Source organism: Rutidosis leptorrhynchoides, chromosome 5, assembly GCF_046630445.1.
Source record: "Rutidosis leptorrhynchoides isolate AG116_Rl617_1_P2 chromosome 5, CSIRO_AGI_Rlap_v1, whole genome shotgun sequence".
Classification (NCBI taxonomy): Eukaryota; Viridiplantae; Streptophyta; class Magnoliopsida; order Asterales; family Asteraceae; genus Rutidosis; species Rutidosis leptorrhynchoides.
The window spans coordinates 91,472,314-91,544,402 of NC_092337.1; the positions used below are offsets into that span (position 1 = coordinate 91,472,314).

At 33.7% G+C, this 72,089-nt stretch overlaps 4 protein-coding genes across 5 annotated transcripts; 2 read left to right on the forward strand and 2 right to left on the reverse strand.

The window, feature by feature from the left end:
- Positions 1-8,692: 8,692 nt before the first annotated feature.
- On the reverse strand, positions 8,693-14,188 carry LOC139847660 (uncharacterized). The gene is made up of 10 exons (XM_071837386.1): positions 13,827-14,188; positions 12,354-12,598; positions 11,937-12,021; positions 11,613-11,798; positions 11,362-11,529; positions 11,080-11,250; positions 10,317-10,488; positions 10,010-10,181; positions 9,770-9,930; positions 8,693-9,040 (listed from the first exon to the last, which is right to left on the reverse strand). Exons 1-9 carry the CDS (start codon positions 14,160-14,162, stop codon positions 9,816-9,818), a joined length of 1,650 nt encoding a protein of 549 aa, XP_071693487.1. The 5' UTR covers positions 14,163-14,188; the 3' UTR covers positions 8,693-9,040; positions 9,770-9,815.
- Positions 14,189-16,792: 2,604 nt separating this feature from the next.
- Positions 16,793-23,291, forward strand: LOC139847218 (uncharacterized). Of its 2 annotated transcripts, XM_071836870.1 has the most exons (9): positions 16,793-16,994; positions 17,126-17,243; positions 18,059-18,095; positions 18,179-18,248; positions 18,392-18,496; positions 18,928-19,078; positions 19,167-19,249; positions 22,810-22,903; positions 23,005-23,291. In XM_071836870.1, exons 1-9 carry the CDS (start codon positions 16,964-16,966, stop codon positions 23,090-23,092), a joined length of 777 nt encoding a protein of 258 aa, XP_071692971.1. In that variant the 5' UTR covers positions 16,793-16,963; the 3' UTR covers positions 23,093-23,291. The 2 variants fall into 2 exon arrangements, with proteins under 2 accessions (XP_071692971.1, XP_071692970.1); XM_071836869.1 differs by lacking the exons at positions 22,810-22,903; positions 23,005-23,291 and adding an exon at positions 20,190-20,886 and having other exon boundaries at positions 16,810-16,994.
- A 389-nt stretch (positions 23,292-23,680) lies between these two features.
- Positions 23,681-26,975, reverse strand: LOC139848836 (ammonium transporter 2 member 5-like). Its single transcript, XM_071838525.1, has 5 exons — positions 26,945-26,975; positions 26,817-26,843; positions 25,130-25,713; positions 24,543-24,828; positions 23,681-24,231 (listed from the first exon to the last, which is right to left on the reverse strand). Exons 1-5 carry the CDS (start codon positions 26,973-26,975, stop codon positions 23,681-23,683), a joined length of 1,479 nt encoding a protein of 492 aa, XP_071694626.1.
- A 369-nt stretch (positions 26,976-27,344) lies between these two features.
- LOC139848837 (ammonium transporter 2 member 5-like) lies at positions 27,345-29,326 on the forward strand. The gene is made up of 3 exons (XM_071838526.1): positions 27,345-27,977; positions 28,093-28,378; positions 28,785-29,326. Exons 1-3 carry the CDS (start codon positions 27,345-27,347, stop codon positions 29,324-29,326), a joined length of 1,461 nt encoding a protein of 486 aa, XP_071694627.1.
- Positions 29,327-72,089: the final 42,763 nt, after the last annotated feature.

Consider the following 72,089-nt stretch of genomic DNA (forward strand, 5'->3'; position numbering starts at 1 on the left):
GGGTGAAAGGGGTTTGACCCTTTGACCTAGTCAAGGGTTTGATCCCTTGTCAAGTTTAGTCCCTCAACTTTCGTTCGGGTGCGGGAATTACCTAAACGAGATAATTTAAAACGCGTATCAACGGGAGATGTTATAAACATATAACGGACTTTATATTAGTATAACGGAAAAGTAAATGGAAAAAGGCGGGATGTTACAACTAACATTTATATTTATGTTATTTAAGTTATATATGGTTGGTTATACCACTTGAATTATATTTCTGTAATCTAACTTTTATTAACTTCACTAACATTTATATTTATGTTATCTAACATTTATGATTACTTATGCAATTAATCATTATTTATTTCATACATACTAATGTTTATTCTTAAAATTTATTATTTATGCATAATATGTTTATTCTCTTAATCTTCGTATTTATACTAAACGTATTTATACTAAATGTATTTATAGTAATCGTATTTGTACTAATAAAATTCTTTTATTAAAATTATTATTAATACAACTAGTACATAACAGTCGTTAACGTCAACTAACGACGTTACAACGGTCATATATACATAACGGTTGTTAACGTTAACTGACGACGTTACAACGACTATAATTTTCAAATATAAAATAAACATCTCCGTTTTCACATTTTCACAAATCAATCTTCATTTTCTCAGATTACCACTCTCAAAAAGTTTTTTTGTAAAGATGATTCACACAAGGATAATTTTTCCTATTGTATTGGTCATACTAACTATCATCATTGTTGCTAATATACCACGGGGTGAACTTATATTCTATCCCGCTCTTGTGATTTTATCATTTGTAATCATGCCATTATTCTGTTGTTTGCTACTTATGAATTTAAAATGATTCTAATTTCATTTTATTATTTGTCTATGAATAGAAGTTGATTATGATTTATGTTGTTCATCTTTTGATAATAGAAAATGTCGAATTTGAAAAGGCTTAAATTTGCTCCTTTAGAATCAAGTGGGAACAACTACTTAACATGGGTTATGAATGTAGAAAAACATCTCGAATCAATCGGTATTTTAGAAACCCTGAATGAAAATAACAATTGTTCCGAACAAGAGAAAGCAATGGCAAGTATTTTTCTTAGAAAACATATTGACGAGTCCTTAGAATCTACATATTATATGATCGAAGATCCAAGTGTATTATGGAAAATACTCAAAGATATATACGATATTAATTATCAAGAAATAATGGTGATCCATGAAAGAATAAAATTGAAGATGTTAGTAGACGCTCTTATAAGAATCCCAGAGATTCTTATTAATGATCTGGTAACGTGGATCATTAGTCTAGTATTTCTTGAATACATGAACATCTTGTTTAGCTCTACAAATAAGTCCCAAAAGAAAAGAAAACGAGAGTGAATCTGTTGAAAAATCTTGATTAAATAAACCCTGAGCTACCTTGAGACTTGAATGGTTTGAATTTTCTAATATGCCTAGCTTGTTATGTATCACTCATAAATAAATAGTTTTATACCATAGCGCATATGTTTATTAATTGTTATCTTTTATGTACTTCAGATTGTAACTTGTTTGCGGGTAATATAATTTGATTATCTTGCTGAAATATAACTCATTATTTACTTACCTTATTTGAAGTTTTAGTATGAATCCTCCTGAAATACAACATCAATTAAATGGTAAAGACCTATGTATTGCAGATAGTGGTAACCTACACACTATGATCAAATCTAAGAAATATTTCATTGATTTAAATCAAATGAAGGAATTATAAATACTATATCAGGTCTTGCAAGCTTGATATAAGGAACGGAAAAGGCAAAAATTCATATTACCAAATGGTACGAATTTTCTGATAAACAATGCCTTGTTTTCTCCCAAATCAAAGAAAAATTTGTTAAGTTTCTCTGATATATATCATAATGGATATGATTATCAGTCAATGATAATCGGAAATGAGAAATATCTATGTAGCACCAAAAAGCGCATATGATTAAAAACGCATATGATAAAAAGCGCATATGATGAAAAGCGCAGCGCATATGATTAAAAACGCATATGATGAAAAGCGCAGCGCATATGATTAAAAGCGCATATGATAAAAAACGCATATGATGAAAAGCGCAGCGCATATGATTAAAAGCGCATATGATGAAAAGTGCATATGATGAAAAGCACAACGCATATGATTAAAAGCGCATATGGTGAAAAGGATATATGATTAAAAGCGCATATGATAAAAAATGCATATGATGAAAAGCGCATATGATGAAAAGCGCAGCGCATATGATGAAAAGTGCATATGATGAAAAGCACAGCGCATATGATTAAAAGCGCATATGGTAAAAAGGATATATGATGAAAAGCGCATATGGTGATTAATGAAAAAGCACATATGGTAATTAATGAAAAGCACATATGGTGATTAATGAAAAGAATATTGAGAAAGAATCACCAATGTTTCTTGAAAAAATTCAAGGTTATATATATGGTCAAATTCATCCATCATGTGGACCATTTTGATATTTCATGGTTCTAATAGACGCATCTAGCGGATGGTCTCATGTTTATGTGTTATCAAGCCATAATATGACATTTGCTAAGTTTCTTGCACAAATTATTAAATTGAAAACACATTATTCTGATTACACCATTAAAAGGATGAGACTTGATAATGCTGGTGAGTTAACATCTCAAGCATTTAATGATTATTATATGTCTACAGGGATTGTTGTTGAACATCCAGTTGCTCATGTGCATACACAAAATTGATTTAGCTGAATCAATAGATAAACGCTTGCAGCTAATAACTAGACAATTGGTAATCAGTACAAAACTTTCAATATTTATATAGTGATATGTAAATTTACATGATGTGATATTAATTCGCATTAAACCAAGTGCAAGTCATAAGTATTCTCCATTACCAACTTAATTTTGGTCGAGAGCCAAATATTTTCCATCTTAGAACATTTGGTTGTGCGATTTATGTTCCTATCATACCACCACAACGCGCTAAAATGGGTCCTCAAAGAAGGATGGGAATATATGTTGGATATGAAACATCTTCAATCATAAGATATATTGAACCCATGACGGGTGTTGTTTATACATCACGTTTTGCTGATTGTCATTTTAATAAAATATTGTTCCCTAGATTAGGGGGAGAAATAAAAAATAAAGAAAATTATGTTTCATGGCGTGAACCTCAATTAATGTATCTTGATCCTCGTACAAAATAATGCGAGTTCGAAGTTCATAAAATAATGCATATGCAAAAACTTGCGAATAAATTGCCTGATGCATTTACAGATATAAAAAGAGTAACTAAATCATATATACCAGCAGCAAATGCTCCAGCTCGAATTGAAATTCCAAAAGCTGGCAATAATGTCACTCTTGAGTCTTTGAAACGCCAGAAACGTGGGAGACCAATTGGTTCAAAAGATAAAAATCCTCGAAAAATAAAATCAGCGGATAATGAGGTAAAAGAACGTGTTCAAGAAGAACCACAAATCAATATTCCTTCTGCAGAGGATATTGACGATGTAAATACATAAATTGCAATAAATTATGCAATATTATGGAGCCGAAACAAAATGACAAATATTGATTTTTCATATAATCTTACAATGACATCATGAATAAAGATGATGATCTAGAACCAAAATCTGTCATTGCATGTCAAAATAGACATGATTGGACTCAATGGAAAGGAGCAATATGAGCTGAATTAGAATCGCTCAATAAAAGAAAAGTTTTCGGATCAATCGTTATCACTTTTAAAGATGTGAAACGTATGAGATATAAAATGAATTTTTATCCGAAAAAGAAAAAAAAAATGAAGTTACAAGGTAAAGCTAGACTTGTAACTCAAGATTTCTCTCAAAGACCATGAATAGATTATGAGGAAAACTTATTCTCCTGTTATGGATGCAATTACTTTTAGATACTTAATCAGCCTAACAGTTTCTAAAAAAAATTCGAAATGCATCTCATGGATGTTATTACTACTTATTTAAATGAATCACTTGATAGTGATATATACATGAATATCCATGAAGGGTTAAAGGTATCAGAAGCATCTAATGCAAAACCCAAAGAAATGTATTCCATTGAGCCAAAAAGATTTTTATATGGGTTGATACAATAGTATAACTAATTAAGTGATTACTTAATAAGAAAAAGGGTATACAAATAATCTTATTTGAACATGTGTTCTTATTAAGAAAATAACATCCGGATATGTGATCATAGCCGTTTATGTCGATGATCTTAACCTCATAGGTACAAATAAAGAGATCCATGAAGCCATTCAACTTCTAAAGAAAGAATTTGAAATGAAAGATCCGCAAAAATCAAGTATTGCCTTGGTTTGCAGATTGAGCATATGCCTAATGGTTTACTTGTACATCAAACGACTTATAAGAAAAGATTTTAAAATGTTTCAATATGGACAAGGCAAAACCATTAAGTACTCCTATGGTTGTTAGATCACTTAATGTTGACACTGATCCATTTCGTCCCTGTGAAGATCATGAAGATATCCTAGGACCAGAAGTACCATATCTTAATGCAATTGGAGCTCTTATGTATCTTACAAATTGTACAAGACCTGACATTTCTTTTGCAGTTAATTTGTTGGCAAGGTTCAGCTCAGCTCCTACCAAAAGACATTGGAATGGGATCAAACACGTATTTCGATACCTGCGAGGAACTACTAATTTAGGATTATTTTATTCTAACGAATCAAAACAAGATTTAGTTGGTTATGCAGATGCAAGTTATTTACCTGATCCACATAAAGCTAAATCTCAAACTGGATATGTATTCCTAAATGGAGGTACCACAAAATCATGGCGTTCTTAAAACAAACACTTGTTGCAACATCATCAAATCATGACGAAGTGATTGCATTATATGAAACTACTCGGAAATGTGTTTGTTGAGATCAATGACACAAATCATTATTGATTCTTGTGGACTAGAACGCTATAAAAGACCAACAACTATCTTCACCAACAACTATATATGAAGATAATGCAGCTTGCATATTACAAATGAAAGAAGAGTATCAAAAGTGACAGAACAAAATATAAATGCTGACGAGGCGCCAAAGCCATAGACGGTCTTAACGGTCATAAGTTTGATGGAAAAGAGCAAACCATGAAGGAGACTGTAGACAAATCACAGGGGCTAAACTTGTACATAAAAGATTTAGATGATACAGTTTCAGATGAAAACCTCAGATTCTTCTCATATACTCAAGATCTCGTAAAAGACAACCAGATTAAAATGAGATACGTTCAATCAACAACTCTGTTGATCTTTATACCAAAGCACTGTCAACAGCTGTTTTCATAACACACGTTCACAATATTGGCATGAGGCAAGTTCAAAAGATGTGACGACTCAACGATGTCTACTTGAGGGGGAGTCAACTCTATACTGCACTCTTTTTCCCTTGACTAAAGTTTTTATCCCACTGGGTTTTTCTTTAGCAAAGTTTTTAACGAGGCAGTACCAGTTGCTCTTTAATAAAATTGTCATCCAGAGGGGAGTGTTATAATATAATATAAATATACATAAAGTCATAAATAGATGTTGAAATGTCAAATATGGATGATCAATTTTTAGTATAAATACTACATTAATGTAAGCTTGTAAGTTGCACCCGAATTTCATAATCAAAATTCTCCACTTATTCTCATGCTTTGTTCATGCATATTAGTAAATAAGTCTTGCTTGCAAAAGTATATGCCATAATAATTATTAATAATAATTAAAATTACAACAGATTCGAGTTTATCACTTTATCTAATCCACATATTGATTTAGATACCAATATAGGATTTGAGTTTATATAATAAATATTGGATTTAGATTAGATACCAATATAAAAGGGATCAGATCAACTTATATCCTATACAAATATATAAGGATTAAATAAACTCAAATTCGAGAATTTACAAATTATATAAAATGTTTACATGTTCATAAATATATGTGTACACGTGAATGAGAAATAATATATTTAATTTTAATTATAATTATAAAGGTAAATTAGAGCTTCAAATTATTTTATGTTCAATCTTAATCACGATCAACATTCATACGTAAATTAATCTACTCAGCATGTGAAAATAAATGTAAGTTAAAACCTCTTATTGTATTTTTTTTTTATTCTCATTTAATTTAAACTTTTGACTACATATGTTTGTTCGTGCGCGCATGCCTACATGATTTGATTCATATGAAAAGATGACTAAAAGTGCCCCGGCAAATGCATATAAAAATTTAAGAAAATCAAAATCATTGTACAAATTGTACAATAAGTATATAGGAAAATTCGATGTGCATCATTTGTCTAAAGAGTGTTCATCATTAATCTTTTACTCATTTTAGAGATGGGATATGAAAAAAATATGATAATTTGCTTGAATAATGATGAACGGAGTAAGGAAAAAAAATGACTACTAAGTCCTAACGGCCATTGAAAAGATGATGCGGCAAAAAATGACTAGTTTGAAGAAAATGACGGGAGCAGATGTAGAGATTAATTTTGAGAGTTAAATTGATTTGGAAAAAATATGTTTAAAGAGTTATGCCCTTTATTAATATTTAACTAGTTTATTATTAGCGTTGCGGACTTGAACATTAGTGAATATAAAATTAGATTTAGTTTTCAAAAAAATGTGTATGAAAACAAAAGTATAAACAAACTTAAATATGGAGTAACAATATTATATAATTTACAAATTATTATTAATATGTAGACCTGTCAAAATGGACCCAAAGTCTTAAAAATGGGTCCATTGGGTTTACTTGAAGACCCAAATGGGTCCAAACATATAACATAACAAATATCTTAAAGACCCAAATGGGTCCAATCACATAATACAAAAATTACTTGAAGACCCAAATGGGTTCACTTCAAAAGATTTGTTTTTCGACGCGCGTTTTGGGGCGCGATTTGGGGGCCTGTTTTCGGCGCGCATTTTCGGCGGCCGTTTTCGGGGCGCGTTTTCGGCGCGCGTTTTCTGCGCTTGTTTTCGGCGGGCGATTTCAGCGCGCGATTTCGGGGCCCGTTTTCGGCGGGCGATTTTGGCGCCGATTTTGGGGCCCGTTTTCGGGGCGCTCGTTTTGGGTGGGCGTTTTCGGGGCGCGATTTCGGGGCCCGTTTTCGGGGCGCGATTTCGGTGCCCGTTTTCGGCGCGCTTTTTCGGCGGCCGTTTTCGGCGCGCGTTTTCCTGCACGCTATTTTTGTCGCTCGTTTTCGGCGCGCGTTTTCAGCGCGCGATTTCGGGGCCCGTTTTCGGCGCTCGTTTTCGGCGCGCGATTTCGGCGCCGATTTCGAGGCCCGTTTTCGGCGCGCGATTTCGGGTTCCGTTTTGGGCGGCCGTTTTCGGCGCGCGATTTCGGGGCCCGTTTTCGGCGCGCGTTTTCTGTCGCCCGTTTTTGGCTCCCGTTTTTTGGCGCGCTTTTTCGGCGGTCGTTTTTCGGCGCGCGATTTTGATCGCGTTTTCGGCGAGCGTTTTCGGCGCCCGATTTTGTCGCGCAATTTCGGGGCCCGTTTTCTGCGGCCGTTTCCGGCGCGCGTTTTCGGCGCGTAATTTCGGGGCCCGTTTTCGGGGCCACAAACAATAAAATTTTTACTAGCCCGACCCAACCGACCCGGGTCTCGACCCAACCCGACCCGGGTCTCGACCCAACCCGTACGATCCATTTTAATTCTGACCCGTTTCGACCCATGACCCATTTCGACCCGAACCCATTTGATCTTTGACCCAACCCGACCCATTTGCCAGGTATATTAATATGATATAAAATGACACTTAACATATGTAAACATTTATACAATGTCCTAATAAGTAGGGTTGACGTTACTTTGCAAATAAGGGGCGAGAACCACAAAAAGGAAGAGAACTGCGAGAACTTTTTAATTTCATAGTTTTTCTGCATTTAAATGCAACAAATTACATGCAAATATTAATTAATACTCATATCATTAATAAACATATGTTCATTACCAAAAATTACATTTTAAATTATTAACTATATAAAAGTTCAGATGTTACACAAACAAATATGCAAATGTGAACGAAAAACTATATATTTGATTATATTGGTAAAATATAAGTTTTTTCAAACTATTTTATGTTACTCTTACTCTACATCAACATTTATGAGTGATTCAATATACTCACATGTAAAAATCTTTGTAAATTAAAAGTTCTTACAGTTCTCGCCATTTTTATGGTTCTCGTTTGAACTTTTAACTAACAAAATAATATGAATTGCAACTAAAAGATTAAAATGTCATGGCTGTGAACGAGATTGTCGCAACGAGATTGTCGAAAACTATTTAATGTCGCATGTTGGCTGAAGCATGCATTTATTGACAAAAATGATAGTCAATTGTTTGGTTGTGAGTAGTGAGTAATGCTTGCATCTCAATTGAAGATTTTAAACGCAATTGATTAGCCTACCCACAAAAAAAAAAAAAAAAAAAAAAAAAAAAAAAAAAACCTCAAAGAGACATTCACTCTCTTTTACGGTGCTGCGGCTGCTGCCACAGGAGTGGCCATGTTAGGCATTTCTTTTATGTAGTTGGTATAGGTAAATTATATGTATAAAATTCATGTTAGTAACAATTTAAAATTTGGAGACAACGATTAACATTAGTTCATTAATATATACCAGATTATACAAAATTTTAAATAATAATAAATATTTCCTGATGTATATGCGTAACCAAAACACTTAAATTTCCGATGACCATTGAAATGTGGCACATTAATCACAAAAACACCAACTGAAGACAAAGCTTGTGCGTTGATCACACCATGGCCACATATAAATGATCAAGATGAGGTTAATACAAAAAGTTAGTTAAGAGACATCTAACAGATGAATTAGCAAACCTTGGATTCAGAACATGCCTTATATCATTCAGTGAAGGATCGTTGATTTCATAACCATCAGGCAGGCAAATTTGATAGAGAGACTGAACAGAACATTTCAAAATTAAAATCCAAAACCTGCAGAAGAGTTATAATGACCTATCAAATTCTCCAATTGATATCCTCAACACCACAACAGAGATATCCCATATGAACCAGAAATTTTTTTCACCGGAGGCGAAATTTTTTTAAAAGCGTAGCGTCTTTTTGGGGTAAAATATGGAGGTTTTTGGGCAAAATATGGAGGTTTTTGAGCAAAATATGGAAAGCTTCGAGGCAAAAATATGAAGAGTTTTGGAAGGAAAAAAAAATCCACTGGGAGCAAAATGAAAAAATTCAAATTTTTTGCACTAAAAATTTGAAATTGACCGAGGGCAAAATGAAAAAATCCAAAATTTTTGCACTAAAAATTTGAAATTGACTAAAGGCAAAATGAAAGAATTCAAATATTTTACACTAAAAATTTGAAATTGACTGGGGGCACCCGGCCTACACTACTTTCGCCCCTGCTTATAGTCGTTAATATTTTCCAATTTAACCAATACCAACAATGACATACTAGTCCAATGTTTTACATTGAGAACAAGATAATCACATTGCATTCTTCTACTGAGGGTAAATCGGATATTTAGACATATCTCAAGTAGACAGCTTCGACTACGTAGATAAGTCTTACTCTCGCAACAATTTACCACAAAGCATATGTAGTTGATTTTGACTAGAATTATGACATGAATTAAACATAAAATTTTATGCTGGAGTGATCCTTATCTTAGCAAATGAATAAACATCACATGAAGCTCTTACCAAATGAAAAAACACGTTGAATAAGCATAAAAAGAAGATCCCAACATTACTCCAACAACTGTTGTATCGGTTGCTGCTGCTCGTATATCTGCATGTAAGTCTCTGATAGTGCCACCATCTGCGGAAGAGTTTCTGCAACGTGAAGATCCTGCATCTCATACCTGACAAAAATATAATCCAAGTCAAAAATTCAACAAGAATCATCAATTTTATATATTATAATTGTGGTTCTAAGGGTACCAGAGCTCCTCTGATTTGCGCTGAACAAACACCCTATAAGGCCCTTCACCTGGTCTACCATCATGAACTATATTTGCAATCAAATCATACTTGGAAGGCAATTTTCCTTCCTCTTTCAGTGTAGGTAAGGGTATATAATCTTTCAGCTCCAAATTCTTCACCGGAAAATTTACTGCGACAAATAGGCAAAAAAACAAAATTAAGCATGATGAAACGTGCCATGAAAGCGAGTTGTTTGCAGAATAAATAAAGAGAAACACATCATATGCCTCTATATCAGTCTATAAACAGCTTAATAATGACTCACCAAGGGTTGGGTTTTTCTCCACAAAAAAATTGTTCTTTGTGAAACGGCGCATGTGAAGAATAAGATACTGAGGAAGTCTTGTAACACGATATCTCATCCTCGCAATACGAGGCCGAACAACTTCAGTAACAGACTCCCCATCAAACTTCTTCAGTATGTTGAAAAGTGGAACCTACAAACACCAATTTAAGTCAAAATCAACAAAAAATTTATTATCATGACAATACATTCAAAACATTTGGAATAACAAGAGTGTGATGTGTTCAAAAGAGTTACATTTTAAAGCCAAGTGCTTCACGAAATACAATATGTTATCTTAAGCTATTCTCTCGATCATTGACCTTGGGTGGGACTGCTCATTATCTGCTACTAATTTACTATCAAGCCGTAATAACAAGCATACATTGATAGAAACATTTAGAAATAACCCTAAAACCCACCCTTATCATTATAATGAAGATAGACACATTTAGAAATAACCCTAAAAATCACCAAAGGTATTACAATGGATCAATAGCTATTAATGTCCTCAGAATATACACTAAAATCCTTAAACCCACCCTTATCGCATGTCCCGTAAAGCTTATTCAACGTTAGTGAAGTATGAAATCTTCAGGTTATCAAATCATAAGTTGCACACACAAATACACACATGTGTGCAACCAGTGCAGCTCGGGTTGCCTCACAGTTAGGGAAGCATCCAACTACAATCATGAACATTGAACCATATAGAAATTAGACGATAAATATTCAAAGCACAAACCTGAGGAATTATGTTCTTCTCCATCACATCTTTAAAAAGTGGTGGTGGTGGCAAGTCCAGTCCAAGCATCAAGAACGGCATTCTACTGGTCTCAGACACAATATTATTAGCTGCAGTCCCACCCTCGCCACCATCTTTAACGTGAATGTCTTTCACTACTTCCAATTCACCCTAAAAACTCGCCATTCAGTATACATATGAATATTACTTAAAAAGTTCATTAATTTCTGCAATAAATAAATAAAAATAATAAAGAAAATATAAAACATAATATAACGGTACCTGAAAGCATCTATGAATAATGCTGTTGTTTGTCCTTGAACTTTTAAGGTCTTTATGCAGTGTATTAAGAAGCCACGACATAAATTCAACAGGATCAGACGACGCCCCTATACGGAATCGCTTTTTACTAGCTTTCATAATCGCTTGCAAAAATTCATGAGGGCTCACCTACAATTCAGTAAAGTATTATCAGATATGCAAAAGATATGGATCTACAAATAAATCACAGTTGATGTATGTAGAAATCAAACCTGTCCTTTGAAGTTTCTTGCATGCCAAATCTTCCTTGTAAGCTCACCAAAACGATGAACAAGTACAGATCGACTGTGCATATAATTTTCAGGGATGAGAAAGAAGTTTCTCAAGGGAGTCACTCGCATTAATGATTGAATTGTGACGTTAACAAAATCAGTGTGCTTGATGTTATTAAGCCCCACCTAAAGAATTAACAAATAATATACTACAATCAGTGCCCAAAAATAAAAAATGAAAAAGCTTTATGCTACCCAACTAATTTATCAAAATATTTAACCAAAGTAAATACAACACCATAGACAATAGCAATAACAAATTACCATTCCGGGAAGATAATCAGACCCATCAAGCGCTCTTGACCATTGTCTATTTGTATCAAGCTGCAAAACTTGGTCTCGGCTGAACCTATGAAGTAACACAAGAATAATAATACACATTATGAATAGATGAAGCAAAATCAATATACAAGAATAAACAGTTGTAATACGCAAGAAATGCAACTACCAAAAGTCATTCTAGAATATTTAATACGTAGGCTGTTAGCCTCAAGTCTACAAAATTTTTCAGAACTTCATTGAGATGTAATATGTTACGATAATCAAAAGCTTCATACGCTAAAAAGAAACAAAAACTTTTTATATACTCATTGTGAGTTGATGACACCATGTCCAGATATAAATGAACAAGATGCGGTTAATACAAAAGTTAAGCGACATCTAAAAGATGAATTGACAAACCTTGGATTCAGAACATGGCGTATATCATCCAGTGAAGGATCGTTGATTTCATAACCATCAGGCAGGCAATAAACTCTTTCTGTTCGAAGATTGATATAGACATGGTGTCCTGCTTCAAGGCTATGAGTATATGCATGCGACTTCTGCCCTCTTCCTTGGAAATACTTACCACATACCAAACACGCATACACGTTCAAATTTGATAGAGACACTGAACAGAACTTTTCAAAATCAAAATCTAAAACCTGCAGATGAGTTATGACCAATCAAATTCTCCAACTAATATCCTCTACACCACAATAGAGGCTAATATTAATATACAACGAACAAATAACCCATATGTGACAGCAACCAACCTTACAGTTTTTAGTTGATTCCTATTTCACCAATACCAGTAATGATATACTAGTCCAATGTTTCACATTGAGAACAAAATAATCACATTACTGAGGATAGTAGATTGTTGAAGTTTATGACGAGAATCAGCAGCACCATTTGTAGTTTATCCTAAAGGTCTCTATGGTGCTCATCTCAATTTACCATTTAATTATCTAATTTAGCATATTAACTCGATATAAATCTACAGAAAATACTGACAATGCATAACACACGTATAAAATCACAGATATGAAAATTACTGGGAGTTCAATATTTGCAGACGTGTTACGCTCAACAAACTGGCTCAATTTTAATTTTATTTCAGACGAAGTACACAACACTGCTACATCTGATCATAAGGTAAGAGTGGAACAACAATTTCTATCCTTAGCCCTAAGATAAATATATGATATCAAATACAATGGGGTTAATGAGAGCATGTGAACCGAAAATTTGATATAATGATGACTGAAGTTATGATTGTATACTACGACAAACACGTACTAACACCACAGAATTTCAAACAAGAGATTTCAATAAAGTTCCATGTAATCCTTTCATTTGGATAGCTCAATTCTTCCAGTATGCTGACTTCTTCCAGTGGTTGGGGTCTGAGTTCCTTGCAAGAGGTCTCAGGTTCGAATCCCGTATAGGGCGAATATTGAGGTGGCCAGTGATGGGTTGGAAACAGCCAGGGGCTGCGTACATCAGAGTATGGGGTCGGATTACTTGCCCCCGGTAGCCCGAGGGAAAACCTTCTACCTTTTACCTTACTTCTTTTAGATTGTGTGTTTGTTATATATGTGATAATATGTACAATATTGCTGAAAATCGAGATTAATTGGCACAACCTATGGTCAGATACTCAGATGTGATGTAACTAGGCTCCCCGGTTACGATTTTTTTCAACCTTTGATATGTACTACTCGTAATAATGTAGGTTAAAAATAGAAAACTAAACCTAATAAGATAATAACGCTGTACAGATGACAACATCAAAATCAAAAATTAAAATCATAACAAGGTTAAACACATTGTAGCAGTAATTAATTAATGATATTATAAGAGGATTGGGGGTAACGGAAGAAGGATTACCTGACGATTAACGGTATCAAGGTAAGGACAATCTCTACGGATTTCAATGGTTCTTCTCCCTCCTCTTCCATTATTATTACTATTATGATCTTCTTCTTCTTCTTCTTCTTCATCATCATCCTCATCAGTTATGTTGTGATTATTATCAGCACGATCGATCTTCTTAACATCACGTTCATCATCTTCTTCGTCTTCGTCGTATGCTGCAAGTGGAAGCAGCGCATTATCAAATCCAAGTTGAGGTGGTGGTGATGGTGATGATGTTTCCATTAATTTCTGAATCTTCTTCGACTGTTGCTCTTCTTCGAATTCACTTTCTTTGCGTTTCGTTTTCATGGTAAATAAAAGATAGTAGAAAATCAGTAAGGGAGTATTAGACGTAATATAGATTAGGGTTTAGGGTTTTAAACCCAATGACATAACGAACTTTGAGGTTTAGTTAACTCGGGCACTAATTAAAGTTTACTTAATTAGACATAAGCTAGCCCAAATATTGCTAAGTGGTTGAGCCGTAAGTTGTTTGAGAAGTCTCGATTTCGAATTTTGTGTGTGAAGAATATTTTATGGTGGTTAACAAATAGTTGGAAATAGTCGGAAATAATTTTGCTGGTCTGCATAAATTAGAGACGATATAGAATTGGAGACAATATAGAGTTAAATTAGTTGTCCTCCCGTGTAGTCCAAACATGAAAAAACCTTTTACTACCTTTTTATCTTTATTTTTTTAATTAGACACCGGTCTAAGTAGACATCATGTAGACAATAGCCCAAATATAGCGAAGTGGTTAGGGTTTGAGTGGTTAAGGCCATGAGTTAGTTTCAGGTTTAACTTTTATTCAGGACGAATATTTTAAAGTGTCACGGGAGAGTTGGAAACAACTAGAGAGTAATTTTGCTTGGAGTATGTGATCGGTTTAGTCGTCTTCCCTACTAACCCGAATAGAAGAAGCCTTATGCCTCTTTACAACTACATACAATAATGCAACACAATCCACTGTTGCAAAACACCCCGTCTCGAGCCGTTGTGACAGTTTGGTGACTAGCCCGTCCCGTTTTGAAGCAAAATGTCTAACATGACAGTCAACGGTCAAAATTCGGGTCAAATTGAAAAAATAAGGTAAAAGTCTCTCAAAATTCGGAGAATCCAGAAAGTCGTTAAAATAGGTCAAATCTGTCGTATTTTAGTTTGAATTTTCTGTATTATATCAACGGTGATAGCGATTATGGGTACAAATTAGTCAATTAAAGTTTTTATTTTAAAATATGTACATATATATACATTTATATACTTATATATATTTAATAGTCAACTTTGGTCAACGTCAGTCTCGACCCCTGTCTCATCCCTATTTCGAACGGCTCGACGTTTTTAGAACCCGACCGTCTCGACACCGTCTTACACAATCTTTTTATGGTTATAACCAAAGCTCTGAATCCGTCACAATTCCGGTCATACAATATTAATAACAAAATCCTACACAATTACGGTCAGAAAAATATGACACAATTTCATTCACAAAAATCACCCGGGACAATTCCGTTAATTCTCATATCTACTCTTCTTTTTTATGAACGACGGTAGTCACCCCCAATCATACACCCGTTAAAAGCTAAACAAACTTCACTCTTACTATTGATTGTTTGATGATTATGAGACAGTATACTAATAGTAATAGTAATATTTTTAGTAACATAAATAATAAATTAACACAATCCTCCTCTTTACATGTTCTTCCTGGCGAAATAGAAGAGACTGCTTCAATTAATTCGTTTATCTCTCACTACAGGTATCTAACTGCCTATCAAGCCCTAGCTGTTTCACTTATATAATTTTTTACATTTTTTTATGCTAAGTTTCGTAGGTATATGTAATTAGGCTGCGATATTATGTATGTATATGTGACGTGATATTTTCGATATTCATGATGCTTTGCCAGAAAATTAGAATTTTGCAACATGCTGATCAGTTCCACAAATTCCTTTATTTTTGGATTTTGTCAGATATTTTATATATTATGCGTAACATGTATGTGTATAACTGTATATATATATATATATATATATATATATATATATATATATATATACAACTACTTTGCAAAATTATACGTTTATCAGGAATTTTTTGGGAACTTTTTATTTATGAAGAATGTTAAACCTAGCCTTATTTAAATAAATTTGTATAAAAATTCGTTTTTTTTATAAAATGTATGGTTTGATTTCCTGGTAGGTGGATTAATGAAGTTTCATACTTGGTACAATTTCATAATTTTCATTTTTTTTTTTATTAAACTGGAATTACCTTATCATTTATAGAGTTAAATCATGATTTCGTTTTCATTAATTGCCAATTTGAGCAATTGGTTTGGAAACTCTGCTTGAATTGCGAACATTAAAAATCTAGTTAAACATTGGGGCTATGAGCTTAATGTTATAAGATTTCGAGTAATATTTTGCAACAATTTCTTGCTACTTTTTGCATTCATCACATTATCATGTTCTACTCACTAAAAAATAAAAATGTGTTCTTGTATCTATGTTTGCAAGTGGATATGTGCTAGATATTGTACCCGTATAAAAAGCGATTTGCATTTTGATGCCGATATGCTTCTTTACATGACTACACGAAATGCCACGACGCACGCTACTTGTACGCGGAAAATATATTCTCAGAATGTCACTATTTTAGCACTTTTTTCTGCCACTGTATACAAGAACATATTCTCAAGTATATGTTCACTGTACCCTGAGACACAATATTGGGTCGGGTTTTATCGGATCATTTTACCATTGTCTTGATCAGATTGGTCAGAATCTTATTCTTGGTCCACTAAAGTTTTAAACTTTTTATCTTTATTGTGGTTTAACCTTTATCATATTTAGCATTAAATTTGAAAGGTAGCTTCAGGCCGGTATAACTGGTGTAGCTAAGAGTAGCTGATTCAGATCCTTAGGTTGTAACTTTTAACTCAAATTAATTTTGTCTACTACCCTAAAAATGATATAAATAGATACCGAAGACTTCACATTTTATTCAAGCAATCATTGTTGTGTTCTCTTACTGGTTGTACTATAAGGGGATTTTTCTTTTTTTCATTTACACAAACATTAGAGTGCAATAGTTAATAGTTAAGACAATGAGCTACAACAGATCAAACATAGGTTCTGGTTAGTCTTTCAACCTAAAACCGATTATCAATTCATCAACTAAAAAATAAATTAAAATGGTAAAAGGACTGAAAATAATTATACAACTTAGATTTAAAGTGTTTGTACGTGTTCTTGATACATTGTTTCAGGTAGTAGGAACGTTGGGAGGAACACGTTTGAGTTTGGAAGGACTTACGTGGTCAAGCCTAGAGGAATTCATCAAGCAACTATCGTCTGGTTACATGGAATCGGTGAAACGGGATCAAGGTGATGATGAATGATTGATTTGATTTGAATTGTGATGATTATATGATTTATAGGAAGCCAAAATTGATATCAACTTCAGAATAGGAAGTGGGTTGAACTCATTTCGAAAATTTTGACATTTGATATTGAGTTTTGACTTCATTAATTTTGTTAATGATACGTTTTCTTCTATATATGACACATGGATGATTTAGGATCTTGAGAGTTGGTATTTTCCAAGTTATTCTTGGTAAGTTTCTTCTCTCAACTCTACACATGTGATCAACTTTCGACCACGTGTCCGAAAAATTCTTCAGTGATGAGAAAGTTGGGGCGTTTCATGGACCAAATTTCAGTATTGACCGAAGTGGACGTACAAGTACTTTTGACTCAAAAAGTCAAACATAGAATACTTCAAGGAACACCACAAAAGATGGAATTTGTTGTAATAACAAACAAAAACATCATTTGCTCTAATATCAATTTTAATACTCCACCCTATCCAATAGATTAGGATATTACCAACTCGCCTTTCTGTCAATCTAGTCTCTTGTTTATGAGACACGAGGCCAACATCAGATGCTTTTGAGGGTTATATAAGTGGGAAATCTTTGTAAGACGTTATCTTTTTCGTTTTGAAAAAGGTTGTTGACCCAAATTTGGGACCATTCCAATATTTACCTTCCGATATAATGGAATGTGTATGCGGGCCCATATTCTGATTCTGATTCTCATGAAAAGCCTAAATTAAAATTAGTATGAGACTGATGGATGAGTGTATTAAAAGACTGTTTTCCACTTTTCTCACATTTTTTGGAATATTTTTTGTTATACAGTTGGTCCCAGTTTTTGGAATCTCTTCCTCTTCCAAATGTAAGAATTAGTATCTTTCTTTTTTGTTATACGTATAAGTATTCGTACGATTTGTACAGTGAACATATTAATCTACACTTTAGGTTAAGTGGATATGCCCAACTGCCCCAACTCGCCCGGTAACTTTATTCGGTGGATTGCAGTGTACTGCATGTAAGTCTTTTGTTATATTTCTTCTAAAAGACCAACCGTACACTTCTTGATCATTTACTTATTAGTCCATTATGTAAGAACCGCGAACAAAAGAATGTTGCTTTTTGTATGATTAGTCTATAAAGACTTTTTTGCATTATCAGGGTTCAATGTTGAAGACTTGTCCGACAATGCTACTGATGATGTAGAGGGCTTAGATGCTTCTGCTGCCCATATTGTGAATATGTTGTCCAATGAGCGTGATGATAGTAAGTATCTACTACTCATAACTGTAAATATCTATCAGTTTCCTATTAGCAGTTTACCATACGTGGAATCAACAACTAGAATATTGGCATATTTGAAAACTTATGGTTCCCCAGTCTAAAAGTGGATGTTTGATATAGACCACAACTATAGTAGATTAGCTACAAAATCTATGAACTAACGGATCATGTAATTTACAGACTAGGGATATAATTTTGTTTTTCAATTCATGAATTATTATTACATATTTACACACACTTTCACGTACAAAATTGAAGGGGGATAGTGCACCTGCTAGCCCCTTATTTATCTAGCTATGATTTTTTTATTTTTTATTATTATTATTTCTAAGGAGTCAAATGTTGTCTTTGATAACTATATTATATATTGGTCATTTTGGACTATCCTTACCTTGTGATTTTTACATTTACAGTTAAACTAGGTGTTGCGGGCTTCAGTATGGGAGCAGCTATGGCACTCTACTCTGCAACATGTCGTGCTTTAGGACAATTTGGGAATGGTAACCGATACCCAATCAACCTCAGCGCAGCTGTGGCGCTTAGCGGCTGGCTCCCATGTTCAAGGTTTGACTTTTGTTACAATTTCAAACTTTTTAATATACGATTGACTGGTTAAGCAAATAAAAGTACTAACAAGAAAACGATATCTTAGGATTGTGAGGAGCAGAGTTCATGCATCACAAGAGGCTGCAAGGCGTGCAGCAGCACTGCCTATTTTGCTCTGCCATGGAAAAGGTATTTGCTTTGTAATTAAAGACATATTTTGAACTGGTTTTATCTTAACTGCAGGAATCCTATTTTGCATCAAGTTCACTGTTTATGATTCACATATTATATCTGTGACATCTACTCTACTCTGTTTATAAATGTTCTTAATGCTAACTTGATATGCATTGGTATCATGCTTCCTGTTTATATAAACTTTTCTTCATATTGTGTTAGATTTAAGTTCAGATAAAAAATAAAAATTTTCTAGTAATTAGTGAACAGTGATTCATAGAAGTTTTTAATCTTAGTTGGGAAAAATGTTTAGTTTTGAACTCCAAAAGTTTTTAATAATTCACAGGCTAAAGTTACTATATTAAGGAAGTGATTATAGTATAAGAAAGTGATAATAGTATAACAAAGTGGTTATAGTATAATAACTGTGATAACTTAGAGTTTAATGGGCTCTACCACTATGATTAATATCTCACATAAGTACCAAATATATCTTAAGAGGAGCCACAAGATCACATAAGCCTACTTATAGGGTTAGGGGAAGAGTGTGCAAAGATGATACTTACATGTAACCATACATCTTTAGAATTGAATTGCATTGCATCAGTTTCTGGTATAGTTTGATTAAGTCGGTATTCTGGTTTAGTTATTTTGAGGTGTCCTTTGTGATGAATAGGTACATTAAACAAAACTAAAATTACAAGCCTTTGTTATGGAACACTATCAAATTAGAAATATAAAATGATGACTGGTGCTTTAAGCGAGTGGAATATTTAGTGGGATGCCTCAAAAACTCTTTTACGATACCAAAATGTTTGTATATATAAGATCATTCTTTCGTAGTATTATAATTCATTTGCGGTACTATCTTTCCCAAGTTTTTTGATATTTTTTGGTCTAGATTTCCTTAATATTGTTCAAACTATTTAGTTGTGCCTACTCACTTGTTTTGCAGTGGGGTAGAGAAAATGATTGTCGAAGCTTGATATTATTGTTGGGCCCCCTTATCTACCAGCTTCAGCTTCTAGATGTTGGTGACTTGACATGGTATCAGAGCTCGGGTTTTGGAAATTCTTGGGTTAATATTTACCACTTAATGGTACAATTTTTTTGTGCCAGATTTGCACCATGTTAGTGGTGCAATTTATAAGTGCCAGATTTGCACGCGAGAGGATTTGTTGCAACTTGGTGGTATTGTTCGGCCCTCCACTACCAGCTTAACCCCCTCAATATGTGGGCATCTCGCATTAGTGGGGAGCTTTACAGCTTGATAGCATCGGTGGGCCCTCTACATACCAGCTTAACAATTTACACGAGTCGTAGAATTGCAATAAAATGTGGCGACCTCAGGTCTGTAAAAACTTGCATGCTTTTCAGGTTTTTCGTTAAATTGAATTTACCTTTTATCCAACGATTATGTATGTCATTCACAAAGTTGGAATCATATATTTGGCGCATGTGCCAACCAAAATGTATGTAAATTTATGGACGTTTCTTTCACAAAAAAAGGATGAGTGTATTCATTTGAAAGGAAAAACCACCTTACTTATGTACCAGGAGCTTTAAGCTTCACGTTATTGACACTTGGAGTTGATCGACGATGTATGAAATATTATCATGTTTGACTTTGAAAGTTACTATTTAACATTCCTTCTTAGCTCAGTGAAAGGCAAATGTTTGGGTTTTCTCTTCCTGTGTTGGTACTTTTTGGTTCTTCAAGCCAGGTATGCAAATAAGAATGATCTTGATATTGAAAAGATACAACATATGTTTCTTTTTAAGATAATAAAGAAGAAAAAAGGTATTCAGTTTGAATGAATAACTATATAACCTGTGTTTTAACTAAGATTCAAACTATATTATAATAACACTAATTTTATTACTTGAACATACTAAATTTGCCATTATAGGCTATAGTTTTAGAAAAGTTTTCTACTGGTACATGTCTGTCAACTTGAGAAACTGGATGTTTTGTATGAATTTGATGATGATAAATTAAAATTTTGAATGTTTGTAAAACTAGATTTTATATTGAGTACGATTATAAAATGTGTCAACATTTTTACAACAAAGATTAACAAGTGACAAAATATATAAAAGTTAACTTTGTTTTTCTCTCTCTTTTTTGTGTTCTTCCTAAAATGCTTTACTTCACATGACCAAAATTTTGTGAACTTTTACTAGTTTTATGGCACCAAAATCTAACATAAGTGTCTGGTTACAAATTTTTGTAATACAAATTAGAATTTATGAAAACATTATTAGTTTCATAATATCTCTCCCTATTGTTCGTCTTGTGTTGACCCTGGTGCCATAGGCACCATATAGTCTTGGGTAAATCATCTTGTTATTGTGTTTGTGTGTATTTACGTGTATTTGTGTGGGTCCAGTCTATGTGTCATTCCTGCTGTCACGAAATGTGGGTTCAGCGTTGGGTCAGTGCGTTGATGTAATAGTTAAGAAGTTCAGCTTGGATGTCACGTGAATGGTCTAATGACACAATACATTTGGTTTTGATGATCATCTACATATCTAAGCTCATAATCTTAAGAGTAAGAACAGTACCCATTCATTTGTTTACGGCTAAGTCAGATCATCATGCTTACTTCAAGCCGTTTCTAAAAATTATAACAAAATACGAGTATGAATCAAACTATAACATTCACTCTTTGAGGTATGAATCAGATATATTTGGTTAATACTTTACCCTCGAATTAGTTGGTTATACATACATGAATAACCAATTCCGGCGGAGGAAAACCATAATGTTGGCTTTTTTAAACAAGATCCGTTAATACCTAGCAAAAGACCCATACACCAAAAAGTTGGGTCTATCGGGTCAACCAATTGAGTTCATTGGGTCTTGAAAAAATAAAGGGAATTCGTCCAATATGGACACTTTAATCCACTAATATATTTGAAGCTGAAACCCAATTCCAACCCTTTCAATATGAAAAAATTTAAAAATGAAAAAAATAATAAACCCACAAAATAGAAAAATAAAAAATTTAAAAAAATTAATAGTAACATAAAAATTAAAACTATATAAAAAATTAATTTTTAAAAAAATAATAAAAAATGAAAAAATATTTTAAAAAAAAATTAAATTTTCTTTTTTAAAAATAAATATATATATGTTTTTTAAGAAATAATTTTATTATTAAAAATGGGTCTCGACCTGACCTGATGCTTTGAGACCCGTTCCACCCGTTTGAATGTTGAGACCCGTTCGACCCGTTTGAATTTTGAGACCCGTTCGACCCGTTTGAATTTTGAGACCCGTTTGACCCGTTTGAATTTTGAGACCCGTTCGACCCCTGACCCGGTTTGACATTTGGGTCTTGACCCAACCCAACCCGACCCAACACGTTTGCCAGGCTTTATAAGCAGAAAATAATATGTGCTCTAAAGACCTTAGTTTAGAAGTGTGAAGTGAAACTCAAAAGATAAAAGCATCCCTTAAAAAAATGATATTTTGTATTTTAAAGGATGAATATAGAGACACAATTAAAGGACAAAATGGATGCTTTTGATAATCAATGCCAGTAGTTAAAAGTTACAGTTCCATGTTTCAGTTGATGATGTTGTTGACCTCAAGCACGGGGAGAAATCTGCACAAACTTTACGTTCTTCTGGATTTCAAAACTTGACATATCAAACCTACCACGGGTAACCTTTTTTTTAGGATTCTAGTAACATAACATCATTTCTCAAAAAGAAACAATGTTTTAAGTGTGTGTATGGTGTTCTTGGCATGGTTATTCATATAGGCTTGGTCACTACACTATACCTGAAGAAGTGAATGATGTTTGTTATTGGCTCGCTGCACAATTGGGTCTCAACGGGTACGGGACTTAAATTCCTTTCTTCTCAATAGAAAGGAACATTACCAAATATCTTAAGTACCTACTAAATAAATAATTTCGAATAAATAGAAAGGAACATATACTTCTTTTTGTGGGTGAAATTTTCCTCCCTGTCACCTGTTATGCAAAGACAATTTGGGACGACGTACAGTACTGAAAATGTAATGTCAATGCGTTATGACTCCTCGATCAGCCAGATTACTTCTTAAAATTCATGCATTTTTTAAGAAAATTCATTTGAAGAATTGATGAAAAAGGTTGAAGATGGTCTTTGTGGAAATTTCATTCATATGGTCTGTTCCTTTCTTAGTTGTAATGTGTTATATGAAATATACTTATTGATGATATATGTTGCTACTACATGTATGTGTTTCAAATCATTGGTGAAAAAACAGTAAAATAAATAAACGAATCCAAAGATCACACACAGTACAAAACCGATACAACAGGCAACAGATAATAACCCTCTTAATCTGTCTTTCATTTCATTAAACAATCACATTCTTGAGCTTATTAAACAACTGATCTTAATTCTTCTGAGCCACTAAACATATAATTAAACAGTCATTATGAGTACTTTTTATGTCAACTCAATGGAACCCGGCCCACCCTTAGTTGGGACCTCAATATCATGATAATTTGAGTACATCGACGTCTCAAGCCTTTCACCTTGTCCCCAAATTGCATACGCTTCCTCCCCATGAGCTGCTTCGTCACCAACTTCCATATCCTCATCCGACATCCTCAATGGGACGATTAATTGTATAAATAAACAAACTAATGTTGTCATCACAACGTTAAGTGTAACAACAAATATAATCCCGAGTAGTTGAATCCCCATCTGTCTAACCCCGTACCTGATACTTTGTCTGGACCCATGGTTTAATCCTACTAGTAATCCCATATATTTATTCGTATGCCCATAGAATAATTCACACAGATGTGGCTCTGAAAATAAGCCTGTTAGAATGCCTCCTAATGTCCCTGCTATTGCGTGCGTGTGTAGTACCGCCATTGTGTCATCGACACTTTGGAGGAGCTTCGATTTCTTGTGCAACACCATCATTGTGAACCATGGGATTGAACCTGCAAATGTTTCCATTATTATAGCCGAGTAGCCTTGCACCACTCCTGAAAAATAACAGAATCGTCAATATTCGTTAAAATATAAAGGGGGGAGTAAAACTGGTAAACGAATAAGGTTTCCCCTGTTTAGGCTAAAAAAAAAAAAATCAGTATTTTTAATCAGATGTACGCTAGCTAACCACAGTGATCCATAAAAGAAGAGCAGTAAAGAAACAGCTACGTAAATTATTATTTCATTTTTAAGTCCAAAACTATATGTAAAAGATATCAAAAAAGTATCAATTTGATTAAAGTCCCAAACTTGATAGCCTAAACTAATATCTTGTAAGATTTTCATGTTTCGAAAGAAGGATTACCAGCAGCAGGGGTGATGACTACTAAACCAGTAATCATGCCTTGAACAGCACCAATTACAGAAGCTTTCTTAAAGACAACAACATCAAGAATGAGCCAAGTCAATAGGCTCGTAGCAGCACACACATGGGTGTTCAGAACGGCTAGTGAAGCATCAGCGCTAGCCGCATATGGGTCACCACCATTGAACCCAGTCCAACCCATCCATAAGATCCCAGCCCCAGCCAACATAAGAATAATGTTGTTTGGAGGAAACCTTTCCCTATCCTTCGTCGATCTAGGACCAACCTGCGCAAAAACAAAAAAATTATTAGTCATGAGTATAAAAACCGAAAAATGGATTTTATACGCAGGGGCGGGCCTATTAATGTTCAACCGGGGTCAGCCGCCCCCAACGACCCAAATTTTTTCAATGTATTTATGTGTTAAAGTTTCACGTTTAGGGTATTTATGCGTTAAATGTTGACATTTTGCCCCGTTTACTTGCTTTTTTTTTTTCTTTTCAAATTTTTAACATTTTACACCCTTCGAAAAAAATTCCTCGATCCGCCACTGTTTATATGCACATATCAAGTTCTCATATATGTACCCAGTAAGCAGCAGTGAAGCCTGCAACCCCTGAAGAAAGATGGATGACATAACCACCCGAGTAGTCGATTATTCCTAAACCAGATAACCAGCCTTTTAGGGACCAAATCGTGTACGCACCAACAGTGTAAGAAAACGTTAACCAAAGTGGAACAAACAACATCCACGCGTAAAAATTCATCCGTCCCAAAACTGCACCCGCGATCAAAATCAAAGTAATTGCAGCAAAAACAAACTGAAAAAACACCATAGTCGCGTTCGGAAACATTCCAGTAAACGCCGGTTCGAGAAGATACTGTTGTTCAACAGCAGTATTAACTTTTCCCCAAATAGGTACAAGTGGTGTCCCAAAAGATAGTCTATAACCCCATAAAACCCAACAAACAAGAACCATTGCAAAGGCATATAAAGCCATAAAAGCCGAGTTAACAGCCCATTTCTTCTTGACGGCCCCACCGTACAAGATTATGAGCCCCGGGACACTTTGTAAGCCCACAAGCGTAGCGGCCACAAGCTGCCACGCGTTGTCACCTTTGTTTAACCAAGCGGGACTGGCATCGCTCGGTAATAAGTTTGAAGGTAACGCTGCGAAAAGTTCGGTTACGTTAATGGGTGATGGTGGTGGTAAACTCATTTTTTATAACTTGATCTATTCAAGACAACAACAATTGTTGAATGTTGTCCCTAATGCAATGAAATAAAAGGTATGATATATATAGTGCATAATAAGATAAAGGGTGTAGCTGTTAGATTCTAGGTGACATAGTAGATCTTTTTGTCAAATGTTTGTTATTTTCAAAGATTCAAGTAAAGAATGTTATAATTTATAAGAATCATCACACTACTATTTTATTAACTTGTAAACATGTAGTTGTACTATACGTTGAAAATGAGTTCAATATCAATTTTTTTAGATACGGTAAGTGTATATGCATTATACAAACCTAAAATTCGTTTACTTAAAACTAATATAAATAACTACTTAAAAAATACGAGTAAAAATTGAAAATATCTAGTGGAACGGTATTAATTTGCGGAATTTTTGAGTGAACACTTGTTGGAACTATCGCAAGGGAAATTTTGGAATGTAACGCGTACAACTGGCTGATGATTGGATATCGATGATTTTAAGATCCAAGTTGTTTTTGCACCAACATAGTAACTCAAACACTAATTTGTAGTAGTAATTAACTTAACTAATTACAGAGTATGATAACGGTTTGATTTTTGATTTATTGAGTTTGATTTATTCGGTTCCGAAACTTATTTGAGCAACATAACCAAACCGTATTCAAATTTTAAAACTGAAACTAAAAACGAAATCAAACCAAAAACCGAATTTGGTATGTAAAACTTAAAAATATATAGTTCTACCAAAATAATACTCAGTAATGAAAAGGTTATGAACCCAAATTGGTTTTGAATCAATTGTGTTCTATATATACTAATTATTTAAGAATTCAGTTTTCGGTTTAACCAAACTCGAAAAAGTAAAATTGGAAAGTGACCTAAAATATCAAATTCATATATATAAACTGAACAGAAAATCAAATTCAAATTCCGTTTGATTTTTTTTTTCAGTTTTCACGCGCTTCGTTTCAAATTAAACGCTTTGAAATCGAATGTTGAGCATCACTGCAATGACCACCACCACCACCGCCATAGCCTCTTGATGTGGCCATCACTACGTACAATCATAGTGAGAAAGGAACTAACTTCAAATTATTTTTATTAATCCGAGATTGTAATAAAAATGATTGTGTTCAACAAAAGTAAATTGGTTGATAACTATATAATCATAATAATAACTATATACAAGAGTTAAAAAATTTCCTAAGATTATGCATTTTGGAGGATGAAGATGTCAAATGGATTCAATCCTTTGTATATAAACAAAGAAATATTCATTTGCTTCTGATCTCTCACCGATCACCAATCACCAATCAACATAAATGGAAAGTAAGTACAAATTTTTTTCCATAAGTAGGATGAAGATGAATTATGCATCTTAACTTGTTCACCTCTTAAGATGAAACTTTCAGCATAAGTTTTTCAAGAAATGACAAGCACAAAATGGTGACCACCATAGATTTTAACAACTATCGTGAGAATCAACAACACAAAGCTTTCAAATTTTTACTATATATCCTCCATTCTTTCATGCATTTGATATATTCATTACAACTTACTTTGCTTCTATAACTAAGTAACTAAGAATGGGTTCAGTACCATCACCACCCATTAACATAACCGCACTTTTCGAGGCCTTACCTTCAAACTTATTGCCTAGTGACGCGAGCCCTGAATGGCTGAACAAAGGTGATAACGCGTGGCAGCTTATAGCCGCTACGCTAGTGGGCTTACAAAGTGTCCCGGGGCTTATAATCTTGTATGGTGGGGCCGTCAAGAAGAAATGGGCAGTTAACTCTGCTTTTATGGCTCTATATGCATTTGCAATGGTTCTTGTTTGTTGGGTTTTATGGGGTTTTAGGCTTTCTTTTGGGACACCACTTGTACCTATTTGGGGAAAGTTTAACCTTGCTGTGTCGCAAAAGTACCTTCTTGAACCGGCGTTTCTTGGAATGTTTCCAAACGCTACTATGGTGTTCTTTCAGTTTGTTTTCGCAGCCATAACTTTGATTTTGATCGCGGGAGCAGTTTTGGGACGGATGAATTTTTACGCGTGGATGTTGTTTGTTCCACTTTGGTTAACTTTCTCGTATACGGTTGGTACTTATACGATTTGGTCTACTAAGGGTTGGTTAGCTACAATGGGAATAATCGACTATTCGGGTGGTTATGTCATCCATCTTTCTTCGGGTGTTGCTGGTTTCACCGCTGCTTATTGGGTACATAACTATAATTAATCATAAACTGAGCCAAAAAGTAAAATAAATAAATAAATTATTTTTGTTTCTTGATGTTGTGAGCAATTTGTTTTTTCTTTTTTTGGTATTGGTTTAGGTTGGTCCAAGGTTGACTCAGGACAGGGAAAGGTTTCCTCCAAACAACATAATTCTTATGTTAGCTGGGGCTGGGCTCTTATGGATGGGCTGGACCGGTTTTAATGGTGGTGATCCTTACTCTGCTAGCGCAGATGCTTCCTTAGCCGTTCTGAACACCCATGTGTGCGCTGCTACGAGCCTATTGACTTGGCTCATCCTAGATGTAGTTTTCTTCAAGAAAGCTTCTGTAATTGGTGCTGTTCAAGGCATGATCACCGGTCTAGTTGTCATCACCCCTGCAGCTGGTATATACTCTCTTTTTTTAACGACAAACACTCACACACCCAGAGTCGAACATAGTGCAACCAAAGGGGTATCCGCCCATGCTCGATTAAAAAAAATTACACTAAATTTTTTTGGTTAAAAAATAATTTTTTTTAGTATTTACCCCCTTTCACTAGTTTGGCCCAACTCAGGCCAGGTTCAAGTTCCGCCATTGCACACACCCCAACTCTGCAACAAGTATACATGCACTTTAAAAATATACAGTACTTATAAAGATATGTTTGTTATGATTCCACATCGGCCATATGTAAATATGGACGATGGCTTATAAGTCTAAGTGTCCACTTATTTAATTTTAGGACTGAGTTTTACATTATGGCTTATGGATTTTTCGAATTGATCTAAACTATAGATTTTTTTTTTTAGGTGTGGTGCAAGGATACTCGGCGATACTAATGGGACTATTGTCAGGCTCGATCCCTTGGTTCACCATGATGGTGGTGCACAAGAGATCCAAGCTTCTCCAACAAGTCGACGACACAATGGCTGTTTTACACACACACGCGATAGCAGGATCCTTAGGGGGCATTCTGACTGGCCTATTCTCCGAGCCACATTTGTGCTATTTGTTCTACGGTGTTCAAAACAAATACATGGGCTTATTCGTAGGTTTGCACCGTGGAAGCTCAGAAAGTGTCCGTTATGGAGTTAGACAAATGGGTGTTCAACTACTCGGTATCTTATTCGTGATAGTACTTAACATTGTGATGACAAGTTTAGTGTGTTTGTTTGTGCAACTGTTTGTGCCGCTGAGGATGTCGGATGAGGATATGGAAATTGGAGACGAGGCGGCTCATGGGGAAGAAGCGTATGCGATTTGGGGACAAGGTGAAAGGCTTGAGAGCTCGAATTATAATGATGTTGAGGTAGCCAAGAAGCACGGTAAGGGTTCTGTTGAGCTGACATAAAAAGAATCCTTAATGACTTAGAATAAGGTTGTTTTTGTTTTGTTATTGACTCATTGTTGAATGTTTGAATAAAAGCTTGAAGATATGCTGTTACTCAATTTACAGAAAAGGAAATGGAGAATAATGTTTTGTGTTATTGTTATATTTTTCTGTTTGCATAATTAGATCATAGCATCATCTTATATATAACCTTATCCGTTTATCCATTCACCAATGAATGATCATGTATTCATGCGATAAATATAAACGTTTTGTTTCAACTTTCAATCTTATTTTATATTTGATTAATAACAGTAGCCTTTAGGTCGTCCGTTAAAATTATTAACATGCATCAGTAATCAATAACTATAATCAGAACATTTGTTAGTTCCATCAATAAATAGTTAACACCTCTGGAATTAATTTTGTTTGTTCTTGAAAATGGGCCTTTCTTCATTTTATTAAGTTGGGGGATTGTTATCTTTTGGTTTTGGGGGGATTGTTAATTTTGGTTTTTCGATTGTTGGTGCATAATGTTAGTCCCAAGTTCATTATAAGCGTTACGTTGTGGTAGTATGCGGTGTGTAATAGTGTACGAGTTAATATACGTTTAATGTTTCATTTAAACACTGTTTGTGCAACCGCACGGATGCAGAATGCATCCGTACGGGTTCAGTTTGCAACCGCACGGTGTTGGTAGTATTTAATATTAATCTCGGGTTCATTGTTAGGGTTACGAACTCTAAACCCTTCCAACCTTTGTATCCGACATCCAATAGTACTAGCACTCTTGTGGTTCGATCTAATACATCCTAAAGTCTTAATAACACGTTTAGATCTTTATTTTAAGTGATTGTTTGATATAAAATCCAATATCGAGTTATTCCGCGATCGATATTGAAGTCTAGGTCGTTTAATCCTATTTACACGATCCTACATTGATTTTGCAAACGATGGAACAGATCTTATACTTGTGTGCAACAGATAAAGTATATTTATTAACTGCAATAACTAATTTGTCCCGTGCATGACATGACCAGTAGCGATTATAAGTCAACGGGGTTCTGAATTTTTTTTCATTACTGGTTAAACATAAATGATATTTTAGTGGTAGAGTATTTTCAAAGAACTACAAATTCGAAAAATATATGGGGAGTAGTAAAATTTAGTGGTGTCGTATACAATTTAAAAAAATTATAAATTTGGAAAATATACGTGATCCTCGGGCCTACTTTGCGGGTTCGTAAGTTAACAGAATTTTTTTTACCATTTTGATAAAAGTGTCAAAGGAGACTCTCGGACCTACTTTGCGAGTTCGTAAGTTAAAAATGAATTATGTTTGGTGAAAAATAATAGATGGGTTAGAAATAACTCCCGAAAACTTTAAATTGACATATGATATGTTTGATTTGTTAGTTTAAAAGAGTTTTAGATAAAGTTCATATCAGTATCTTGAGGTTGTACACTGTTGTGAACCTGCTGTTGTAACTTACTGTTGTTAAATCGGTTTTTAGGAGTTTTACAATAAGCCCTTAACTTTCAAAACGTAACTCCTTTTTTAACAAATAAATTGTTTATAGAAAGGTGAAAGAGCATACTTTCCAACGGGTATGGTCTAAGAGATTGTATCGCATTGTTTAGGACCCAAAATCAGTTGAAGCAACTCCAGATTCAAAATATACATCAAACGAAGTGTTTGAATCAACTAACGATCACAGTACAAACCTCTACAAACAGAGGTTGCACCAGTTTTATTAACAAGCTTTCCATCTGAAGAAACATCATCATCAAGAGATCCAAGAACTGACATGCCAGGCACAAAAGCTTTCCATTTGGTACTTTGATTTGTAAAACTCGCTGGTTGATTTTAGTTTGAAATCTAAGAAGAAGATGGTAAACAGGCTGTTATACGGGTTATAAATATTCGAGTGGGTCTTAAAACAGATAAATGAAATGGAGCAGATGGTTTGGTGTAGTGTTGGTTTAACGAGAGGTCCTGAGTTCGATCCCAGCCTGCTGCAGTCTTTTTCCTCCCTTTTTATTAAACAGCAATATCAGGCCAAATGACTTCCTGTGGGCTGAGTTCTAGATTCCTGTTGGGCTTGTGCTTGATGTTGGGCCGTAAAAATTGCTGTTGGGCCGAGATGAAAATTAATGGGTTAAATAAATCAAAAACCGATATTAATTAGGAAAAATAGAATTAGAGCCATGGTTAAGGGGTGTTATGGGTGAGCGAGAGATCTCGGGTTCGAGTCCTGTTTGGTGCATTTCTTTTTAGGAGGGTATACTCTTTTATTCCTATTTCCATTATTATTATTATTATTATTATTATTATTATTATTATTATTATTATTATTATTATTATTATTATTATATTATTATTATGATTGTTATTGTTATTGATATTATTATTATTATTATTATTATTATTATTATTATTATTATTATTATTATTATTATTATTATTATTGTTATTGTTATTGATATTATTATTACTATTAGTGTTAAAATTATTAATATTATTATCACATGTAGAAGTATTATAATTATTATCATTATTATTATTATGAAAGTAATAAAAATATATTATTATTATCATTAATATTAGGATTGTTATCCTTTTATAAATATTAGTTTTATCAATATACTTATAATTATTAATATCATATTTATCATTATTATTGTTATAAGTGTTATTAATGCTATTATTATTATTTTCATAAATATTAACATTAACATCAATCTATAAGTATGAGTATTATTATTGTGTATTATTAATATTATCATTATTATTAGTATTATCAGAATATTATAAGTATTATTATCAATATTATGTGTATCGTTATTATTACTACTAAAACTATTATCCTAACTATTATTAATAGTAAAATTACCATAATAATTATTGTTATCAGTATTGCTATTTTTTATATTATTATTATAATCAAATACAACTTTCATTTACCATTATTAATAATATTTTACTAAATAAATATTATGTATATAAAAATATATTTATAGGTGATATTACATAAAAGTACATATTAATCATATTAACGATTTTTTTACGAATATTCATATATAACAAATCAGGTACTTTTAATATAAAACTAACTGAATATATATTATTATAACTATCTAAACACTAATCATTTTTGTATACGCAAATTAAATATATATAATATATAACATAAGTTATAATATATGAATTTGTTCAATCGCGATTATATATATTAATAAATATACAAATGATATAGGTTTGTGAATCCGAGGCCAACCCTGCATTGTTCAATATAGTCATATGTATTTTTACTACAAAATACATTAGGTGAGTTTCATTTGCTCCCTTTTTACTCATTACATTTTTGGGCTGAGAATACATGCAAATGCTTTATTAACTGTTTTTACAATATTTATATGCGTGAGTTTCATTTGCTCCCTTTTTAAATGCTTTTGCAATATATATTTTTGGGACTGAGAATACATGCGCTGCTTTATAAATGTTTGACGTGATAGACACAAGTACTTAAAACTACATTCTATGGCTGAATTATCGAAATCGAATATGCCCCTTTTTATTAAGTCTGGTAATCTAAGAATTAGGGAACAGACACCCTAATTGACGCGAATCCTAAAGATAGATCTATTGGGCCCAACAAGCCCCATCCAAAGTATAGGATGCTTTATTACTTCGAAATTTATATCATGTCCGAAGGAGGATCCCGGAATGATGGGGATATTCTTATATGTAAATTGTGAATGTCGGTTACCAGGTGTTCAATCCATATGAATGATTATTTTTGTCTCTATGCATGGGACGTATATTTATGAGAACTGAAAATGAAATCTTGTGGTCTATTAAAATGATGGAAATGATTATTTATGTTAAACTAATGAACTCACCAACCTTTTGGTTGACACTTGAAAGCATGTTTATTCTCAGGTACGAAAGAAATCTTCCGCTGTGTAATTGCTCATTTTAAAGATATTACTTGGAGTCATTCATGACATATTTCAAAAGACGTTGCATTCGAGTCGTTGAGATCATCAAGATTATTATTAAATCAATTATAGTTAGATATATTAAAAAATAGTATGCATGCCGTCAACTTTCGTTGTAATGAAAGATTGTCTTTTCAAAAACGAATGCAATGTTTGTAAAATGTATCATATAGAGGGCAAGTACCTCGCGATGTAATCTACTGTTGTGATTCGTTTATAATCGATATGGACTTCGTCCGGATGGATTAGGATGGGTCTCTACAGTTGGTATCAGAGCAGTGGTCTTAGCGAACCAGGTCTTGCATTAGTGTGTCTAACTGATAGTCGTTAGGATGCATTAATAAGTCTGGACTTCGACCGTGTCTGCATGTCAAAAGTTTTGCTTTTCATTTTTGTCGGAAATCATTTGCTTATCATCCTTAGAAAATTACCTGCTTATCATTCTTAGTCTAGACAAGTCTTACTGCCTTTATTGCATAGACAGTGTATAGATAAATTCATATCTTAGCGTATCGGTTATTGTAAACTTTGCCTGTCATTTTCTGTAGATTCCTCCGTAATTTATGGGATTTTAGTATTATATATGCATATCTAAATTATGTATTGCAGGGTACTAATCTACATCCTATAATCTATTTCTTATCGAAAATCCTTCATCTGATCGTACGAGATGAATCCCTCAATCAGTTCGAGTCCCTCAAATTTTGATAGCTATTCCGATAGTTATTTCGACAGCTATTCCGATATGGATATTCATCTAAGCTCCGAAAGCGGTGTCACCAGAATGAATCCATTAGTCAGCCACCCCCAATTCATCTGATGGGTTCATAGTCAACTTAATCAATGGAGACGCGAAGAAGGCGATTCTTTTCACCAACCGAATTTGCCTCTTGACGAAGAACCCGAAGCACTTACCAGTGAACTAGTCCGAAACACCATTTTCACCCTCATTTCCCGAATATCTCGCCATGATTATATTCTATCTAAAATTCTAAACCTCATTCATCCGCTCGTCCGAACCGACAATCATCCCGGTGTAATAGAAGAAGTCAATGAGCATTGCGCTCGAGTAGTGGCTCTGGAGAATATGGTGCAAAATGTACCAGCTTCAGCAACATCACCGGCACCAACAGTACCACCAGTAACAACACCAGTACCATCAACAATCCATGCCTCAACATCTCATCCTATATCTCGAGCATAATCATCGTTCTATATGACTTCTATATCATTTATCTTCATTCTATATGACGATTATGTTGAAATGTCCCGTTCTTATTGATTAAAAACGTTCCATATTAATTGATTTCGTTGCGAGGTTTTGACCTCTATATGAGACGTTTTTCAAAGACTGCATTCATTTTTAAACAAACCATAACCTTTATTTCATCAATAAAGGTTTAAAAAGCTTTACGTAGATTATCAAATAATGATAATCTAAAATATCCTGTTTACACACGACCATTACATAATGGTTTACAATACAAATATGTTACAACAAAATAAGTTTCTTGAATGCAGTTTTTACACAATATCATACAAGCATGGACTCCAAATCTTGTCCTTATTTAAGTATGCGACAGCGGAAGCTCTTAATAATCACCTGAGAATAAACATGCTTAAAACGTCAACAAAAATGTTGGTGAGTTATAGGTTTAACCTATATATATCAAATCGTAACAATAGACCACAAGATTTCATATTTCAATACACATCCCATACATAGAGATAAAAATCATTCATATGGTGAACACCTGGTAACCGACAATAACAAGATGCATATATAAGAATATCCCCATCATTCCGGGACACCCTTCGGATATGATATAAATTTCGAAGTACTAAAGCATCCGGTACTTTGGATGGGGTTTGTTAGGCCCAATAGATCTATCTTTAGGATTCGCGTCAATTAGGGTGTCTGTTCCCTAATTCTTAGATTACCAGACTTAATAAAAAGGGGCATATTCGATTTCGATAATTCAACCATAGAATGTAGTTTCACGTACTTGTGTCTATTTTGTAAATCATTTATAAAACCTGCATGTATTCTCATCCCAAAAATATTAGATTTTAAAAGTGGGACTATAACTCACTTTCACAGATTTTTACTTTGTCGGGAAGTAAGACTTGGCCACTGGTTGATTCACGAACCTATAACAATATATACATATATATCAAAGTATGTTCAAAATATATTTACAACACTTTTAATATATTTTGATGTTTTAAGTTTATTAAGTCAGCTGTCCTCGTTAGTAACCTACAACTAGTTGTCCACAGTTAGATGTACATAAATAAATCAATAAATATTATCTTGAATCAATCCACGACCCAGTGTATACGTATCTCAGTATTGATCACAACTCAAACTATATATATTTTGGAATCAACCTCAACCCTGTATAGCTAACTCCAACATTCACATATAGAGTGTCTATGGTTGTTCCGAAATATATATAGATGTGTCGACATGATAGGTCGAAACATTGTATACGTGTCTATGGTATCTCAAGATTACATAATATACAATACAAGTTGATTAAATTATGGTTGGAATAGATTTGTTACCAATTTTCACGTAGCTAAAATGAGAAAAATTATCCAATCTTGTTTTACCCATAACTTCTTCATTTTAAATCCGTTTTGAGTGAATCAAATTGCTATGGTTTCATATTGAACTCTATTTTATGAATCTAAACAGAAAAAGTATAGGTTTATAGTCGGAAAAATAAGTTACAAGTCGTTTTTGTAAAGGTAGTCATTTCAGTCGAAAGAACGACGTCTAGATGACCATTTTAGAAAACATACTTCCACTTTGAGTTTAACCATAATTTTTGGATATAGTTTCATGTTCATAATAAAAATCATTTTCTCAGAATAACAACTTTTAAATCAAAGTTTATCATAGTTTTTAATTAACTAACCCAAAACAGCCCGCGGTGTTACTACGACGGCGTAAATCCGGTTTTACGGTGTTTTTCGTGTTTCCAGGTTTTAAATCATTAAGTTAGCATATCATATAGATATAGAACATGTGTTTAGTTGATTTTAAAAGTCAAGTTAGAAGGATTAACTTTTGTTTGCGAACAAGTTTAGAATTAACTAAACTATGTTCTAGTGATTACAAGTTTAAACCTTCGAATAAGATAGCTTTATATGTATGAATCGAATGATGTTATGAACATCATTACTACCTTAATTTCCTTGGATAAACCTACTGGAAAAGAGAAAAATGGATCTAGCTTCAATGGATCCTTGGATGGCTCGAAGTTCTTGAAGCAGAATCATGACACGAAAACAAGTTCAAGTAAGATCATCACTTGAAATAAGATTGTTATAGTTATAGAAATTGAACCAAAGTTTGAATATGATTATTACCTTGTATTAGAATGATAACCTACTGTAAGAAACAAAGATTTCTTGAGGTTGGATGATCACCTTACAAGATTGGAAGTGAGCTAGCAAACTTGAAAGTATTCTTGATTTTATGAAACTAGAACTTTTGGAATTTATGAAGAACACTTAGAACTTGAAGATAGAACTTGAGAGAGTTCAATTAGATGAAGAAAATTGAAGAATGAAAGTGTTTGTAGGTGTTTTTGGTCGTTGGTGTATGGATTAGATATAAAGGATATGTAATTTTGTTTTCATGTAAATAAGTCATGAATGATTACTCATATTTTTGTAATCTTATGAGATATTTCATGCTAGTTGCCAAATGATGGTTCCCACATGTGTTAGGTGACTCACATGGGCTGCTAAGATCTGATCATTGGAGTGTATATACCAATAGTACATACATCTAAAAGCTGTGTATTGTACGAGTACGAATACGGGTGCATACGAGTAGAATTGTTGATGAAACTGAACGAGAATGTAATTGTAAGTATTTTTGTTAAGTAGAAGTATTTTGATAAGTGTATTGAAGTCTTTCAAAAGTGTATAAATACATATTAAAACACTACATGTATATACATTTTAACTGAGTCGTTAAGTCATCGTTAGTCGTTACATGTAAGTGTTGTTTTGAAACCTTTAGGTTAACGATCTTGTTAAATGTTGTTAACCCAATGTTTATAATATCAAATGAGATTTTAAATTATTATATTATCATGATATTATCATGTATGAATATCTCTCAATATGATATATATACATTAAATGTCTTTACAACGATAATCGTTACATATATGTCTCGTTTAAAAATCATTAAGTTAGTAGTCTTGTTTTTACATATGTAGTTCATTGTTAATATACTTAATGATATGTTTACTTATCATAGTATCATGTTAACTATATATATATATCCATATATATGTCATCATATAGTTTTTACAAGTTTTAACGTTCGTGAATCACCGGTCAACTTGGGTGGTCAATTGTCTATATGAAACATATTTCAATTAATCAAGTCTTAACAAGTTTGATTGCTTAACATGTTGGAAACATTTAATCATGTAAATATCAATCTCAATTAATATATATAAACATGGAAAAGTTCGGGTCACTACAGTACCTACCCGTTAAATAAATTTCGTCCCGAAATTTTAAGCTGTTGAAGGTGTTGATGAATCTTCTGGAAATAGATGCGGGTATTTCTTCTTCATCTGATCTTCACGCTCCCAGGTGAACTCGGGTCCTCTACGAGCATTCCATCGAACCTTAACAATTGGTATCTTGTTTTGCTTAAGTCTTTTAACCTCACGATCCATTATTTCGACGGGTTCTTCGATGAATTGGAGTTTTTCGTTGATTTGGATTTCATCTAACGGAATAGTGAGATCTTCTTTAGCAAAACATTTCTTCAAATTCGAGACGTGGAAAGTGTTATGTACAGCCGCGAGTTGTTGAGGTAACTCAAGTCGGTAAGCTACTGGTCCGACACGATCAATAATCTTGAATGGTCCAATATACCTTGGATTTAATTTCCCTCGTTTACCAAATCGAACAACGCCTTTCCAAGGTGAAACTTTAAGCATGACCATCTCTCCAATTTCAAATTCTATATCTTTTCTTTTAATGTCAGCGTAGCTCTTTTGTCGACTTTGGGCAGTTTTCAACCGTTGTTGAATTTGGATGATCTTCTCGGTAGTTTCTTGTATAATCTCCGGACCCGTAATCTGTCTATCCCCCACCTCACTCCAACAAATCGGAGACCTGCACTTTCTACCATAAAGTGCTTCAAACGGCGCCATCTCAATGCTTGAATGGTAGCTGTTGTTGTAGGAAAATTCTGCTAACGGTAGATGTCGATCCCAACTGTTTCCGAAATCAATAACACATGCTCGTAGCATGTCTTCAAGCGTTTGTATCGTCCTTTCGCTCTGCCCATCAGTTTGTGGATGATAGGCAGTACTCATGTCTAGACGAGTTCCTAATGCTTGCTGTAATGTCTGCCAGAATCTTGAAATAAATCTGCCATCCCTATCAGAGATAATAGAGATTGGTATTCCATGTCTGGAGACGACTTCCTTCAAATACAGTCGTGCTAACTTCTCCATCTTGTCATCTTCTCTTATTGGTAGGAAGTGTGCTGATTTGGTGAGACGATCAACTATTACCCAAATAGTTTCAAAACCACTTGCAGTCCTTGGCAATTTAGTGATGAAATCCATGGTAATGTTTTCCCATTTCCATTCCGGGATTTCGGGTTGTTGAAGTAGACCTGATGGTTTCTGATGCTCAGCTTTGACCTTAGAACACGTCAAACATTCTCCTACGTATTTAGCAACATCAGCTTTCATACCCGGCCACCAAAAATGTTTCTTGAGATCCTTGTACATCTTCCCCGTTCCAGGATGTATTGAGTATCTGGTTTTATGAGCTTCTCTAAGTACCATTTCTCTCATATCTCCAAATTTTGGTACCCAAATCCTTTCAGCCCTATAACGGGTTCCGTCTTCCCGAATATTAAGATGCTTCTCCGATCCTTTGGGTATTTCATCCTTTAAATTTCCCTCTTTTAAAACTCCTTGTTGCGCCTCCTTTATTTGAGTAGTAATGTTATTATGAATCATTATATTCATAGATTTTACTCGAATGGGTTCTCTGTCCTTCCTGCTCAAGGCATCGGCTACCACATTTGCCTTCCCCGGGTGGTAACGAATCTCAAAGTCATAATCATTCAACAATTCAATCCACCTACGCTGCCTCATATTCAGTTGTTTCTGATTAAATATGTGTTGAAGACTTTTGTGGTCGGTATATATAATACTTTTGACCCCATATAAGTAGTGCCTCCAAGTCTTTAATGCAAAAACAACCGCGCCTAATTCCAAATCATGCGTCGTATAATTTTGTTCGTGAATCTTCAATTGTCTAGACGCATAAGCAATCACCTTCGTTCGTTGCATTAATACACAACCGAGACCTTGCTTTGATGCATCACAATAAATCACAAAATCATCATTCCCTTCAGGCAATGACAATATAGGTGCCGTAGTTAGCTTTTTCATCAATAACTGAAACGCTTTCTCTTGTTCATCATTCCATTCAAATTTCTTCCCTTTATGCGTTAATGCAGTCAAGGGTTTTGCTATTCTCGAAAAGTCTTGGATGAACCTTCTGTAGTAACCAGCTAGTCCTAAAAACTGGCGTATGTGTTTCGGAGTTTTCGGGGTTTCCCACTTTTCAACAGTTTCTATCTTTGCCGGATCCACCTTAATACCTTCTTTGTTCACTATGTGACCGAGGAATTGAACTTCTTTCAACCAAAATGCACACTTTGAAAACTTAGCGTACAATTCTTCCTTCCTCAATACTTCTAACACCTTTCTCAAATGTTCACCGTGTTCTTGGTCATTCTTTGAGTAAATAAGTATGTCATCAATGAAAACAATGACAAACTTGTCAAGGTATGGTCCACACACTCGGTTCATAAGGTCCATGAACACAGCTGGTGCATTAGTTAAACCAAACGGCATGACCATAAACTCATAATGACCGTAACGTGTTCTGAAAGCAGTCTTTGGAATATCATCTTCTTTCACCCGCATTTGATGATACCCGGAACGTAAGTCAATTTTTGAATAAACAGACGAGCCTTGTAGTTGATCAAATAAGTCATCGATTCTCGGTAGTGGGTAGCGGTTCTTGATGGTAAGTTTGTTCAACTCTCGGTAGTCGATACACAACCTGAATGTACCATCTTTCTTCTTGACAAACAAAACAGGAGCTCCCCACGGTGATGTGCTTGGTCGAATGAAACCACGCTCTAAAAGTTCTTGTAATTGGCTTTGCAGTTCTTTCATCTCGCTGGGTGCGAGTCTGTAAGGAGCACGAGCTATTGGTGCAGCTCCTGGTACAAGATCTATTTGAAATTCAACGGATCGATGTGGGGGTAATCCCGGTAATTCTTTCGGAAATACATCGGGAAATTCTTTTGCAATGGGAACATCATTGATGCTCTTTTCTTCAGTTTGTACTTTCTCGACGTGTGCTAGAACAGCATAGCAACCTTTTCTTATTAGTTTTTGTGCCTTCAAATTACTAATAAGATGTAGCTTCGTGTTGCCCTTTTCTCCGTACACCATTAAGGGTTTTCCTTTTTCTCGTATAATGCGGATTGCATTTTTGTAACAAACGATCTCTGCTTTCACTTCTTTCAACCAGTCCATACCGATTATCACATCAAAACTCCCTAACTCTACTGGTATCAAATCAATCTTAAATGTTTCGCTAACCAGTTTAATTTCTCGATTCCGACATATATTATCTGCTGAAATTAATTTACCATTTGCTAATTCGAGTAAAAATTTACTATCCAAAGGCGTCAATGGACAACTTAATTTAGCACAAAAATCTCTACTCATATAGCTTCTATCCGCACCCGAATCAAATAAAACGTAAGCAGATTTATTGTCAATAAGAAACGTACCCGTAACAAGCTCCGGGTCTTCCTGTGCCTCTGCCGCATTAATATTGAAAACTCTTCCGCGGCCTTGTCCATTCGTGTTCTCCTGGTTCGGGCAATTTCTAATAATGTGGCCCGGTTTTCCACATTTATAACAAACTACATTAGCATAGCTTGCTCCGACACTACTTGCTCCGCCATTACTCGTTCCGACACCATTTGTTCCTTTTGTTCTATTAACCCCTGGTCCGTAGACCTCACACTTCGCCGCGCTATGACCATTTCTTTTACACTTGTTGCAAAATTTGGTGCAGAACCCCGAGTGATACTTTTCACACCTTTGGCATAGCTGTTTCTGATTGTTGTTGTTGTTGCGGTTATTATTGTTGTTGGGATGATTGTTGTAGTTGCTGTTGTTGTTGTTGTTGTTGTTGTTGTTGAGCCGTTTGTTGTAGTTGCGATTGATGTTGCGATTGTTGTTGTTGTTGTATTGGTGATTCTTATCACCATTTTCCTCCCACTTTCTTTTGACTTGCTTCACATTGGCCTCTTCAGCAGTCTGTTCTTTAATTCTTTCTTCAATCTGGTTCACTAGTTTGTGAGCCATTCTACATGCCTGTTGTATGGAGGCGGGCTCGTGTGAACTTATATCTTCTTGGATTCTTTCCGGTAATCCTTTCACAAACGCGTCGATCTTCTCTTCCTCATCTTCGAATGCTCCCGGACACAATAGGCACAATTCTGTGAATCGTCTTTCGTACGTGGTAATATCAAATCCTTGGGTTCGTAACCCTCTAAGTTCTGTCTTGAGCTTATTGACCTCGGTTCTGGGACGGTACTTCTCGTTCATCAAGTGCTTGAATGCTGACCACGGTAGTGCGTACGCATCGTCTTGTCCCACTTGCTCTAGATAGGTATTCCACCATGTTAAAGCAGAACCTGTGAAGGTATGCGTAGCGTACTTCACTTTGTCTTCTTCAGTACACTTACTTATGGCAAACACCGATTCGACCTTCTCGGTCCACCGTTTCAATCCGATCGGTCCTTCGGTTCCATCAAATTCCAAAGGTTTGCAGGCAGTGAATTCTTTGTAGGTGCATCCTACACGATTTCCTGTACTGCTAGATCCAAGGTTATTGTTGGTATGTAGCGCAGCCTGTACTGCGGCTATGTTTGAAGCTAGAAAAGTACGGAATTCCTCTTCATTCATATTCACGGTGTGTCGAGTAGTCGGTGCCATTTCCTTCAAAATAGTTAAATGGAACAAGTTAATCATACAGAATATTAAGAGTAGTTAATAGTATTTCGTAGCATAATATGAACTCATTTATAAAAGCTTTTTCTTCATATTAGCGTTTTATAAGTTTAAATTCGGGTAGTACCTACCCGTTAAGTTCATACTTAGTAGCTAATATACAATTCAACTACTACAATTCTATATGAAAAACTGATTATAATAATATTTCGCATTCAAACTTTTATACAATATTTTACAAACTTACAATACCGCTTATTTTACATAAAGCATGAAATATAGCACACAATAACTTTGATACAAGATAGTTGTGAAGATAATTCTAGCTAATACACAAGTCGTTCAGCAAAGGCAATAAAGACACGTAATTCATACGTCCAGAAACAAGTCATGCATTCTGGTTTTACTAGGACTACTTCCCATCCTTGGTCTTGTGCAACATAACCGTTATGGCCGTTGATAAGACAGCGTGATGTAACGTCATCAAAGGGACGAGGGTTACGTAATGTCCAACAGTCCCGTAATAATCTAAAAACCTCATTTCTTACCCCAATTACCGACTCCGTCACTTGTGGAAACGTTTTGTTTAATAGTTGTAGCCCGATGTTCTTGTTCTCACTTTGGTGAGAAGCGAACATTACTAATCCGTAAGCATAACATGCTTCTTTATGTTGCATGTTAGCCGCTTTTTCTAAATCACGAAGTCCAATATTCGGATATATTGAGTCAAAATAATTTCTTAACCCGTTGCGTAAAATAGCATTTGGGTTCCCCGCAATATATGCGTCAAAGTAAACACATCGTAACTTATGGGTTTCCCAATGTGATATCCCCCATCTTTCAAACGAAAGTCTCTTATAAACCAAGACATTCTTGGAACGTTCTTCGAATGTCTTACAAACTGATCTCGCCTTAAATAGTTGTGCCGAAGAATTCTGGCCGACTCTAGACAAGATTTCATCAATCATGTCTCCGGGTAGGTCTCTTAAAATATTGGGTTGTCTATCCATTTTGTGTTTTTAAACTGTAAAATAGACAAGAGTTAGTTTCATAAAAAAATACTTATTAATACAAGCAATTTTTACATATATCATAAAGCATAAGAACACTATATTACATATATTACACCACACGAATACAACTATCTTATTCCGACTCGCTCGTTTCTTCTTCTTCGGTTTTGGTTCGTTTTGCCAAGTTTCTAGGGATATATGATGTTCCCCTAATACGAGCCGTCGTTGTCCACATTGGTTTAGAAAAACCTGGTGGTTTAGAGGTTCCCGGGTCATTGTTACAACTTAAGGACTTCGGGGGTTGACGATACATATACAGTTCATCGGGGTTGGAATTAGATTTCTCTATTTTTATGCCCTTTCCCTTATTATTTTCTTTTGCCTTTTTAAATTCAGTTGGGGTAATTTCTATAACATCATCGGAATTCTCGTCGGAATCTGATTCATCGGAGAATTGGTAATCCTCCCAATATTTTGCTTCCTTGGTGGAAACACCATTGACCATAATTAACCTTGGTCGGTTGGTTGAGGATTTTCTTTTACTTAACCGTTTTATTATTTCCCCCACCGGTTCTATTTCTTCATCCGGTTCCGATTCTTCTTCCGGTTCCGATTCTTCTTCCGGTTCCGACTCTTCTTCCGGTTCCTCTTCGGGAACTTGTGAATCAGTCCACGAATCATTCCAATTTACATTTGACTCTTCATTATTATTAGGTGAGTCAATGGGACTTGTTCTAGAGGTAGACATCTATCACATAATATCAAACGCATTAAGAGATTAATATATCACATAATATTCACATGTTAAAAATATATAGTTTCCAACAAAATTTGTTAAGCAATCATTTTTCAAGTAAACACGGTCGAAGTCCAGACTCACTAATGCATCCTAACAAACTAGATAAGACACACTAATGCAAAATTCTGGTTCTCTAAGACCATCGCTCTGATACCAACTGAAATGTCCCGTTCTTATTGATTAAAAACGTTCCATATTAATTGATTTCGTTGCGAGGTTTTGACCTCTATATGAGACGTTTTTCAAAGACTGCATTCATTTTTAAACAAACCATAACCTTTATTTCATCAATAAAGGTTTAAAAAGCTTTACGTAGATTATCAAATAATGATAATCTAAAATATCCTGTTTACACACGACCATTACATAATGGTTTACAATACAAATATGTTACAACAAAATAAGTTTCTTGAATGCAGTTTTTACACAATATCATACAAGCATGGACTCCAAATCTTGTCCTTATTTAAGTATGCGACAGCGGAAGCTCTTAATAATCACCTGAGAATAAACATGCTTAAAACGTCAACAAAAATGTTGGTGAGTTATAGGTTTAACCTATATATATCAAATCGTAACAATAGACCACAAGATTTCATATTTCAATACACATCCCATACATAGAGATAAAAATCATTCATATGGTGAACACCTGGTAACCGACAATAACAAGATGCATATATAAGAATATCCCCATCATTCCGGGACACCCTTCGGATATGATATAAATTTCGAAGTACTAAAGCATCCGGTACTTTGGATGGGGTTTGTTAGGCCCAATAGATCTATCTTTAGGATTCGCGTCAATTAGGGTGTCTGTTCCCTAATTCTTAGATTACCAGACTTAATAAAAAGGGGCATATTCGATTTCGATAATTCAACCATAGAATGTAGTTTCACGTACTTGTGTCTATTTTGTAAATCATTTATAAAACCTGCATGTATTCTCATCCCAAAAATATTAGATTTTAAAAGTGGGACTATAACTCACTTTCACAGATTTTTACTTTGTCGGGAAGTAAGACTTGGCCACTGGTTGATTCACGAACCTATAACAATATATACATATATATCAAAGTATGTTCAAAATATATTTACAACACTTTTAATATATTTTGATGTTTTAAGTTTATTAAGTCAGCTGTCCTCGTTAGTAACCTACAACTAGTTGTCCACAGTTAGATGTACAGAAATAAATCAATAAATATTATCTTGAATCAATCCACGACCCAGTGTATACGTATCTCAGTATTGATCACAACTCAAACTATATATATTTTGGAATCAACCTCAACCCTGTATAGCTAACTCCAACATTCACATATAGAGTGTCTATGGTTGTTCCGAAATATATATAGATGTGTCGACATGATAGGTCGAAACATTGTATACGTGTCTATGGTATCTCAAGATTACATAATATACAATACAAGTTGATTAAATTATGGTTGGAATAGATTTGTTACCAATTTTCACGTAGCTAAAATGAGAAAAATTATCCAATCTTGTTTTACCCATAACTTCTTCATTTTAAATCCGTTTTGAGTGAATCAAATTGCTATGGTTTCATATTGAACTCTATTTTATGAATCTAAACAGAAAAAGTATAGGTTTATAGTCGGAAAAATAAGTTACAAGTCGTTTTTGTAAAGGTAGTCATTTCAGTCGAAAGAACGACGTCTAGATGACCATTTTAGAAAACATACTTCCACTTTGAGTTTAACCATAATTTTTGGATATAGTTTCATGTTCATAATAAAAATCATTTTCTCAGAATAACAACTTTTAAATCAAAGTTTATCATAGTTTTTAATTAACTAACCCAAAACAGCCCGCGGTGTTACTACGACGGCGTAAATCCGGTTTTACGGTGTTTTTCGTGTTTCCAGGTTTTAAATCATTAAGTTAGCATATCATATAGATATAGAACATGTGTTTAGTTGATTTTAAAAGTCAAGTTAGAAGGATTAACTTTTGTTTGCGAACAAGTTTAGAATTAACTAAACTATGTTCTAGTGATTACAAGTTTAAACCTTCGAATAAGATAGCTTTATATGTATGAATCGAATGATGTTATGAACATCATTACTACCTTAATTTCCTTGGATAAACCTACTGGAAAAGAGAAAAATGGATCTAGCTTCAATGGATCCTTGGATGGCTCGAAGTTCTTGAAGCAGAATCATGACACGAAAACAAGTTCAAGTAAGATCATCACTTGAAATAAGATTGTTATAGTTATAGAAATTGAACCAAAGTTTGAATATGATTATTACCTTGTATTAGAATGATAACCTACTGTAAGAAACAAAGATTTCTTGAGGTTGGATGATCACCTTACAAGATTGGAAGTGAGCTAGCAAACTTGAAAGTATTCTTGATTTTATGAAACTAGAACTTTTGGAATTTATGAAGAACACTTAGAACTTGAAGATAGAACTTGAGAGAGTTCAATTAGATGAAGAAAATTGAAGAATGAAAGTGTTTGTAGGTGTTTTTGGTCGTTGGTGTATGGATTAGATATAAAGGATATGTAATTTTGTTTTCATGTAAATAAGTCATGAATGATTACTCATATTTTTGTAATCTTATGAGATATTTCATGCTAGTTGCCAAATGATGGTTCCCACATGTGTTAGGTGACTCACATGGGCTGCTAAGATCTGATCATTGGAGTGTATATACCAATAGTACATACATCTAAAAGCTGTGTATTGTACGAGTACGAATACGGGTGCATACGAGTAGAATTGTTGATGAAACTGAACGAGAATGTAATTGTAAGTATTTTTGTTAAGTAGAAGTATTTTGATAAGTGTATTGAAGTCTTTCAAAAGTGTATAAATACATATTAAAACACTACATGTATATACATTTTAACTGAGTCGTTAAGTCATCGTTAGTCGTTACATGTAAGTGTTGTTTTGAAACCTTTAGGTTAACGATCTTGTTAAATGTTGTTAACCCAATGTTTATAATATCAAATGAGATTTTAAATTATTATATTATCATGATATTATCATGTATGAATATCTCTCAATATGATATATATACATTAAATGTCTTTACAACGATAATCGTTACATATATGTCTCGTTTAAAAATCATTAAGTTAGTAGTCTTGTTTTTACATATGTAGTTCATTGTTAATATACTTAATGATATGTTTACTTATCATAGTATCATGTTAACTATATATATATATCCATATATATGTCATCATATAGTTTTTACAAGTTTTAACGTTCGTGAATCACCGGTCAACTTGGGTGGTCAATTGTCTATATGAAACATATTTCAATTAATCAAGTCTTAACAAGTTTGATTGCTTAACATGTTGGAAACATTTAATCATGTAAATATCAATCTCAATTAATATATATAAACATGGAAAAGTTCGGGTCACTACATATGTAATCTCTAATGTTTTAGAGATTATATATTCTTGTTCTAACGGTAAATCAAATGAGTTTAATATCATATTGACTCATTAAATCCATGATTACATCTGAAGAAAATATATATGTATATATTTTCATAAAGATTGTAATTAAAAATTCTTTCGTACAAACTGTTAATGGTGAAAATATTTTAACGGGTAGGTAATACCCGAGGAATATTTAGATTTCACATTAATAAGTTACACTGTACAATCTTCGAATCTGATTCAACAGTCATTCACTATCCTACTTACATCCATAGATATACGAATTCGTTCACCGCAGAATAACCATTTTCATCCAATTTCATATTTGGATTTTGATTTATCAGAATTCAACAAGTGGCATAATGAAGAAAACATTTGACAAAATAAAATTTATTAGAAACAAACAAATTAACTATGAGAAATTTTGTTAAGAATCCACGCTAACTGTTCCTAGCTAATTGTTCCTAGCTAACTGATTACATTTTATTTATCGCAATTTAATTATCGCAATTTACATTCTCGCAATTTTATTTATCGTCATTTAATTTCTGTTATTTACTTTACGCACTTTATTTATCGTTATTTAATTTCTGTTATTTATTTTACGCACTTTAAATATCGGGACACGTATACAAGGTTTTGACATATCATATCGACGCATCTATATATATTATTTGGAATCACCATAGACACTCTATATGCAGTAATGATCGAGTTCTCTATACAGGGTTGAGGTTGATTCTACAATAATATATATAGTTTGAGTTGTGATCGAGTCTGAGACGTATACGGGTCACGACACATGTTAATTAATTCGAATATTATATATTAAACTATATATGAATTATTGGACTGTCAACTGTGGACTATCGACTAATAACATTGGACAATTAAAATGAATTAAAATATTGATTATAACATATGAAACTAAACAATTCTTCAAGTTGCCACTTGATTTCGTCTTAAACATTATTTGTATCTTCACGATTACATTCTGCGTTCAAACCTTTCATGATTCTTGAAAACACCTCAATCGAGAGGATGAACCAACGACACTTCATCTACAGAAGGAAAGATTTATGCATATAGTTATACACCTGAAAAACTCTCGAAAACTGAGTAAACATTTAACACGTAGTTGTGCCAATTCCTTTAGTGTTATTATTACCCAAAATAACTCTGCAGTTCTTTTTCAAAATAGCCAATTTTGTCACAGCTCCAGCAAGACAACTTCGACTTTTCATTCGAAACAACTTTATTATAACTTTGATATATATGCGAACTCTTTTATTGTTACCGGGAAACCTTTTATATTTCATCTTATTACCAGCAGACGTACCAGCAACCTCGTTGCTCTTTGGGCTTAAATCCCTCCGACAAATCACTACATTTATCTATTGAAGTCTCATCATATTCTCATCCGCATCTGGTAACAAGAATTGCAATACCAATTATCGAGAATCAGCAAATCTGTATTGTGAGCCTCGCAACATTTCCACATCAACAGTTATATGTAAACATATAACATTTATCTCTTAGAATTATGATCTTTCATCTGAAATCCTGAAAAGCACTCAGTCTACAAATCAAATATCTGAATGTTGAAAAAGCTGAATGAAGCAGCAGAAACTGTAGACAATCGTAAACGACCTTAATTGTCGGAAGTTAATGATAAATAATTGTAGGTTGGCAAAGCTCAGAAAAGTTGGAACTGAAAATCGGATTGAGCAAACCATGAAGGAGACTCTGAACAAATCACAAGGACTAAACTTGTACATAAAGAATCTTGATGATTCTGTTTCTGATAAAATCTTTAGTGAATACCTTGCTCATTAATTGCTCTAAATCATTGTAAATGAAATTCTTCATCAAAATTTGATTCTAAAATTCTAAGACATTATCGTATCTTTCATTATAAATATCCTCCATATTTCTGAAGATATTTTTATAACTATTCTTATCTGAAATCATTAATCTCTTCGTGCTATCAGTGTTACATCATATAGAAACTGTTAGTTTCTATATTCTGTAAACTTTCAAGCTAAAAATATGAATATTATTGAAGTAATGTTGGGAACTGAGGCATGAGTTAGTATAATATAATGACACTTGATCAACGTGATTATATTACAGTAAGTCATGCTGAGTTTCTAATGAAACGTGATGATTCACAGACTCTAACGTCATCATGTGTTATGTTACACGACTCTTGTATTCTATTTAAACCTCTAAAATATCAAGAAAATATTCCTTGATGATTCGGTTTTTTTCAGGGTATTCTGGTAATTTAACAAATCAAGATCATTCCATTACCATTCCCTTCTTAGAACATTAACAATGTTCATTCTGAAACTTATATCCGCGAATTCTGGACCATTACAAGAAATACCCAATCGCAAGAAAAAGAAACGAAGGGACAAAGCTCCGAAATAGAAAGTGGAGTATAAATCGCAGCAAATAGGAGGGAGTATTAACTGTAGATAACAATGATTATAGGAAATAGAAATGGGGACATTGAAATATAAGGGGGGATATAAAGCCCAAAAACAACACGGAAATTACAAACCGTGTATATCAATGTTTATCGCAACATAAAGACACGGGAGAATTAAAAACACTATAACTCCAAGGGCGATGTAGAAGAAAACAGATTCCTCCGGTGGAAGTTGGAAAAGGAGAATGATTGTGGCGATAGTCAGGATAAGGACAAGGATCAGAACTGGATTAAGCATTTTCACAATCTTTTGGATGTAAGAATTAAGAAATAAGGTATATGAATGGTGAAAATAAGGGAACGGAAGAAGTTCATTTATAGTGAAGATGCCAGACAAAGCAATCGATACAGATCATCGCATTTAATTATAGAGATCTTAATTTCCTTATTCGCCGAAGAATCAGATCTTATAGATTTCCAAGAATTTCTTTTAAATCCCTTGAATTCCGGAATTCAACCAAGACAACGTCAAAAGTTAAGACGCACATTATTTTCTAAATTCAACCCTGACCACGTCAAAAGCTAAGGCGAATCTTATTTTCTTCATTTCAATCTTTTGTGATAGCTTCATTCGTGCTCTTCGAATAATCGAATTATTTTATCTGTATTATTCAATAATGATAAAACTCTATTTATCAGCTCATACTCGTCAGGGAAACATATTTATTGTTAGCCATGACGACCCCACTCAAATTTCGGGACGAAATTTCTTTAACGGGTAGGTACTGTGATGACCCGGGAATTTCTGACCAAATTTAAACTTAATCTTTATATGATTTCGACACGATAAGCAAAGTCTGTAATGTTGAGTCTCAAAATTTTGAAATATTTCTTTACATTCATTTAAATTTCGACTATTTCCGACGATTCACGAACAATAGATATGTACATGTAAATAAGTATGTATTAATATTAATTTGTTATATTAATATTATTATTAATATTATCATTATTATTAATATTATTACTAATATAAATATTAACGTTATTAGTATCATCATGATTACTAAAAAACCATTAAGATCATTATAAATACAACTTGTTAATACTATCATTTTAATATTAGAGTATTATTATCATTAATATATCTATATGTATTTATTATTAATATTAAAAAATAAAATAAATTATTACATGAAATCCAGTCCGTGAAAAGCGGCGGCTAATATAATCACACGTTTATATATTTATGTTATAGTATAACTATTATTGATTGATACAAATAGAATAAAGATATTGAATATCGATTGTGTCACTGTGGATACTCTTGTTTGCTTCACAACTTGACATATAAATATATTATATGTACATACGTGCACGATACTTTTGTCAATCAATTCTAAGATAATTAACTCGACTACTGTTCGCAAACTTTACACTAGATGCTTTGCTATAAGATGAAACCCATCAACTTTTGAGTATATTGAAACTAAGATATAATATACCATATAATATAATATGTGTAACCACCATCCACAAATCCACTACACTTATTACTCTATCACCAAACAAATAATTAACCAACGATTGATTTTAAAATAAACAGGTGACATGAAAATGAGTTCTATAAATTTTAGGCTTATTAAAAATATATTTAGGAACTATTTGTTAAGTTTTAACACTTTTTATATTTCACCCATAAATGAGAGGGACGGTTGATGTAAATTTTTATTTATTAAATTAATGATTGAATTTTATACCATAATGACCAAAATAAATAAATATAATTAATTTAAAAATATGGGATTTTTCTAAACACTTTTATCCGTCACTGATTTCGCATGATACACAGTCCGTGGAAACCGTCGGTAATATAATCCAAACATTCCCGATGGCTTTCCTGTTTTTTTCCTTTAAACAAACAACATGTGATCAAAATTATTATTACATTATTATTAATAATTATTAGTGTTTATCATATATAAAATAAAAGATAAATAATAATACTATATCTGTAATTGTTTTTATCACAAATTAGTTCTTTAATTTACCCTTTCTGTTTATCTGTGAGGATTTGTCGTCCACTTGTAACTACAAAACAACAATTAACAATTTCGTTGCTAATCATTCAATTACTTGTATACCTCCTCTACTTGATACCATTAGAAAGAGAAGATGTAAAAAAACAAATATAGGGAAAACCCACCATTTACTCTGCTCACTAGCACTTTTATACCATAAAACATTTTCGAAACAATTAGCCAAAACTAAAATTGCAGAAGTGATAGGAATCCTTTATTCAATCTACCTACAAAATCTCAGCTTCCAATTCATCTTAACGAGCTCGAATTTCAGAGTCAAAGGTATTTTTACAAAAAGTCAAAACTTGCGTTCATCGCGAAATTCATAATCGTTTCGATGTTTTCGGTTAATTTGACGATTGATAAAGTTTCTAAGGGAGATTTGAAACATATTTCGTGTTATAACTTTTGCCTATAACGATCTAAAAATCTAAATCAATTTTTTTTTTAAAACAACCAGCGACGCAGCTCTTTATTTATTTTTTATTTTTATTTTTTTTCCAATTAATCATAAATCAATGGTTACATGATTGAACATCAAGTCAATTTTTTTTTTCTTTTTCATTACAAACAGCAACAGTCGCTGTTTATTTTTTTTATTTTTTATTTTTATTTTTTTCAATTAATATAAGCATTGATATTAATGTGTTACTAGTTTACTGAAGAACAAAAATATAATTGATTTGGTACTTTGATTTGTAAAACTCACCGGTTGATTTTAGTTTGAAATCTAAGAAGAAGATGGTAAACAGGCTGTTATACGGGTTATAAATATTCGAGTGGGTCTTAAAACAGATAAATGAAATGGAGCAGATGGTTTGGTGTAGTGTTGGTTTAATGAGAGGTTCTGAGTTCGATCCCAACCTGCTGCAGTCTTTTTCCTCCCTTTTTATTAAACAGCAATATCAGGCCAAATGACTTCCTGTGGGCTGAGTTCTAGATTCCTGTTGGGCTTGTGCTTGATGTTGGGCCGTAAAAATTGCTGTTGGGCCGAGATGAAAATTAATGGGTTAAATAAATCAAAAACCGACATTAATTAGGAAAAATAGAATTAGAGCCATGGTTAAGGGGTGTTATGGGTGAGCGAGAGATCTCGGGTTCGAGTCCTGTTTGGTGCATTTCTTTTTAGGAGGGTATACTCTTTTATTCTTATTTCCATTATTATTATTATTATTATTATTATTATTATTATTATTATTATTATTATTATTATTATTATTATTATTATTGTTATTGTTATTGTTATTGTTATTGTTATTGTTATTGTTATTGTTATTGTTATTGTTATTGTTATTGTTATTGTTATTGTTGTTATTGTTATTGTTATTGTTATTGATATTATTATTATTATTATTATTATTATTATTATTATTATTATTATTATTATTATTATTATTATTATTATTATTATTATTATTGTTATTGATATTATTATTACTATTAGTGTTAAAATTATTAATATTATTATCACATGTAGAAGTATTATAATTATTATCATTATTATTATTATGAAAGTAATAAAAATATATTATTATTATCAGTAATATTAGGATTGTTATCCTTTTTTAAATATTAGTTTTATCAATATACTTATAATTATTAATATCATATTTATCATTATTATTGTTATAAGTGTTATTAATGCTATTATTATTATTTTCATAAATATTAACATTAACATCAATCTATAAGTATGAGTATTATTATTGTGTATTATTAATATTATCATTATTATTAGTATTATCAGAATATTATAAGTATTATTATCAATATTATGTGTAACATTATTATTACTACTAAAACTATTATCCTAACTATTATTAATAGTAAAATTACCATAATAATTATTGTTATCAGTATTACTATTTTTTTATATTATTATTATAATCAAATACAACTTTCATTTACCATTATTAATAATATTTTACTAAATAAATATTATGTATATAAAAATATATTTATAGGTGATATTACATAAAAGTACATATTAATCATATTAACGAATTTTTTACGAATATTCATATATAACAAATCAGGTACTTTTAATATAAAACTAACTGAATATATATTATTATAACTATCTAAACACTAATCATTTTTGTATACACAAATTAAATATATATAATATATAACATAAGTTATAATATATGAATTTGTTCAATCGCGATTATATATATTAATAAATATACAAATGATATAGGTTTGTGAATCCGAGGCCAACCCTGCATTGTTCAATATAGTCATATGTATTTTTACTACAAAATACATTAGGTGAGTTTCATTTGCTCCCTTTTTACTCATTACATTTTTGGGCTGAGAATACATGCAAATGCTTTATTAACTGTTTTTACAATATTTATATGCGTGAGTTTCATTTGCTCCCTTTTTAAATGCTTTTGCAATATATATTTTTGGGACTGAGAATACATGCGCTGCATTATAAATGTTTGACGTGATAGACACAAGTACTTAAAACTACATTCTATGGCTGAATTATCGAAATCGAATATGCCCCTTTTTATTAAGTCTGGTAATCTAAGAATTAGGGAACAGACACCCTAATTGACGCGAATCCTAAAGATAGATCTATTGGGCCCAACAAGCCCCATCCAAAGTACAGGATGCTTTAGTACTTCAAAATTTATATCATGTCCGAAGGAGGATCCAGGAATGATGGGGATATTTTTATATGCATATTGTGAATGTCGGTTACCAGGTGTTCAATCCATATGAATGATTATTTTTGTCTCTATGCATGGGACGTATATTTATGAGAACTGAAAATGAAATCTTGTGGTCTATTAAAATGATGGAAATGATTATTTATGTTAAACTAATGAACTCACCAACCTTTTGGTTGACACTTGAAAGCATGTTTATTCTCAGGTACGAAAGAATCTTCCGCTGTGTAATTGCTCATTTTAAAGATATTACTTGGAGTCATTCATGACATATTTCAAAAGACGTTGCATTCGAGTCGTTGAGATCATCAAGATTATTATTAAATCAATTATAGTTAGATATATTATAAAATGGTATGCATGCCGTCAACTTTCGTTGTAATGAAAGATTGTCTTTTCAAAAACGAATGCAATGTTTGTAAAATGTATCATATAGAGGGCAAGTACCTCGCGATGTAATCAACTGTTGTGATTCGTTTATAATCGATATGGACTTCGTCCGGATGGATTAGGACGGGTCTCTACAGTGTGGGACCCAAAATCATTTGAAGCAACTCCAGATTCAATAAATACATCAAACGAAGTGTTTGAATCAACTAACTCTCACATTACACACCTCCACAAACAGAGGCTGCACCAGTTTTATTAACAAACACCCCATCTGAAGAAACATCATCATCAAGAGATCCAAGAACTGATATGTCAGGCACAAAAAAGCACTTTTCACCGAACCAGGTAATCGACATCTAATATCTGTTATAGAATATAACCCCGTGACTATAATTGTATTATTGATGCCGTATTTATAACGATACATAGTAACCCCAAAAATCCTAATGGACCCAAGCCCACAATCGGACTTGGACCAATCTATATATTTCATTCAACACTCCCCCGCAGTCCGAACGGCGAAATCGCGAAAATTCGGACTGGATGAAAACTATAAACAAAAAAGAATAAATAAAAACACAATTTTCTCTCTAATTTTTCGTATCGAATTGATTGATATCGTTGATTGGTTGCGTTACTTGACTGCGTTTCCTTTTCTGTAATGTTTTTTTTTACGTCGTGGCTTGCTTGCCTAAGGATTGAGCAGAACTTGGGCTTTGAACTTAAATCTTCTTCAATGCTGCAAAACAAGAGAGGTTTTTTTTTGTATTCCTCTTTTTTTCGGGGTTTGGAACTTAGTCTAGCTAGGCGGCTCATCCCCACGCCGATTATTGATCGCAAGAATTGAGGATAACATAAAGTAAAATTGATAAAAAAAAAATAAAACTCTCTAAATATAGGTTGTTTAATTTATACGAGTAACATATTTATTATTTTTCTAGTAGATGAAGAATTAAAAGGGAGAAATATTTACTCCGTAAATGAAAGGAAAGAGATGAGATGAGTGGTAATAATCGATGGCCGGTATTGTGATTTGGTAACACGTGTGTTACATGTGTGATTTGGTATGCAAAGATAAAAGAAAAATGTAAAGAATGGATAAAGCAACAACAACTCAAACTTATGAATCAAAATCAGTCACCATGTAAGCATCAACAATCAATTGGAGTACCAACAGAAATAAATATGTGTGCCAAAATTAAGAACCAAGATTACAAGCGTAAAAGAACAATACTAGTAACAGGTTCAAACAATTGATCAAAAGGATTTGGATTTTAGGGATTGAGTAGGATGAAGATGACAAGCGACTGCAGGTTGTGAATGTGTCTGTCGATGTGTAACCCTACTCATCCAGCCATATAAATAAAGTAACAAAAATGCAGAAAGCCCCCCTCCATAAAAGGCAAACGAACAGCAGCACCCTTAAACTTTAGCAGATGAGTAAAAGAGCCCTCAAGCATAGGAAAAGGCAGCACCACCAATCCTTACACAAACAACAGAAGAACACATTAAGCTAGACATAAGAAAAGGAGAGAAATAAGCTTGATAATTTAACATCCCCCCTCAAGCTTATTTTGGAACATGTCAACAAGTCCCAACCCTTTTGAAAGGAGATTATGCTGAGCAGTACCCAACCCTTTAGTTAAAATATCTGCAAGTTGATTTGCAGACTCAATTTTTTCGGTTCTGATTAAACCAGAAGTGACTTTATGTCTTATAAAATGTAGGTCAATGTCAAAGTGTTTGGTTCTATCATGAAAGACAGGGTTGGCTGCAATTTGAATTGCAGAGCTATTGTCACAGAACAGGGTAATGGGAAGATTGACTTTAATATTAAAGTCAAGTAGAAGGTTTTTTAACCACACAATTTCACAAGCAGTGGACCCCATGGCCCTATATTCAGCTTCAGCTGAGGACCTGGAGATGGTAGCTTGTTTTTTTGCTTTTCCAAGAGACAAGTGACCCACAAAATAACACAAGATATCCAGCAAAAGATTTCCTATCAAGCTTGCACTTTGCCCAGTCAGAGTCACAGTAGGCATACAGGTAGTACCCCTTGCCTTTCATCATTTGAATTCCCTTGCCAGGAGCACCTTTTAGGTACCTTAGAACCCTAATGGCAAGGTCAAAGTGAGATTGCAGAGGGGCATGCATGTATTGACTGAGCACCTGGACATCAAAGGAAATATCAGGCCTAGTGAGAGATAAGTAGATTAATCTCCCAACAAGCTTTTGATACTCAGTGAGATTGGTAATGGGTTTATCCTTATCACTAGGTTCACATGCCACACATAAGTTTTGTTCAATGGGGGTTGACACAGGTTTACACCCAAGCAGCCCATAGTCATTTAGAAGATCAAGGCAATACTTTCTTTGAGACATGCATATACCATCATTATTTTCCAGAATTTCAATACCAAGGAAATATTTCAGTTTTCCCAAGTCCTTAATCATAAATTTGGATTTTAAAAAGTTTTTGACTTGGTCAATTTCATCAGGGTTGTTCCCAGTGATCACAATATCATCCAGATAAACAAGCAGGGCAATAAACACATTATCATTATTCTTCACATACAAAGAGTAGTCAGATTCACTTTGAGTAAAACCATTTTCAACCAAGGCAGAGTTCAACTTCTCATTCCATTGCCTTGGAGCTTGTTTAAGCCCATATAAAGACTTGGACAGTTTGCACACTTTGGTTTTTATCAGAGTCACTATAGTATCCTTTAGGCAAAGTCATGTAAACATCCTCATGAAGGTCACCATAGAGAAAAGCATTGTTAACCTCAAGTTGATATAAGGGCCACCCATTTTGAACATCAATGGTAATAAAACATCTGACAGTAACATATTTTACCACAGGAGAAAAGGTCTCATCATAGTCTATGCCCTCCTTTTGACTGTAGCCTTTAGCTACAAGTCTGGCCTTGTACCTCTCAATCTCCCCATTTAACTTATATTTAATTTTATAGATCCATTTATTTCCAACTGGAGTCCTATCATCAGGAAGGTCAGTGATAACCCATGTGTTGTTTCTAATGAGAGCTTCCATTTCTAGGTTCATAGCCTCAACCCAATTGGGATCAAGGCAGGCTTCCTCATAAGATTTAGGTTCAACAGATTTATTCAGATTGGACACAAAGCACAAATTATCAGAACTTAGCAAAGAATAATTAACAACTTTTTCTATCCCATACTTAACTTTACCCTCTATCAAATAGTCATCAAATTTCCTATGCATTGCAGTGTTTCTGGAAGATCTCCTTAGGACTTCAGGTTCATTATGAACCTCAGGTTGTTGTGACCCATCATTATTGTTATCAGTATTGCCCTCAGAAGAAGTAGAGTGATCATTTAAAGTTGCTGTAGGACTACAATCAGGTTCATGGTCATTGTTACAATGACTAGCACCATGATCATTATCTCTACTGCCATCATTATCACTTACATCTCTCCCTTCATCATTGGGACTTTCAGTGTCAGTTTCAAAAAAGGTAAAGTTTTCACTATTAAAAAAGTTTTTGTGGTTTAAAGCATTTTCATCAGTTGTAGACTCTTTTGTTTTTAAAGGAAACACAGTTTCATAAAACTTGACATCCCTAGAGAACAAAACAGTTTTTGACTCAATATCATAAAGTTTATAACCCTTTTTTTCATTTGAAAAACCAATGAGAACACATTTTAAGGATCTACTTTGAAATTTGTCAGAAGGATTTAAAATAGCAGCAAAACATAAACATCCAAAACACTTTAAATGGGAGAGATTGGGTTCACTTTTAAAAATCATTTCATAGGGGGTCTTTCCAGAAAGCACAGCAGTGGGAGTCCTATTGATCAAATAGCAAGCAGTTAGAACACATTCACTCCACATATTTAGGGGCAAACCCCCTTGAAACATAAGGGCCCTAGCTACATTTAGCAGGTGCCTGTGTTTCCTTTCAACTATTCCATTCTGTTGTGGTGTGTAGGCACAGGTAGTTTGATGAATAATTCCTTTGTTTGACACAAGATTGTGAAATCTAGAGTTCAAGAACTCAGTTCCATTATCACTTCTAAAGATTTTGATTTTAGCAGAAAATTGATTTTCAATGAGATTTACAAAGATATTAACATTATCATAAACTTCATCTTTTGATTTTAGCATATATATAGCCACACAGCTCTGGAATAGTCATCAACAATAGTCAAGAAACACTTAAAGCCCTCTCTACTTTGGATTCTAAAGGGACCCCATAAATCAAGGTGAATTAAGTCACCAAGGGAGTTAGATTTATGATTACTCAAAGGGAAAGGGTCCCTTGTTTGTTTTGCCCGATGACAAACATCACAAGGTTCATTTTCAAAAGTATCTTTTAAGTTTAACTTTTGTTTTAAAACATTTAGAACCTGATTGGATGGGTGTCCAAGTCTAGAATGTCAAAGTTTAGAGGACACATAACAGTTACTCACATAAGGAACATAATCAAACAAGTACAGGCCATCATGTTGGCTACCAGTCCCCTTTATAGTCCCCTTTTTCAAGTCCTGAATATAACATTTAGAGTCATTAAAGCTAACCATTAGATTGCTATCTTTTGAAAGTTTATGCACAGATAAGAGGCTGACACAGTATTCAGGAACCACAAGAACATCAAACAGAGTCAAATCATTTGTCAACTTTAAATTCCCAACCCACTTGATTTTGGCCCTAGTTCCATTTGGGTGACCAACAGAAAGGTTAAGTTTTGACACATCAATGACATCACAAAGAAGTTTTTCAGACATGGTCATGTGCTGGTTTGCACCAGAGTCAATGATCCAACTAGGATATATAACTTTGTTTTGAGAGCAATTAAAGTTGAAAAATTTATCAAAGTTGGAATTAAATTTTTTGCTATTATTGAATAGGATACCTGAAGCATTAGCATGACTGGATGTGGCAGCAGGCTTATCATTGATAAGACTGAGAAGCTTGAGCATTTGTTCATTTGAGAAGGACATGGGTGTGCCAGAAGGGTTACCCTCATCAGGAGGATTGGAGACACCGTTATTGGCAGAGGGTCTAGGGGCAGTGGGTCTCCAACTACCAGAACTAGGTCCATTTCTTTTGTATCCAGGTGGGTATCCAATAATTTCATAACATCTTTCAATTGTATGACCAACCTTGCTACATTTTTGCACTTAAGACTGGTGTTAGGACCTCTATTATTATTACCATTGTTATTTTGAAATCTGTGATTAGAGGTTTGGGCAATGAAAGCAGAAGTTTGGGGTTTAGTTGTGATATCTTTGTTTGAGAAACCCCTGTGGGATTCTTCCCTTGATACCACATCATAGGCAGTCTTGACATCGGGAAGAGGGTCTCTTAAAAGGAGGTTACTCCTAACAGACATATAGCAATCATCCAATCCCATGAGGAATTGCATAAGTTTGAGGGTCTTGTTGTGATCAGCAATGTGAGTTGCAGCAACACAGTTACAGGTGGGTATGACAACTAAGGTATCATATTGTTTCCACAAGGCATTCAAACTATGATAATATTCTGACAAAGAGGATCCATTTTGTTTTAAATAGTTGATTTTATGGTAAACATTAAAAATAACAGACCCATCAACCTTGTCATATGTTTCCTTTAATTCAGTCCAGACAGTTGAAGCATTCTTTGAAAAAATGAGACCAGAGTAAAGTTCATCAGCTATTGACCCAAGTAACCAGGACATGACAACAGAGTTGCACCTATCCCATTGTTTAGACAAAACTTCATCAGTGGTATTTTTAATGCAAGTGCCATCAATAAAGCCAACTTTGTTTTTAGTTTCAAGAGCAAGTAACACAGATCTACTCCATATTTTATAGTTTTCAGTCCCTTTAAGTTTTAAAGAGATTAAAGGTGTAGTGGAGGTGTCACTAAGGTGAAGGTAAAGTGGGTCCCCAAAGTCCAGTTTGGTAATCAAAGTAACAGCAGAAGATTCAGTATCCCCCATGAGGGCAACAAGAGTAAAAAACACAAACCACACACAAAAAGAGGAATAACACAAAGCACACAGACAAACTTTCCAAAAAACAGACCAAGTAAACCTGTAAGGATAAAGAGACAAAACAGAGAATAAGCAAGAAAGGTCAGGAATCAACCAAGTGCTTGATCAGGTTTTCACACGTTTCAAGAACGTAGATCAAGAGTTGGGCACTGGGATTCGGTCAATAAAGGGTGGTACAGATAAAATAAAGGAAGAAAAGGAAGAGTACTCCCCTATAGAGCAATAATTCTCTATCACAGTAGCATAGATCAGCGGAAGACGATTAGAAACAGAACACGATCAATAACCGATCAACAAACTAGTGCAGAAAAAATGGATCAATAACCAATCGAGCCCTAACCCTAATTTTAAAATTAGGGTTTCCTTCAAATCAGTCGATTCACCAGCAGCAGATCACGAGCCTACGCTCTGATACCATGTAAAGAATGGATAAAGCAACAGCAACTCAAACTTATGAATCAAAATCAGTCACCATGTAAGAATCAACAATCAATTGGAGTACCAACAGAAACAAATATGTGTGCCAAAATTAAGAACCAAGATTACAAGCGTAAAAGAACAATACTAGTAACAGGTTCAAACAATTGATCAAAAGGATTTGGATTTTAGGGATTGAGTAGGATGAAGATGACAAGCGACTGCAGGTTGTGAATGTGTCTGTCGATGTGTAACCCTACTCATCCAGCCATATAAATAAAGTAACAAAAATGCAGAAAGCCCCCCTCCATAAAAGGCAAACGAACAGCAGCACCCTTAAACTTTAGCAGATGAGCAAAAGAGCCCTCAAGCATAGGAAAAGGCAGCACCACCAATCCTTACACAAACAACAGAAGAACACATTAAGTTAGACATAAGAAAAGGAGAGAAATAAGCTTGATAATTTAACAAAAAATATGTTGCGGCAGAAAGAAAGTGACGAAGCACGAAGCATTGTTTGGTAAAATATGACGGTGATTATAGGAGTTTTTGAAGCAGAAATCAAATTATAAAAAAGGAAAGAAAGAAAGAGTTTATAGATCGGATATATGTGATGGGGTTAAAACACTTCGAGGTGGTCATCGACCACCATGGAAGGGGCGGTTTATGGCGGTTCAACCAGGATCGTACTGGCCTGATACCATGTTATAGAATATAACCTCGTGACTATAATTGTATTATTGATGCCGTATTTATAGCGATACACAGTAACCCCAAAAACCCTAATGGACCCAAGCCCACAATCGGACTTGGGCCAATCTATATATTTCATTCAACAATATCCTCCAAGAAACATAAATCATGATGACATAGTTGCTCTTTGTGTTTGATTTATGTTAATAAAAGGTGTGTGTACTTTTTGCCTTTATAAATTTGTTGTTGCTACTATTTTGTTTGATTTACGTTAGATGCAAGCATTTATTGTTACAGCTTCTTAATTTGCCTTTATATATCTATATCAACACTTAATTTGCCTTTACATATTTGTTGTTACAGCTTCTTATATGGTGGTTGTTGCTACAGCTTCTTTTGGACTATTTATTTTGGATTATAAGATGTATGTTTTAGTTTGACTACTCTTAGATTAAAAGTATGCTAGCAAATGCATAATCCAGTAAAAAACTAAATTTATGCAAATGCATAAAAAGTTATTATATTGAGAATATAGACAAACGCGAAGACATCTACCCGGGTGTGAAAGGGTGGAAACAAGTTTAAATTTGGTTTTCACTTCTTATTCATTTAAAAAAAAAATCCTACATAACCACTTATTGTAAATATATCATATCATATATAACATAATTATTAAAGCGAATTCAGTGGTTATAAACTAGTTTATATATTAAAAGCATTATTAAAATAATTCATCTTCACCATTTAACTTTATATCCCTACCAATCTTTAAACCAATAATCAAAAAAACAAAAATCTTGTATAGAAAATAAAATCAAGTTTCTAGATCTAAAATCAAAATTGATTTCATTAATTAATCATAAAAAAGTAGTCAGTGTTAACCCCAATCATGAAGATGGTTCAATCCAAGAAGATGACATCTACGAATGGAATAATTAACTTTAAAATGTTTTATTTCAGTGATCAGCCTTTCACACACACGTGTGTTGCGTACGGATGGCAATGGTCACCCGACTAATTGGATATCCATCTGATCTACCCGCTTGTGATGGATATGGATGAATCTAAATGGATATTGATACAGATATGGATGAATCTAAATGGATATAGATGAAAAGTTTCATCCATGGATATATCCATCAACACCCGAAAATCTGATATACATATACAAATACATAAATATAAATATATGCTTACATTATTACTTTTACTAATGCATTTATAGTTAAATTTACATTTTTTCTTTCAACCTTATATTAAATAACTGTAATATGTTACCATAAAACACATATATTTAACAAAATAAACATAAGTTGCATATTTAAATTTCATAATCTACGTTTAATTGTTAGTTCAACAAATTGTGTACTATCTTTGACAAACATTACACATTATTGTGGATCGATTTTGATTAACTCATGTTATATTTATTATTGTTATGCCATGTTTTCGTTTTCATCGCATATTAGGAAATATTATAACATTTGTTTAATATCCGATGAATATCAATTAACCCGCTTGATCTAGCGGATATGGATATAGATAGATGAATTAAAATTAAATGAATATGGATATGAATATGTATGAACAAAACTAAATGGATATGGGAGCTTCTGCACAAATTCATAGTAGAACTCATGCCAGTAAATGGTTAGATATAATGGAGCGTGATGTATTGGGAAAGGATGGAATGACATATAAAAAACTTCTCAAGGTATGTAGAGTGATACCAGTTACATATATAATGTAGATGATACAACTTAACACTGTACAATGATTAGTCAAATTTATCAATCCACTATAAAGTTGCAATATGCATTCAAAATTGTAAGTTTTTTCACACAAGCAATAACTCAGTTACCATTATTCTTATGTTAAGTACGAATGCGGCTCTAGTGAGTTCAATTTAATAAAGATGCAAATTGGGAGGTTAGATATTCAAGTCAGTTAGTAGCTAGTACCTTTGTAAATGACAAACCCAAGGATCCCTAAGAAGTTAAAAATTGCACCATATCCATTTTTTTTTTTTTTTGAAAGGCAAGATAATATTGAAAAAACCAACGTTATTACAACGAGCATATATGGATGCTCTATAACTTAAAAACACGACAAAATACACGACATAAGGTTTGCGAGAATGGCAAACCAATTACACGAAACACAGGTTACACAAGATTGAGATATTCACTCGGGTTATTGATCCACGTGAGCCAATCGAGCTTCCATTTCTTCACCCTTTTGGAGATCCATTCATAAGACTTTAATTGAATCTCGTTCAACGCAACCGGTGGATTCCAACTTTTTTCTCGAAAAACTTTCTCGTTTCTATTTCTCCAAATTAGGTAAGCACAAACCCATTCAACCGCTTGCCAGATTTTGTTGCCAAAAGCCGTTGATGAAGATGGTCCTCTTCCACGTAATAGCTCACCAATGCTAAAGTTTGTCATATTACCAAGACCCCACCATGCAAAAACTCGATCCCAAATATCCATGGCACATTTACAAAAAATCAAGGAGTGTTCCACGGTTTCTAGATCATCATCACATAACAAGCATCTTACACTATGCAAATCTATCCCTCTCTTGTCAAGCTTGGTCAAGGCTGGTAACCGTTTTTGACATGCCCGCCAAACAAAAATCTCTAACTTTTTTGGTACCAAGTTGTTCCTCAATGTTTCAAAATTATTTGAATCTTCAGCCACTAAATGATTATCGATAATATGAGGAGATAATCGTACAATGAAGATACCGTTATTTGAGATGATCCAGTTACACGTGTCATTCTCCGCGATGTTGAAATTATATTCCGCGATTAAACTGCACAATTCCTCTCTTTCGCTTGCTGTTCTTCCAGTCGGAGTTCGGCACCAGTTTTCAATTAGTTCCGCACCTGTATCACTCATGAAGACCCGATCCCGTATGCTTGCTTGTTTATTCAACTCGAGCTGGTACAGCCGTGGGAATCTGGATCGAAGCTTTGATCCGCCAACCCACAACGAATCCCAGAAAAGGCCTGCTGAATTGCTGCTCACCGATAGCTTGAATGAATCCTTGAAGTTGATACCTGTTTCTTCGATGGTGTTACCTGTCAACAGAATATTTCTCCAAGTAGACGGCTTTAAGGAGTGAATTTCTTCATTCCCTAAATCCAATCCACCACACGAACCATAAATGCTTTGTATTAGTTTGACCCAAAGTGAATCGGTTTCGGTATAAAACCTCCACCACCACTTACCCAACAAAGAAAGGTTTTTGGTTTTTAATAACCCAATATTTAACCCCCCATTTTCGTATGAATTCACAACCTTTTCCCATTTAACCCATGAAAGTTTTGAGTTTAAGTCCGACCCACCCCAAAAAAACTCTCTTCTAACACTCTCAAGTATTTTTAACACACTAGACGGAGCACGATAGAGAGAGAAGTAATACAATGGTAGGCTATTTAGGACCGGTTTGATGAGGACCAATCTTCCTCCAAAGGACATCGAACGCATTTTCCAACTAGAGAGTTTGGATTTTATCTTGTCAATAATCGGATTCCAACTACTAACTTTACTCATTTTTGCACCTATTGGAAGTCCAAGATACGTGAAAGGAAATGCGCCAACTTGGCATCCCAATTGATTAGCAAAAAGATTAATTTCCTCCTCCTTCAATCCGATTCCGTAAAGGCAGCTTTTTTGGAAATTCACCTTCAAACCCGAAGCTAGCTCAAAGCATTTCAAAAGATTTTGCAAGTGATATATATATATATATATATATATATATATATATATATATATATATATATATATATATAATATTTTCGTTGCTCCATTCACCAAGGAAAATAGTGTCGTCCGCATATTGTAGATGAGATATTTTCACTTTTTCCTCACCAATTTCTACACATTTGAAAAGTCCCTTTTCGGTTGCCGCTTTAGTAAGGATGTTTAGGCCTTCCGCTGCAATGATGAAGAGGAAAGGTGAGAGAGGATCACCTTGACGAATTCCTCTTTCAAGAAAAAACTCACTAGTTGGTGACCCGTTCACTAGTATTGAAACGGATGCGGAGTTAAGGCATGCGAGTATCCATTTTCTCTATTTAGAACCAAAACCTATACTTTCCATAACTTCCATCAAAAAATTCCAATTTAGACAATCAAACGCCTTCTCGAAATCAACTTTAAATAGTATGCCTTTTTTCTTCGAAGCTCTAAGGTAATCAATGCTTTCGTTGACGATCAATGCCCCATCAAGGATGAATCTACCTTTTATAAATGCACTTTGTTCCGAACCAATAAGATGGGGGATTACCTTTCTTAGTCGATTTGATAGGATTTTTGCAATAACTTTGTAGTAACTTTCAATCAAACTTATCGGCAGATAATCCCCAAGTCCAATTGGATCGGACTTTTTCGGGATCAAAGTTACGAAGGATGCATTACAACCACGAGAAAACTCACCCTTATCCCAAAACCAACCAATTGCGTCTACTAGTTCACCTTTTATTGTTTCCCAATATTTTTTGTAAAAACGCAAATTGAAACCATCGGGTCCGGGAGCTTTGGTACCACCGCATTTGAAAACCGCATCTTTAATTTCTTTCTCATCAAACGGGGCGTCAAGATTCATTACATTAACCGAAGTCAAGTAAGGATAAATAAGATCTTCCATACTTGGCCTTTCTACTTCCAATTCCTCGAACATATGCTTGAAGTGCTTGGAAACTTCACCTTTAATATCTTTAGGTGTATCATTCCACACCCCGTCGATAGTCAATCCCCTCATGTTGCTTTTGATGTTTTTTCGGTTAATAATTGAATGAAAGTACTTCGTGTTTTCGTCTCCTTCTAAAATCCACTTAACCCTTGCTTTTTGTTTCAACATACACGTCTTCACTTTTTCCTTTTCCGCCCACTTTTTTCTATACTCTAGCCATTCTTTTCTTTCTTCCTCATTTAATAAATTACTCTCAGCTTTTAACTCGTAATTTAGAGCCAGGATTTTCAATGCCTCAATCTCACCATCTAACCCCCCAAATTTGTTCACACTCCACTCCTTTAAAGCATTTTTTACGTTTTTTAGTTTATTGCGAAACATACAATCTTTCCGGTTAATGTTAGGTACCAGGAGTCCCCATGAATTACGAACTACCTCGTCAATACCTTCTTCTTCAAACCATGCGTCAAAAACCTTAAAAGGTTTCGGGCCAAAATTCTTCTCTTCATCTTTCATCATTATCGGACAGTTATCCGAGAATTTACGTTCCAAGGCAACAGCGAGATATCTTTCCATAACTCGTAAAAATTTTCGGATACAAGAAATCGATCAATTTTACTAAACTTCAACCCATCATCACTTATTCTAGTAAAGTTTCTACCACCTAACGGAATTTCCATCAAACGATTATTGGAGATAAACTCATTGAATCTTCTCGCCCTATATTCAATAAATTCACAATTGAGCATATCCGAGTGTTCCCTCACTTCATTAAAATCCCCACACAAGATCCAAGCATCATCACTATCTTTCACCAATTGTGTTAATTCCTCCCATAACTTTACTTTACCCCCATCATCATGTGGCCCATGAATGTTTAAAAAATTGATACAATTGTTTTGATCCCTCCACAACCAACGAATTCCAATTACACCATCCCTAAAAATTGTATCAGTTGCTGCAAAATAATCTGTGTTCCATATAATCAATCGACCTCCTGCTAAACCTATTCTTTCCTTTTGGATGAAGTCACAGTTCGAAAACGCCCATAACCCTTGAACCCACTTACTGTTAACTGTTTTTAATCTCGTTTCTTGAAGGGCTAAGAAAGTCGGTTTCTCTTTCACTATCAATTGTCTTACCCACCCGAATTTATCTTCCGAATTCCCCAACCCAAACCCCCTGATGTTTAGAGATATAATCTTCATTGAGAACTAAAAATTCGACAATTGGAAAATAAACTTACTGTGGTGATTTCCTCTCCTTCCATTTAAGGCCCAATCTATTCCCATACTCTCTCACCTCTAGATGAATCTCTGATTTGTTTGTGTCATATTCTTTCCTGACTTGAGAGCATGCCCCATTCGAATTGGTGTTACTTGAGTTGGCCTGTTCGGTTTTTGCACACGAAGAGCACCTCGATCTCAACGGTTGACTCTCTGTTCGTAATCCCCTAGCAGTGTTTTTGATATTTAACATTCTTGATGAAGCTTTCCACCGACGAACACTAGACCAACAGCAGTGTTTTTTCTTTTCAAGCTCAGTTCCAGATCCCTTTTTGTTAGAAACTCCCTGTTTGCTTTTTGTATTTTGACTTGATCTCACCTTACCCCATTTTTGTTGTTTTGTATTTGCATGCCCAGAATTTCCATGAGATTGATTTATTGAGATTACCTTTGTAGCGGGCCTTTTAACTGATCCACTTAAGCTATTGGGCTTTGGATTACCGCATCCTACATCACTATCATTTAAAAATTTCTCATTTACAGTTTCTTTTCTAGATAGCCTAGATTCTTCTTGTCTTAATTCATCATTTTTCATATGATCTACTTTTTCATTTACATTACATGTGCGTGGCTTTTTATGAGCATTATCTTGGTCAAGGGGCCCATTTATGTTTTGTTTTTTTATAGGTGATTCTTTCACATGGTTTTGCCCCTTTGGTTCCCCAAGACTTTTTGAAACGTGCTCATCATTAAAGTTGCCGTTACACTGCATGTCCGGTTGTCTTGCATAATCCCCTATATCGATATCATGAAAAAGTTCACGAATTCCAAGACAATTGGACTCTCCATCTTCAAAGTTGTCCTCCGATTGTATTTTCCGGTCATATTCATGTTGCCTACCGGAAGATTTCACCGGATCCTAGCAATGATTATCATCCTTTTGATTTTGATTATCCATTGACTTTCTCACCAATTTTTGAGGAAGATTAATATCCTCAAGGACCAACTCCTCGTCATATACAGAATCAAAAGAGTTCAGACTCACATTAATAATCATCTGAATTATCAAAAGTATCATTTATGAACTCATCATCATCCCCTAACTCATCATCATCCCCTAACTCATCTTCTTTCTCTTTGTTTTCTATGTTACTTTTTTGATTGATCGAATTAACATCTTCCTTCTCGTCATATTCTTCATCTTCAGTAATTTCCACTTGCGGATTAAATCCCACAACGTCGTGGTTATCCTCTTTCACACGTACTGAAACTTCATTATTCCCAACGAACAGATTGACATGTTCATCAATACAATGGAATGTATCTGTGAGTATTGTTACATGTCCAGTTTCCATGTTTTGATTATCTTGAGATATATTACAATTTTTCATATCAAGAATGGACCCCCACAATTTTGCTATATTACCGAAGATGGTTTCATTCGAGCAAACCGGTGGTAATTTACTAATATCAAGCTTAACAATTCTTTTTGAACAAACATAGGTCCCATCAAGAATCCTTATGTTATCACACCATTTATGAATAGCATGATCTCGATCCACCTTAACTTTCTGAGCTTTAAAAGATGAGTTGAACACCCATAAGATTTCCAAGCCTCCTAAATACTTAACATCACAGTTAATCATCCCTTCTGCTCTGCTAAGAACGCATATTTTAGAGATGGTTTTCCAGTCTTTAATAACACCGATCACCGATCTTTTTGTGAGATGAGTAATGCAGTCAGCAGATCTAATGTAGATTTTTTTGGTTGTCATGACACCTTCCTTCTTTCTTTCTAGTTTCGTGGTTAGTTTCTCCCTTAGGTCTGGTTTTTGCAGCTTGGATCTAAGATCATACTCTTTGTTTCCAGCCACATCACAATAGTTCCGGTGGTCCTGAAGGGCACACCGGGTTGTCATACTGTGATTTGTAGTACTATGGTTTGGCCTTGAACGTGAAAGGACCAGTTCATATACATTATAAACGATTCTCAATAGTTGATTAATCGCTAGGTATTTGACCTCTATATGATACATTTTTCAGACATTGCATTCGTTTTTAAAAGATAAATTCTCTTTACATCAAAAATTAAAAGGCATGCATACCATTTCATAATCCAACTATAAATGACCTAATCTGAAATTTACTTAATAATAATCTCTACTGAACTCAACGACTTGAATGCAACGTCTTTTGAAATATGCCATGAATGACTCCAAGTAATATCTTTAAAATGAACAAATGCACAGCGGAAGATTTCTTTAACACCTGAGAATAAACATGCTTTAAAGTGTCAACCAAAAGGTTGGTGAGTTCATTAGTTTATCATAATCATTCATTTTCATCATTTTAATAGACCACAAGAATTTCATTTCCAGTTCTCATAAATATACGTCTCATGCATAGAGACAAAAATCATTCATATGGATTGAACACCTGGTAACCGACATTAACAAGATGCATATAGAATATCCCCATCATTCCGGGACACCCATCGGACATGATAAAATCGAAGTAATAAAGCATTCCAAATTCCAGAATGGGGCTTGTTGGGCCCGATAGATCTATCTTTAGGATTCGCGTCAATTTGGGGGTCTGTTCCCAAATTCTTAGGCTACCAGGCTAAAAAGGGGCATCATTCAACCATATAATGTAGTTTCGATTACTTGTGTCTATTTCGTAAAACATTTATAAAAATTTCGCATGTATTCTCAGCCCAAAAATATAAAGGGTAAAAAGGCAAATGAAACTCACCATACTGTATTTCGTAGTAAAAATACATATAACATCATTGAACAAGTGCAAGGTTGGCCTCAGATTCACGAACCTATATTAATTATATATATATATATATATATATATATATATATATATATATATATATATATATATATATATATATATATATATATATATATATATATATATAGGTCAAAATTTGTTTAACAATTTAGTTTAGGTCATAGTGTATCACAATCCTAATGCTCGAGACTAATATGCAAAAGTCAACAAAATTCAATTTGACTAAAAATAATTTTCAAAAATCTATACATGGTTAGTATATAGTTTAAATATAGTCGTTTTATATTTTTAAATATTTTTAAAAGATTTATTAGAGTAAATAATATAATTCACTTATTAATAAATAAATTTTATATTAAAATTTATATAATAAAATATACTTTTATATATATTAAGTAATAAAATTTATAGAGCTCATTTAATATTATAAAGATAATATGATAGGTATTATTAAAATAATTTTATTACCCGTAGTAAAAATGTGTTTGTACCACATATTTATTTGATAAAATAATATCTATGATAATAGTAAGTAAAAGTTATTTTATTTTGTAATAATAATTATTATTTTTCTACTAATAATAATAACAATATTTATATTTACGAAAAATGGTATTATGATAATATGATAATTCTAATTATGATAACTTTAATATTTACGATACTTTTTAATATTAACTTTAAAATAATAATTTTATTTAAAATGATAATAATAATGATATTTTGTAATAACTATAACATTTCATTTAAAATGATAATTTTTGTTAAAATGATAGTTTTAATACTAACGATACTTTTAATAATAGTAATGATTAAATAATAAGAACGATAATTTTGTCTAAATCAATATCTTAAAATATTTTAATTTCATCATGATACTCATACTTATTATTTCCTAATCGATTCGTTTAATAACTTTTAATTGTCTTTTATAACGTGTTCATTTTAATGATAATAATAGTAATCATAAAAATTAAATGTTACTAATATTAGT

What these genes read in the sequence shown, in the direction of transcription:
- LOC139847660 (XM_071837386.1), bottom strand. Translation starts at nt 14,162, where the DNA reads ATGAAAACGAAACGCAAAGAAAGTGAATTCGAAGAAGAGCAACAGTCG. An exon ending in CGCCATGTTCTGAATCCAAG is followed by an intron (nt 12,022 to 12,353) that starts GTTTGTCAATTC and finishes GTTACTTCATAG; the next exon opens with GTTCAGCCGAGACCAAGTTT. An exon ending in CTGATTATCTTCCCGGAATG is followed by an intron (nt 11,799 to 11,936) that starts GTAATTTGTTAT and finishes TTAATTCTTTAG; the next exon opens with GTGGGGCTTAATAACATCAA.
- LOC139847218 (XM_071836870.1), top strand. Translation starts at nt 16,964, where the DNA reads ATGAGCTACAACAGATCAAACATAGGTTCTG. An exon ending in ATCGGTGAAACGGGATCAAG is followed by an intron (nt 17,244 to 18,058) that starts GTGATGATGAAT and finishes TTTGTTATACAG; the next exon opens with TTGGTCCCAGTTTTTGGAAT. An exon ending in GTCCAATGAGCGTGATGATA is followed by an intron (nt 18,497 to 18,927) that starts GTAAGTATCTAC and finishes TTACATTTACAG; the next exon opens with TTAAACTAGGTGTTGCGGGC.
- LOC139848836 (XM_071838525.1), bottom strand. Translation starts at nt 26,975, where the DNA reads ATGCATAATCTTAGGAAATTTTTTAACTCTT. An exon ending in CTTTCTCACTATGATTGTAC is followed by an intron (nt 25,714 to 26,816) that starts GTAGTGATGGCC and finishes AACTTTTCGCAG; the next exon opens with CGTTACCTTCAAACTTATTA. An exon ending in AGTCATCACCCCTGCTGCTG is followed by an intron (nt 24,232 to 24,542) that starts GTAATCCTTCTT and finishes GTTATTTTTCAG; the next exon opens with GAGTGGTGCAAGGCTACTCG.
- LOC139848837 (XM_071838526.1), top strand. Translation starts at nt 27,345, where the DNA reads ATGGGTTCAGTACCATCACCACCCATTAACATAACCGCACTTTTCGAG. An exon ending in GTTTCACCGCTGCTTATTGG is followed by an intron (nt 27,978 to 28,092) that starts GTACATAACTAT and finishes GTATTGGTTTAG; the next exon opens with GTTGGTCCAAGGTTGACTCA. An exon ending in TGTCATCACCCCTGCAGCTG is followed by an intron (nt 28,379 to 28,784) that starts GTATATACTCTC and finishes TTTTTTTTTTAG; the next exon opens with GTGTGGTGCAAGGATACTCG.